Below are 60,061 nucleotides of genomic sequence, written 5' to 3' on the forward strand. Positions count from 1 at the left end.
CTCTTAAAAATAAAATGTCAATTCACAGTTGGACAGCTGTAGATTCATTAACAAAAACCGATACGAATTCCTGAGACGGAAAAAAACATGCGACACGTTAACGGAGCTTTTTACAGTTAGATTCTGTATATTGCAACATAAATCAATATCACGTATTGATCTCATTAATATTGAAAACAAATTCCATTCCCTGAAGAAAAAAAAAAAAAACACTTAGCAGAGGATGGTTTCGATCCATCGACCTCTGGGTTATGGGCCCAGCACGCTTCCGCTGCGCCACTCTGCTGTACGAACGCAACAGCGTATCTCGTATATAAACCGTAGAACGACGACTGAAGAGACGCGTTTGATGCTGCCCTCTAGCGCTTATTGCGTGAACTGTAGCTGGACGACGAGGCTGCAGGGTCTGTTGACCGAGTGCAGATGATTACATTTTGGTACATTTTGACCCAGAAGAGATCCTGGATTATTGATCAGTTTGAAATGTTCAGTAACACTGCAGTCAATGGAGCTTCAAAATTTGTTCTCGGTTGATTATTGACCAATGTTTATTGATTTTGACGCAGTCATGTACCGAATACCGAGACATACCACCGAATTTCATCTGGATTAGATCCAGAATGACGTTAGCAAACAATATTACATTTTAACATTGAAAACTCCCTTTACGGATTAATGCAATTTTTGTATGTATTTTATTCCTGCTGTGGGTTCCTGCTCAAGAAAAGGACAATATGAGGAAGATGGGCACACTTTTATCTCAGCAGTTTGATGTTGCACATCTGGGCATAAATAAATATATATATATATATATATATATATATACACACACACACACACACATACTGTATATGTCTCTCATATACATAAAAACAGAAGACACACGCTGCTTTTCACAATTTATTAACAAAATGATAAAATAAATAAATACAAATTGATCAAATGCTCCTAATATCAACTCCTCCCCATGTTCCCTACAGTATTTCCTAAACACTGCATACAAAGAATTCATCACAGAAGAGGCTCAATACAGAGGTAAGAATCCCACCAGACCAGTCACAATGTCAGGCCAACAGAAGACACATCTGGAACAGAAGTCAAAAAAATAAACACATTCCTTTCCAAAATCATTATGAAAAAATACAAACAATTATACAAATATTCAGATTGTGTAATTTCCAATTTACACATTATTCAGCACACCAGGTGAACTTTTTCTTTATTCATATCGCTACAATGCATCTCACCAATGGAAGATAAAAAAAAAAAAAAAGACTTCTTTTTTCTTTTTCTTTTTTGCACTCAACCCCCCCGATGGAATGAGCTGTGGATGAGGTAAGAAGCTTCAGGTCGGCTCTTGACAGAATGGATGGTGATTGGTTAAGACAAGGTTGATGTCATGTACTGACAGAATACTACAAGGCCACAATCATGACTTTAAAAACAGACAAACTACTTCACCACAGAGGGAACGAGGGATTCTCAATGCATATCGGACTTTCTCAAACACAAGCTGAACAGCTCTCAGCCGCCGTCGCCGTGGTCTTCATCCAGCTCGGCGAATGCGCCGCAACCTCAAAATGATATGAACGGTGAGAAAAAGGTTTCCAAACTGAAACTGCAGTGTTCTTTGGATAAATTCACTTTAAATAGAGGACTTTTCTCTGGAATACGACGACACATTTGAGACTTGACCGGCCCACACTGGGATCCCAACATTCAGCATGGCGTGTGTTAGCCTAATTAATACGTCAGGAACCAAAACAAGAAGAAACATTTCAACTCCGATCGTGGCCTAAATTCGACACTTTCAGCATCAGGATGCCAGCATGTAAAAAACAAAAAAAGAAAAAAAAGAAAAAGTGACTCGAGTTTCACATAAAAACGTAAAAATAATAAATAAGCAAATGCATATTAAAAAAAGGTTTGACAAATCCTGTATAAAAATTTGCATAAGAAGGCATGCGTCCCACCAGGCTGATGATGGACAGATGTTGCTGATTGCCCATTGGTTTGTTCACTCCTAATGCACACAGGCTCCGGCTCACACGACCTGATTTAGCAAACTCCTCCGAAACGCAAGAAGAAGAACCGCAGCACGGCGGGAACGATGAGCGAGTGAAACGAAGGACTGCCGTGTTGCAGAGAATAATACTGGTCAAACCAAAAAAGTGCATCACAGAAGACCGAGCCAGATCTCATCACCAACAATCCCTGTTTGGAGCGTTTGTTGACTTTCACCGGATTTTTTAACCTCTAAGCAGCGTCTGCAGCGATTATTCGTATTTTCTTTTTTTCCTTTTTCTAAATCACATGAAAATCAAATTAAAACACATTTAAGGCAACTCCTATAAGAACAACAACAAAACACTATCTGGTCAATCTAAATGGCATAATATTAAAACTTGCATTGACAACTGGCAAGCCTGAGGTGAAGGGACCGACCGGGGGGGTTGTGCTCCGGAGGCGGGGGCGGGGGGGATTATCTGGAGTGTTAGTAAGTTTTTCTAGGAGTCACAGTGCAAGTCAAGAGACAAATATTATCTGCTGTCTGAAGAAAGGCACTCGAGGTGCCTGCTGTACAGGGGGGGGGGGGGAGGTCCAGCTGGTGTGGAGCTCAGGCTCATTCTAGGAGAAACGTGTCGAGTGATTCATGTCAAGAACATCAACCCGGGTCAGCTGACACAGAACGAGCATAACAGATGGGTGCTATATGAAGTGGGGGGGCGCATACCAGTTGTTCAGTGTCCTTCATGTTTGAACGGACCCTGAGGCCAAACAGGCCGAGATGTTTTCTGGGGGGGGGGGGGGGGGTCCTCTGAATGAAGGCAGTTTGTTCAGCTGATGTCATAAAACTAAGAATCAGATATGTTGACAGTGATATGAAAAAAAAAACACACCAAGTGACGGCTACTTTTATGGTTGGCCAAAAACATATTCACCCCCGCGATCATCCTCACGTCCGTCTCCCTGTTTCAGCAACTGAAACTGAAGAGGCTCCTATTGAAGCATTTCATTCTGACCATGCATACGAGGGACGATGCTAGAAATGTTGCTCAGCTGATACGAAGACCGTTGGAGCCCAGACCCGACCGCTGCTTTGGATCAATAAAGGTTGGTCTGAATGCTTCACCAGGCAGAGATCCATTTTCCAGATAGGAATTCTGTTTGATAGGAGAACGTGGACAGAACGCGCGTTAGGGACGCTGCCTTAAGGGTTGCAGAAACTCGTTTCTATTTGGCTGCAACGTAAAGAGAGGAAAGAAATGAGTTTACAGATTGCACTGAATTCATTCAGTCCACTCTGCAATTCATATCATTAAAACGCTTTCTGGTAGTTTTGATATTTCACTAAAAGGCAAAAAAGAAAAAGAAAATTGAAGTGAAAATAAAATAAAGTATGATTGATCCATGAAAGAACATCAAGTTCTCACAGTATTCCTCAAACATTCCACAGACCAACCGATAAATGCACATCGAAATCTTTCAAAATGAAACCGAACAAAAGTAAAAAAGTTCTGTGAGATAAATACTCTACATAAAACATTGAGGCCGGGGGAGTGAACAGAACCATCTGTGATACTCAGGGGTGAACACATTTTTGGACCACTACAAATAATGAGAAATTGAGAAGAGAAAAACCAGAGGCAACGATAATGAAAGACCAGAGACCGTTAACGCCCCCAAACCCAACAGGAAGCCAGAAGTCATCATCAGCTCACCAGACAAAGACAAACCCAAACGGACAGCAACCGAACCAACAAATAACCGCATCACATTTCAGCCCAGACATGCTCCAGAAAGAAGAGTCTAAACCGGGATGTCTCCGAGACCGAAGGTCAGCAATCCCCTCCCCAAAGTGGGAACCAGACTTGAGCCTAAATGACAAACAGAGGTTTGTATTTCCTCCTAGAAAAATATTGGCAATGTGGGGGATAAGTCACATCACAACAAAGAGATGCATTCTCTGCGTAATTCCTTACTAACATACAAAAAGCTCTCCAGCACTTTCCCGTAATGCAGCAAGCTTGTGCTTTATTCTCAGGATTTGTGGTATTGTCCTCTGAATTCCGTCTGAACGAGCAGGTTTCACGCAAAAAAAAATAATCGGTGTTTCGGAAAGAAAGTAGTTTTCCCGTCTCAATTTGGGGACCCCACATTTCGGAAATGTTAGCATCTTAATGCCAATGATTTGATCATTCAATACAGTAAGTGGACTTGACCCTGCTGAATTCGGATAAAACGTCATTTTGGCAGTTCAGGTTTTCGACACAAATGTAAATGATGCAAAGATCACCAAAAACAGGATTCCTTTTTTTTTATCTTTCTTTTTTTTTTTTTGCCAGTTCAGCAGGTTCAGGAACAGAAAGCACTTATTCTGAAGACTAGGAAGACCTGAATATCTTTTCCTATATATATTTTTAAAAAAGAAGAAGAAATACAGCCCAGATATAGTTTGTGTGTGTGTGTGTGTGTTGACATTGCAATATTGCAATTTCACATTTAGTGCTCACAGTTGACACACTTAAAACTCACAAATGAAAACTCAATCACTACACTTGACCGACACCACTGAAAACATCTGCTACCACCTGCTCCACCTCTGCACTCGCTAAACACGATACTCAGCATTTTTTGTCTTTTTGAATGGGGGAAAAGATGGTGGGACGGAAGTTGACTGGGATTGTTGGGTGATGGGGGGGGGGGGGGGGGGGGGGGGCATTTGCTCATCGTTAGAGTCCTCAAGTACTTGTGTTGGTTGGGGTTCTTCAGGTTCCAGGAGGTAAAGGAAGTTGGCGTTTGTGTTTTTATTCGCCTCAAGGACACGAAAATGTTTTGTTCAATGAACACTGATTATATAACAGGTCAATTTGGAAGTCAGTGCTGTTGGTCTAAATGCATCAGTACACTTCAAACACAGATCAAACGCCACCTAGAAAAGGTACCCCGACTTTTGTAAGTTAAGTCAGTGTTCCCTGCTGTCTGAAGACAGCGCAAGTTATTGGCTGATGGGAGAATTAGGAGATCGACCCAGAATGGTTTACAACTTCTGAAATATCATCCCTAAAGACCCACAGAGTAACAAAAAGGCCCTTTACAACCGTCACAGGCAATTTCTAGGCTTAACTCTGTCAAACTTAGAAATATGGGCGGTTCATCGAGTCAGACATGTTGCTTTAAATGTATTCGTCGTACCTAAATTGCAGTGATGGTTCGATGGAGGAATGGAACACACAAAACTTGTCACTACAGCCTTCCTGACCTCTGAGTTACGCATGGGCTCGTCTTTTTTTAAAGATCATCCTGAATGCATTGGGTATATCGGAAACCTACATTTTGGAGAATATGAACTTTTCTGGGTCAATGAGGTAAGATCGCTGACGGACTGGGGAGAAGACAATTGGGTTTCTGTCACTCAGGGAAAGTTGCCATTATTGCTATGTGGAGATTGTTTAAGTCACGGGGATCTGGGCACCAGAATGGTTCAAACCACGCGTTAGTTGGTTTGCTCTTTGTCTCGCCCCTTCAAGAACTGTCCAAAGTCCAACACTCCCTCTAGGCCCAAGTCTATCTTGCTACAATGGCAGGCTTTCCATGGGATTAGTTGTCAAGACAGGTTCTGGTTTATGGTTGACAGGAAGTATCCACCAAACCACCTCTTACTGGTATCTGAAGACAGAAATTACACATTTAAAAGTCGATTTAAACTCTCGTCTCAATCTCAGACGCCTGCTACACGAGCAGGAGCAACAAGGAAGTCCTTGGAGGGTCGATGGAGGGTTTGCTATTGGGCTTCTCCTTGAATTCACTACTTTCACCAGCAGTTTCTCACCTCGCCTTCGTGTGTTCACTCTGACGTTTGGCGTGACCCAGTTTGTTTGAAGCGTACCAAGCGTTTGGGACACTTTGTTACTACTGATGGATTGCGGGAGGATATTTGCAAACTGAAGACGATCTTAGCCGTTGGTTCGTGGGATATCGGGGAAGTCTTGCTCATGCAGGAAGGACTTGGGGGGGGGGGGGGGGGGGGGGGTATTCAACTCAAAAAGGCAAGAGTTATTGGTTAACGTTTGTTCGCAGGAAGAGGAGCTCAGGGCTGCGGGATTGCAGAAGAGAAAAGTTATTCACATTGAGTTTATTGGGGATGAGCAGGTTCTCTTCTCATAGACTCTGTGACAACACTGCTTTCTAGACCCCCCCCCCCCCCCCCCCCCCCTGATGGGTGTTTGGTTTCATGGTCTCGGTTTTCGCCACACCCACGTGAAGCCATCTCCCCAACCCCACAAGAGAACAGGGGCCACTATAACAGGCACACACTGGTGTGATGATGAATTAAATCTCCCTTTGAATATTCCCACCACTGACGCCCATCCCTAATTGGCATGATGACAACGGGTAACGCAAGCTTTCCTGTCGCTCAGCTCTGTGGGCGGGAACAGCCGGCGCCCGTCCCAGAGTCATGTGACTTGGGCCGTATATCTACCATTGACACAGTCTGACAATACAATGCAAAACAAACAACATTTATACAGATTGGCAACTTCAGGGCACCGTCTGGTGCAAGCAAAAGTCTTTTTTTTTTTTTTATATATATGTTTGAATTCCCGAAACTCAAGAGACACAGCTTTACTTTTTATTGTCCAAACTGCTGACGAGAGCTGGCAAAGATTGCTGGGAGGGTTCTGAGGTTTTGCTGTTGTTGCTGCTGCCGCCATCGCTGCCAGTGGCCTCCTCCCGTTGCTCCTCTGCCACTCTGTCTGGAGGGCTGACGGCAGCCATCTTTTTCTCAGAGTCGGTGGGGGTGCAGCCTCCTGCCGAGCTGTGGTCAGGGCAGGCGGGCTCAAGTGTACCGTTGGTGGTGGCAACAGCCGCGGCCATCGATGAATTGGGAATGTCAACCACCGGCGCTGCTGCCTCAGAGTCAGGCTTGGCCACAACTTCCGTCTGGGCAGCGGCGCCTGCGTCAGCTCCTCCCCCCGGGCTGTCACTAGATTCTGCCTTGCCCCCCGCCCCTGCGCCGGGACTGTTATCTGCCGTTGGAACAGCGCTTTCTTCCAGGACAGCCTGGCTGTTAGCATCTCCTCCCGCTTCTCCCGCCATCGGACTAATCCCCGCGGCGCCATGCTCCTCACGCTTACTGTTTCCGTCAGTGTTGTTGCTTCCAGACGAACTCCCAGTCGTCACCGTCTCCGTAGTGTTGACCTCTGGGGCATCTGCTGAGCCAGTTGCACCTTCGGGGCTGTCCTGGACTCTGGCATTGTGCTCCTTGCCCCCTCTGATATCCTTACCCTCGGTCTCTGCCAGAGCTTGGTTAAAGTTGAAGGCTTGGATGAGGCGAATCAAGTGTTTCACTTTTTCCAACGAGAGCTGCATTTCTTTTTGTCGAGCCAGAATGGTATTTTTGGTCTCCATGCATTTCTGATGGAAGAAGGATACAAAAAAATTCTCAGATTTGACAACATTCAAGCTTTTCAGGGAGCAAAAGGAGGCGACGTTTTCACGCTGGTCTGTTGTCTCACTGCATCGTCAGTGGGATTTACACACAGGCCTCTGAAATGATTTCCCTGAACGCGTGTGGGAGGGCAGAGCCCATTAAACTCCGTGTGGATCCGGATCTAGTTAGCACGGCTTTCACCCTTTGCTTTTGCTACACGTTAAAACTCCGGGATGGACTCCCATGAGGTTTTGCGGAGGGCGTGGCCTGGGTCAGGAGAGACCCCATTACGCTTTGGTGTTAAGGGCATCATCTTATGTACCGGTATACGTGTGTTTGCCTCTGTACTGAGACAACCGGAGCTCGTCAAGCTGCCTGAAGCCACGCTCTTACCGTTATGGAGTTGCTGAGCTGTTTGACTCTCTGCTCCAGCTGCTCTCGCTCCAGTTTCAGCTCCGAGCTCCATTTCATCAACTTCTGCTTCTCCTCTTCTTTCGCTGCAGCAAACCGAACGAAACACAGTGGTTAATGTCTCCGTTGAATCGCTTGTCTGAGCAGAAGAGGACAAATCGGATTTCACCTTCTTTGTAAGCAATGTAGGAATGAACGATAGCCAGAGTACCAGGCCAGGGAATGGCTTCTTCTTTTTTCAGGATCTGGAGAGATGAAACTCAAGAGATATCATAGAAGCCGAGACTCAGAAAAGAATCTGAGGAAGATAAATTCAGCCACCACCTTGTGGCGCGGCAGAAAGGGGAGGGGGCAATGAGTGGATGGGTGTGAGATGCCAATCTTTACTGACACAATGAATGAGACAAAATGCACAAAAAACTGCATCATGTATACGCTTACAAAGGATTGAACAGTCCTAAGGCTCTAGTACAGCTACGGGCCTTGGTTGGTGCCCCCTTTCCCCCTGACTCAGGATCAGTCCCGGCTGCTGCGATTACCTGATCTTGACATTTTGGACAGATCCACATGCCTTTAGGAATGGTTTTCAGGGGTGGATCCAGGCAGTCCAGGTGATAAACACGAGAACACGTGTCGCACATGAGCAACTGGCCACTGCGTCTGCACACAGTGCAGAAATCCTCATGGATGTCTCCCTGCGAGGAAGAATTGGACCAATCAGTTTCCCTGCCCAGCTGAGCCCCACCGACCGTCTGTGGAGAGGTGGGGTGGGGTGGGATTGGAGGGGCGGGGCGGGGCGGGGGGGGGGGGGGGGGGGCGTGATCTGGTTTACAGTTGGCCTCTAATGGACATGGCTGTTAATTAACCCACAGAGACGTTACTGACATTTGGGATCACAATGTGTTCTGAGTCGTCAATGGATGCTACAGGACACTGCTCACTTTGTAAGGCTCAAAGTAAAATGACTGATGACATCACATGGAGACAAACTAATGGCGTGTTTTGTGGATGACGATAGAGCTGCTGGGCCTGTAGGGCTGTGTGTGACAGGGTTGCTATGTCCGACCCTCTGATCTGTCCGTCTCCCCCATCATTACTTACATCCCCAGAGCTGGGGTTGGGGCTGGGCAGGGGGAGAGGGTGGACGGGGCTGGAGGGGGAGGTCGGGGTGAGGCTCCCCAGCTCCGGGACACTGCTGTATTTGGGTGGGCGACCTGGGTGAAATGAGACAGACGACAAAGACGGAACACAAAGAAAAAAAAGAAAGATGGAGAGGGGGGAAGAAAACAAAAGCAGTCTGTATGACATACCTTGGAAAGGGAGTCTTCGTTGGCTAGCATGAGACGGGAGCGGTGAGGGAGGAAGAGGAGGAGTCAGAAGCACAGATAGCAGTGTTAGTGCAGGAGTGGAGCTGAGCACTAATGACACCTACTGGACACGCGTCAACGCCTCAGTTCAGGATGAACTATTATTTTTTTATTTTATTTAGCAGAAGTTTTTCCATTGCTAAATAAATTTTATGTCAAGGGACTTCCTGGTGAAATAAAAACTTCTCAAAGGATGTGCGAAAACCTAGTAGAGGGGGGTTCCTTTAATAGAGGAGCGCTGATCATTTTTGGCCAAATTTTCCAGAAAAAGTTAGGAATGTTACCAGGAACAGATGATTACATTTTGGTGATGATCCAGAAGAGATTCTGGATCACTTTGAAATATTTGTTAACATTGCAGTCAATGGAGCTTCAGGATCTGCTCCTCAATATCTCGGTTGATTATTGACCAATGTTTATGGAATTTGACACAGTCATGTAGGGTGGGGGGGATGGGGGGTGGGGGCTCTATCTCAACACCGACTTTCCTCTGGATCTAATCCAGTTTGAGGTAAGGAAAAAATATTTAATTTTAACATTAAAACTCCATTTACGGATTTAAAATACTCCGATTCACTCTGATTCTTCATGGTTGGTGTATAAAGATAGAGAACAATTTAGAACCTTTTGGTGATGATCCAGACCACCATGTGGACGGTGTAAATCCAGTCAGGAGGGGAATGAGCTGCTTGGCGGAGGTCCGTGCTCTCTGCGTACTTTTCTAGTTTAATGTTAAAACTGTAAATCCTGTGGTGTCCCGTTTTCAGATTTGATTTTAACTTTGAGTTTTCTGGACACACTGAGGCCTTCGGAGAAGCGCGACATGTTCTGGGTTTCTTCATGCATTAGTGGAGTACCGTCACATCTCTAATGAGATCCAACGGCGAGTCGTGCTGATAAAATGTAGACGGTTGTCTGTAGCATTCGCCGTTGTTAGCGTTAGTCATTAACCAGCGTTAGGAAAAGGAAGCAGTCATGTTATTATCATGTTATTACCCAATATTGATTCTACGATCAACTTACCTTCATTCACACCATTAACTTGTCATGCTAGACATATTTTAGGAGAGCATCGAACCCGTTTCACATGCTTTTGCCTCGACTCAAATTCCTACATTTCCCAAGATGCCTTTTAACAATTCATGAGGAGAACAGGTGTGAGTGTTCGACCGGATTGATACTTCTTCAGGAGTGATTTCCATTTCATTTCAGCTGAAACCGTCAACTTTCTCATTGCATTTATATTCATCTTTAAAATGTAAAAACCTCAGCTGAAACACTTGACTCATGTTTACATGTTTAAACTCAAAGTATAAATCCGGCTTCAGACATTAGCGACAGAGGAGGAGGAGGAGGAGGAAGAGGAGGAGGAAGACGTGTTTTAAGCATGTTATTAGTACTGGGTCTACTGAAAATACTGCACTAGTCTATCTACTGCTCTCCAGGCTCTGTTGCTGTATCCTGTCCTGCCCCCTTGGCTGGTTCTATACCAGTTCCTATTGGAACCAGTAGCTGGTCTTTTGAGCTGTAGACCAGTATTTTCATACAGACCTCTCTTTCTGGTCCCCAGGTGCAGCGGGCTGTTCAGGTAACTCACTGCACTCTTTTTCCTCTGAAACACAAGCAGGACAAACGGATGAACAGCGGTACGGTACGATACGATACGATACGATACGATACGATACACTTTATTCATCCATACAGACAAAGTCCTCTGGAAATCCAGGTTCTCTGGACGCAGTACAAAAGTAGGTAAAATAAAAAAGAATAAGGATATAAAACATAACCACACGAGTATCCAGATTAAATATGAAATAACAGGTAAATGCGCTATTGCACTTGAGTTTGGCGTAAATGTGGGCCATGAACCTTGTGAATTTGTAAAAAACTTAATGTGAATTGAATTCGGTTTTCCTGCTGGATGCCAGAAGAGCAGCACCGTGGAGGGAGGAGTTAACCTCAGACAAGAGCTTGTAAATAAAAGATGAAAATCCAAACATAATGAAACAAAAACGTAATCTACAACATTTTGCATCATTTTAAAACAAGAAAATGTTTATTCGAATGACTTTTTCGTACCTCAGGTTCAAACACGGCGCCGCTGTACACCGGGTTAGCCGTCGTCCTCCTCTTCCTCTCCTGTCTTTTGCTTTGAATTTCTGCAATCAGAACACGCAAGCTTTAAAGCAGGTCCTTCAGGGACCATGGCGGACCCCCGCCCTCCCCCCCCGTTACTCAAAGTGTCGCTCACCTTCCAGGTGTTCGTGAGTTACGAGGCCCAGCGATACCATGAAAGCCAGTTTCTGGAAGAGAAAACAGTTTCAGGATCAGCAACAGTCGATGACACTGAACACATCGGCTGTCAGAGAGCAGTACCTCTGGGTTCTCCTCTTTCTTGGGCCTGGGAGGAGGGAGAGGAGACAGCGGAGGGGTGGAGGAAGATGGGATGCTGACAACAGCTTTCTGTTCTGCTCCCCCTCCCGCTTTAACAGTCTGCTATAAGGAGAGAGGGAGGAGGAGGAGGGAGAGGAGCCAATCAAAAGAGAATAGGTGTGAAACAGTTTCCCTTCTGATCACAAACAGTAGAAAAGATGCAATCTAAAAATAAATTACATTATACTTAAAAAAGTCCTAAAAATATGTGAACAGAACTCTCACCTTGGGCTCAATGGTCAGGCTGCTAATCTGGATGGTCTGGGTAGGAGTTACGGTCAGGGTAGGGGTGGGGTTGGGTGCCTGGGAGGGGCTGGGGAGGCGAGTGGCAGAGACCGCCGTGGCGATGACGATGCCAGCCAAGGGGGCGGAGCCGGCCTTGCCGCAGGGCTGTCCGTTGACGATGCGGACCTGGTGGATGGGAGCCGTCGAGTGCAGCGAGGATGCCAGCTTTGTAGCCAACATGACGGGCCTCTGAAGCAGCTGGGGGGCTGCCATCATGGGCGGAGGTGGGGCTGGGGCGATGGGGACGTTGGTGGGCGCGGCTGGTTTTGGTCTGACCTGGTGACAGAAGACAGCCCGTCAGAAAACAACATCAAAATGACCTAAAGCTTCTGGGTAACACCACTGTGGAGCTCTGACTGCTCCGCTAATACTAGTACGACTGCCTGAAGTACTAACAGTACTACTGGCTGTACGGCTGCTAGTACTACTGCTGCCATCAGCTACAGCACAAATAGTACGATGCGTCAGCGACACATGACTTCAGGAACACGATGCATGTTTGTGTCCCTAGTTTCTGTTCAGGAGGGAGGAGTTATCCAGCAGGAAAATGTTAGGATTGATTAGCAGAACGCCTCGGGTAGAAACCCCCCCGGGGTTTGGTAGGAGTGTGTTGGCCGGCTGAGCTGCCTTGATATCTGCCTTAAACAGAGAGAATTGGAGCTAATTATATTAGCACGATGCTACAATTAGTTTTATTTCTAGCCATATTGTCGCCTAACAACATGCAAACCTTTTTCATATCAACAATCTGTATTTCTGAAAATCCTTACTTACTGCTTTACACATTTACCACCTGCTAGCATGGAAAGCTACTTCCTCCCTGAGAAAGTGGCTGCTTCAAAACTATTTATTTAATAGTCCATTATTATTATTATATATTCTTCCTGTCTGACTTTATTTCACTAGGAACTCAACAAAATGGACAAAGTATTCAGGAATACTTTGTCCCCGAGTTCCTTTGAGTTCAGTAAATCCATGTACATATTAATACAACTCTCATGTAAGGAACAGTGAAGACGGAGTTCTGTACGACCACGGACAGAAAGGCTTCTCCTAATAACTGAATGGCTGCTTCTTCTGGGGTTACATCAGTGATCCTATGATCCAACCAGCCAGAGCTCCCAGCAGCATTACTCAGGACAGGTGGAAAACATGTTTCCACTGGGATGCGTTAAAACACACCAACAGCCAGGAACACAAAATATCAAGAAGCTGCAGGGAAAACAAGCTCTGAGCACACAAGGTCAAAACACACAAAGAGGCAGGAAACCTTCAGAACAACCGGCTCACAGGTCAGTCGGGGGAAAAAAAAACAAAGAACGCACAACGAGAGGAGAAGAGATGAGGAGAGGCGGCACGCAGCAAAACAATGTTTTAGTGTCATGAAGCAAAGCATGAGCGTTTGCTTTGGTGCACTGCTGCCCTCTGCTGGAAAGTGAACAAGTTACACCATGTGGGCCACACACACTGGTCTGAGGGGTTAGGGTTCGGAGGCGGGTCTTACAGGGACGCACCTGTGGCTGAAAGGTGGGTCGAGGCGTCAGTCTAGGAGGAGGGACAAACTGAGGAACTTTGATTGGCTGGGCTGTGGCGGTGGTGGCCTGCACCTGAGACGAGACCACAGCAGATGTGGATCCGTGCTGCCGTGACACCGACACACACACATCTGTGTGTGTGTGTGTGTGTGTGCTGTTACACCAACATATCTACTGCCGTTACACGGACATGCTAGCTGTGCCACATAATCCACATCTTCATTCCACTGGCTTTGAAAGCGCTTTTAATCGACTCTCTGCGCTTCTTTCTGCTGTGACCCTGAATTTGCCTAAATCAGTCCTTTTGATGACTTTACCTTTGACCTGCACTAGTCCTCGGCTGATTTACATGTGAAATAGTGTGTGTGTGTGGGGGGGGGGGGGTCACATGCTCAGTGCACTGCTGTCAGTCTGGCTGCTAACAGGGCCACCACTCCCACCACAGCCTGCTGGAGCATGTAATCATAGAAACATCCTTTAGTTAGAGCAGGGACATGCTTTGACTCTGTAAACCCCCCCCGTAGTTGAACCCCCCCCCCCCACAGGTGAGCAGAGCGCCGTCACAAACGTCGGCCTTCACCGAGTGTCCATACGCGGCTCTGCAGACGACAACACGTACTCTATATACTGCCAAAAGTCTTCGCTCGTCTCCCGTCACACGCATATGAACGTCCTGAGGTCAAGTTCTTCCGCACCAAACTCACGCATCCATGTCCCTACGTCCCTCGCTTCGTGCACTGGTGCGCCGTCATGTTGGAGCAGGAAGGGGACATCTCCAAACTGTTCCCACACAGTTGGGAGCATGAAATTGTCCAAAATGTCCTGCATTACTTTCACTGGAAATAAAGGGGCCGAGCCCAACTCCTGAAAAACAACCCCCCGCCCCCCCCTCCACCAAACCTTACACTTGGCACAATGCTGTCAGACAAGTACCGTTCCCCCGGCAACCAACAAACCCAGTCTCGTCCATGACTTACACACCTGTGACCGTGCTAAGTGATTGAAACACCAGAATTCAATGACTTGTATAGCCGAGCGAATACTTTTGGCAATATAGCGTACGGTGTAGCAAGTCTGATCAGGGGAAGGCCATGAGCGACAGCGGCCGAACCAAAGACACTCACCATCATGGCATTCTTGGATACCAGTCGTACGGGCTCTGAGATCTGATTTGTCAGCTTGCTGGACACCTGCAGGTTGATGGGGACGTTCTGCGAGTCGGGTTTGGTGATAGCTGTGGCTACCATAGCAACGGTTGGAGGGCGTTGCGGCAGGACAGAGCCAGGCAAGGCGGCCGTGGTCGTAGCTTTCAGCACCAGAGGTAGAGTCTTGGTGGTGAGGACCGGCGTGACGGTCAGGGTCTAGGACAAAACAGAGGGCAGTAAATGTCTGAGGCTAAACTTATCTGTGGTTTTTAAAACATTCAAAGAGTGTTCAGTCAACATCTTCAAACCTACTTCTACTCCAACTACCAGTCCCAACATTTCCCATGTGAAACTGGACCACAGCTACACACGTCTCAGTGAGAGGCGCATATGGATTTGAGTTGCAGAATCTGGTATCAAAATGTGTCTTTACATGTTGGAGCTTCTGATTTCCTGACGGAGAGCCATCTTCTAATGTAATGAAAGATTCATGTTGGATCTCTGTGTTGAATAACGCCACCTGCTGGGCTTAAAAGAAAGGCTTGAAGATGTTTCTTCATCTTATTCTTCATGACTAAACCAATGAAACTTGAGGAACGTCTCATCGTCAGTCTCCGTCTACGTAAACAGGAAGCCACTGCAGCGTCACACGCCTCTCTCTGCAGGGTGAAAGTTCTTTAAGTCTCCTCGTGTTTTGAATATTACTAGAGGCTGAAAATGAATGAATGAATATATTAGTGTTATTTTCTCATAAGCAGAAGGTCTGTGTTCTCTACCTGCTGCAGTCCTCCAGCTATCTGCTGGCTTTGCAGCAGATTTCCTGGCTTGATATCGCCTCCTAGTGGGGGACTCTGGATGTGCAGCTGCAGCTTTGCCTCGGGCTCTTGTTTCACCATAAGCTCCTTCCTCAGCTGCTCCACCACTTTTTTCTGCAGGACAAGATTAGCGAGGAGAATAGATGAGTTTAAACAAACACAATATGCATTTTAACTTTTAAAGTTTGCCTGAAGCCAGTAATTAAAAGTCATGCAATAAATAAATAAAAAACTCTTACAGAGATCAAGAGTTGTGGCCCTAAAGTCTAATTTAATTCTCCATTTATGGCAGAATAAGACCATTAAATGGTGATACAACTTTAACAGCAGATACACATTTAACGCAACAAAAATTATAGTAGCCAGAAGAGTTTTACATCCAAATCAAATCAACGACACGACAGAATGTCAGGTTAACTTTATTTAAAATAAAGAGCAGGCCGTTTAAACATAGCCTCACCATCAGCTGCGCGCTCGCCGGGTGTGTAATGAAACGTTTTTAACGGAAACAGCACGGGACAGGAGCAACGGTTTTACCAACATGTTCAAGTTGTTTACGTTTTAAAAAGCAGCTCGCAGAAGTTGGTGGCTCATTCAAAGCTGAATGAATAAAATAAAAAATCAGGGGACAATGTGTAAAATGCTACGCTAACGACGCTGCTGTGCTACATGCCAAGCCTCTGTTGCTCGTGATCCAAAAACAAACGGTGTTGTTAGATGAACCGAGACGTCGTAGAGACGGGTTTCTGTGTGAAACAGAGTTCAGCCATCGCATGAGGACAAAGCTAGTTGGGAACTATTTTAAGAGGCGGATGGATCTACATGTGATTCTCCAGCAGGACATAATTTTGGACTACAGTAATGGTGACGACTGCAATGAGGGATCACGTGACCACAGCCATATCACCGTACAAGACATACTGCAGAAACACACGAAACACGCGGCAGTATCCGACATTCCGCAGCAGGAAATGCTCAATAATCAATAGCCGACGCTGCTCTGATGTGATTGGCTGCTGTGAGACCGGAGAGATCAACAGAAGAAAAACGGGACTGCAGAACACATTGTCATGTAGAGAGCAGAAGCAGAGGGTCACACACACACACACACACACACACACACAGCCGTTACTGAAGTATGAAGCCAGGACTGCAAGATAAAGCACATCTGTTGCTTAGCAACACTTGACTCTCCAGCAGCAACTTAATGCGGTGACAAACCAGCATGAAGAGAAAACACAAAGTGCCGTTTCCCCGTTCAAACGGCACTTTCAACATTTTAATCTGACCTTTGTATTGATAAAGTTTTATTGAAAGGTTTGACAGAAGTGCAGCCCTGATTGGTTCAAGGACTCGACACTCATCCAACATCAGCTCTAAGCCTTCAAAAACATCCTTGATAACAGAGAGCATGCTGGGTAACGACCGTACGTTCGCTGTATATCACGTGTCTCACTAGAATGGACAGAATTGAACCTTGAAAGAGAAACAGCTGAGGTCAGGTTCAACTATCTTTAACTAACCCTCCCATCAGACGGACAAACTGTGTCCAATTAGCTGTTAGCAGCTCCTGCTAGCGTTCACAGACATACAGACTAAAAACACAAGATCACTTTGACGAAGAAACACCGTTTTGATCATTTTCACGCAGGCCGAGGGAGGATTTATTCACAACCGAAAGACTTTTGAGGTTGGAGTGTGACGCGGTTCCCTTTTTAAACAGCACGCCACCAATATACCTTTGCTTGTTCGACAACATGGTTTCAAAGCAGAAAAAACAAACTGCAGGTACGTGGCGAGTCGGAACCCGTCAAGAGAAAAACCCGTCCTGTTTTTTTTTTTTTTTTTACCTGTGTTACAATCTGCTGCAGTCTGGCTGCGTCCCAAAATGTCCAGCACAACGAAGCCAACAGCTTTTATGTTCAGTCCATCTAACAAACCGCTTTGTCCGTTACCGGGTCGTGCTGCAGCCTATCCCAGGGCACACCCTGGACAAGCCGCCAGTTCATCACAGGGCCACACAAAGAGACAATCATTCTCACACACACATTCACACCTATGGGCAATTTAGTGTGAACAATTCACCTAATTCGCATGTTTTTGGAGAACCGGAGAACCCGGAGAGAACCCAAGCAGACACGGGGAGAACATGCAAACTCCTCACAGAAAGGCCTGTGACAGCGCTTACCACTGCGCCAGCGTGCCGCCTTCAGCACGCCCAACAGCTATCATAGTTCAATCGTTTTCTAGCAAAGCAGAAGAAATAAACACCAAAACGTCTGCAATGGGTTGAAATAAAGGCTCTTCTGCTTAACCTGGAAACTTTGGCTGCAGGAGGAATGCATTACGCTTCAGTGCGGGTCAGAGAAAGGTGTTCTGTTTAGCTTTTGTGCTGCAGGATCTAGAGATAAACATCATAGAAGTAAAGAAATAATCTAGAAAATACACAAAGGGGGGTGTGGAAGAAAAGGATTTCTGCACTTAACTCCCTACAGATGGAACAACCGGTCAAAAACTACAGACATTCAGAAGATGAAGAGGGGACGTTGGACGGCTCAACAGACAAGACCCCTGCACCGACAGCAGCTAATGTTAGCATGGCAGCAAACAGCCTGTCTGCTATGCTGCTGCCGAAACACAGTAATCGTTTTCCTCATCTCATGACTTTTCAATGATGAAAGTCATAGAATACCCACAAATCATCCGTCCCGCTTCCAGTCCTTTTGTAAAACGCGACTGTACCTGCTTCTCACTGAGCGCCGTAATCTTGGCTTGAAGTTCGTGGAGCTGCTTCTTCAGATCTGCATTCTGGAGATTAGAGTCAGAACAAATGGAAATAAATGAATGTTTCTCGTCATCGTGTGACGTCACTGTCATTTTCTAGAAGCAGCAAAGCCAATCTTTGTGTCTGTGATGAAAGAACGCCATCTGTGGCCTCACCTGAGGGTCCTGCTTCATCTGGGCAACCAGTTTCTGCAGAAGACAAGAGAGAGTCGGTGACACTTGCTGGTCAGACTTGGGAAATGCAAGCAGCAAGTGAACAGTGACCGTCTCCAAATATATTCCACCAAGCATTATAAATGCACTTCAGCTAATGCTGCTTTATAAGACTTATTTTGAAATAATAATCTTTTTCCTGGATTGGAGGAAGTGCAGAGGATTTTTTTTACTTCATTTATAAACTTTTGTTTTCCCGATTAAAAACATTTCGCTACTACAGAGACATATCTGTGTGTATATGATTCACAGAATGTCTTTAAAACCTCAGTTTCTGCTTCAATCCACCGGATTTGAGGGGTTTTTCGACTTTATTTTACAACCAGGGAGCTCTGCGCCGACCTCTGACCCCTTCACCAAGCAGCAAAGCGTACCTGATGGATCTGGATCTCCACCTTCAGCGCCTCCTGTAACGTCTGTAATTCCATCATAGATCCAGTCAGTCTGCCAGCCGATTGATCAGCCTGGGGTGAGAGAGAGGTCTAAACAGCTTGTTCGACAGAGGGGTCTCTCGGCTGTTGTCATAGCAACATGAGCTACCATAGAAGGACTTCCTGTGTGATTCCGACACGGTTTGGGCTGACAGGCGACAAAACCCTCCATCACATCCGAATTCTGAAGCCTCAAACATCTTAACATGATTTGATGGAGACACAAACTCCTCTAATTGGTTTCAAGAACTTAACCAAAGAGACAGGAGTCACAGAATAACGGACACGTAATCTCAGAGGTCCAATGATCGAGCTCGGAACCGAACCAGGTCCGGTCTGGACCTGTTCACTCAACAGCATCGTGTTAGCTTCTGGAGTGTTTACACGCAGCATTATTAGCTCTCCTATAGCATCCAGCAAGTCGGACTGTTGCTGCAATTACATTAGTAATCATTATGTCATTATATATACATATATATATATATATATATATATATATATATATGTATATATAATGACATAATGTATATATATATATATATATATATATATATATATAGTTACACGTAAACTTTTCTGTCCAGAGGCCTCTTTCAAAGAAAATTTCCTTTTTCCAAAAGATTTCCAAAATTGCTGGATATTTTTATATCAAGGTCACAAAGGTCACAGGACGTGTCATCGATGCTGATCGATGAGCCTGACTGGCGAAAAATGATCCGGACATGTAAACGCTCCAGCTGAACAGTAACAACAGAATAAAGAGGCTTTTTTTTTTTTTTACCTGAACACCGTCTCCAGTAGGAAAACCATCCAACTGAAGCATTAAAGTGCCGCTGAAAACAAAAGAGCACAGAAAACAATTCAATCATTCAATCAGTGCTATTTAACACATTAAAACTCATTACAATAGAAACACACTGGATGTTGCTGTAGCAACAGATTTATTATATTTACGTGTACAATAAAACCTCATTATACCATATATGCACATACAAATTTTAGTTAGTCCATCTTATAGTCTATTGTATTTTATGGTGTACTTTGTATTTTCCTTTACTGTTATTAGTATTATCATCATCATCCATTGCTGGCATTCCTGCTTGGAAGCAAAGTAAGAATTTAATTGTAGGGGGAAACTGTAAACACTGAATCCTTGAATTAAACCATCTCCTGTGTCAAAAAACCTTTACAGTCATCAACAATATTAAATATTAGTATGTAATTGTTATATTAGCATACTACATAAATAACATTTGATAAAATTCACATTTATAGTATTTTTCTAAATTGTAAAATAAACATTGAACAAATAAAACTTAAACAATAGGAAGAACTACTTGTAAGCAGTTACAGCAAATAATTGCTCTCATAATGGTAATAAAATAATAATGTGCTGCTTCACTTTACTATACTATTTACTAACACACTGTTTAAATTATCTGCACTTATAAAAGGTGTATGTAACTTTTCCAACTAACTTAAAAGAGGTTGATGTGTTACCAAGTTATCTCTTCCCTGGTCGGTTAAGTTATTATTACTGAAGTAAATGTCGCTTCATTTATTGACATAAACCTTTTTTTTTTTAAACCAATGTTATTAATCTGGAACACATTACTCATCTTTTCGCAAAGGTACACACATCAGTGAAATAAAATGGATTACAGTTAGTGAATATTATTAATCTCATTACTGTATTATTACTCACAGCTCAAACAAACTAACATTTCAACACAAAATGAATTAAATAGAAAATGAATGCCGTTACTTTGACATAGCTCTTTCATGCCGTTATTACTGCATTCAAAGAGCACATGAATATTCACTCCGTTACTACTGATATATATGGAACTATATATCAAAACATTTATTTTCTGTCAGTTCAAATGTAAATCTGAGAATACTTGGACGTACCTTTACTCTCTATATATTACTTGTAACTGCATCATTAGCAGATCACTTTATGTTGAAACAGAAGAGTTCTAAATTATTGTTCAAACACAAACAGGTTTGGCCTATTATCATTACTGCTGTTAGCTACAATGTGACTAAACCAGTTAAGGACTCACCACCCGACTGTGGGACTGGACGCCACCCCTCTGTGCTGCCTTGTAGAACAGAACAAACACACACTGTTAAAACAGAAAAAAGACAGAACTATTGAAGAGGCCAGACTAACTCTGAACATAAACTCATTGTACAGACAATCTTCACGCATGTTCCTTTACAAAGTGTTTTGAATCTATAAACTGTTTTTTGTATGTGAAGAAAATGTATGATTTCATTTTATGGGTGTTTAAGTTCTACCTTTTAAAATCAGTGCATCATTTACAATGTGAATGCCGTTATTGCTGTGTCTCTATAGAAATGAATTCATCCTTGAACGTCTATTTAAGGATTCCTGGTGCATTCCGGGTCAATTAAAGATGACCTAAGGATACTAATCAATGAACAGAGAATACGTCCGCAGTTGTGGTGATCGTGAATTTGTTTTGGGGGTTTTTGTTAAAACAAGGAAAAAAGCTGCTTCCTCTCCACACTCAAGGATTTTTCTTTGACAAAACAGAATAAAAAAATAAATACATTCATTGATATTTTCTGACTTTTTATATACAAACTTCATTTCGAAAAATGATAAATAAATGAATCACTATAATTGTTAGTCTCAGTACTAATTTCAAACAGCCTCTAATGCGATTAATTAAAGTGAGGCTTTTAGATACCAACACATGCATGGACGTAGTGAGGGAGGACAGGCTGGTGGGGAGGACGATGCAAAGGACAGGGTGAAGTGGAGAAGGTTGATTTGCTGTAGTTTAATTGAATGAGTATTTTATCAATAATACTAATTGAAAGGTTATTTTAGAAGGTGTGCTGATCTGTTGTTTATGGATATACAAAATATCTAAAAGTTTCACAACAACATATTTTCATTCTGAATTTTAAACCTAGAAAATGTTAGACAGGATCAAAAAATAATAATAAGAACCACCTGACTGGTTCATTCGCCAGGTAAAGAGATGAATTACTAACAGGCGATGGTATTGTGGGCATGAAAGGGGTGTGTCTACAGACCATAATACCACATCTACAAACCATAATATCACCATTCGTGTCCATGACAACTTGAAGACTTCTTAAAGTTACACAAAGTCAAAGGGCCCGTGATAAATCTGGGGTCGTTCTCAATTCTCTCTGGTTTCTTTGTTTATTCCTTAAATTTGACTCTTTGATTCTAAAAATATCTTGAAACGAATCTCAGCTGAGAGCAGAACCAGCTAACGACAACACTGCTGCTGTTACGCAGGGAGCACCGCGTTCTCCTGCCAGGCCGGAGAACCCTCTGGAACATACATGTTCTCTGGGAGGTTCTGTGAAGATGGACAGAGTTCAGAAGCCATTAAACCGATTTCACAGAGACACAGCCCATGGTCTCTGTACTGCTATTTCTGTGTTCTTAGTATTCTTTTGAATATATTATCTCATTGTTGTATTTTTAGTATCTTATGAATATGTGAGCAACTGCAGCTCTCCTGGGATCAATAAAGTATTTTTTTTATTAAAACGGTTTTCCAATGAAATGCGTTGTAGAAACATTTCCCAATCGTCTACACATCGTCTATTATCCGCTCATTTATTTAGATTCTATCCCATTTTGTTTTTGAGGACATTTCATGCTACTTCCTCTGTCGTGGTACTGCTGTGTCCCATAGCGCATCAACAGAGGTTCAGGCTAGCACACCTTAAACATGAAGTAGTTGTACTTGAATGTACAGCCACGAGTACACACTGAGATTCTCCAGGCTCAACGGCCTCTGTCACTAACTCCACACGGCAACGCTACGAACTACAAACTCCAGCTGGAGGCGATTCAGGCCTCAAGAGTGAATCTAAAATGAAGCCAACTGAACGGTTTCTAGTCCCGATCCAGATCCAGACCCAGACCCAGACCCAGACCCAGATCAACACTGGTGGAGCAGCCAGTCTCTGGATGGGACATCAGATTCAGGGTTATTGTCAACCAGCATCACACACACCTGTTTAAGTAATACAAGTACACACCAACATCAACATCCTTTAGTAGAGTACCTTCCTGTACTTTAAGTGGTACATTAAGTACCATAAATTGCAATAATGCACACAAACACAGCTTTGTGTGGTAAAACATCCAAGTCCTAACAACTTCTGGCAGACATGCAGTACTTCTGTTTTCTACAGTAAAAGTAAACAAGTAATATCAGCTTTATGTACGGTACTTGAAGCATCCACAGTAAAAAAATAAACATCTCTTATCAGTTCAGTGTCATGAAACCAACAGTACTTCAAGTACACAAGGCTTGTCAGCTTTAGGTAGTAAAAGTACAGCAGTATCATCACTTGCCTTCAGTTGTATTATGTTCTATAAGTACACTAATATCAGCCTTAGGTGCATAATTTATTTGATCGCTATTCATTTTTCCTATTTTTACTTATTGTTCTTATGTTACACTTATTTATGTTTCATATTTACGCATGTAAAGCACTTTGTGTCAGCTACGGTTGTTTTAAAGTGCTTTATAAATAAAGTTGAGTTGAGCTTCACGCAGCAAAGTATTGTATTTCAGTGCTAGGGCCAGTATAAGTATGACAATAAAGAAGTATACGGTATATTTTATGGAGTGAAAGTACAGTAGTATGATGGGCTTCATAAAGTTAAGAAAGTGAAAATGAAAGTACACAAGCAAGTATCTGCACTGAAAGAACGGAAATACACAAGTCACAACAAAACTGACCGGAAAGTCAACAAACGAAATTAATGGCTATTAAATTCTATACATTTTCTTTTCCTGATTTTGTGTGACCTCTCGTCCCGGAATGCAGTAAAAAAATATATATACACAAGAAAAAATATTTTTTTTTGAAAGAAAGTTTGAGCAGCAGAACCCTGAACCCGGAGAACTTGTGCAGCCGCTCCATCCGGAGGCCCGGTTCGGTTAACGCCGCCGGTTAATTGGAGTAATTGCTCCCTGGGTGGGACACCAAGTTGTCGGGATAAACTTCCATCAGCACCACATTCCGCTGCAGAGGCCCGAAAAAAAGCGAGAAATGGAGCTAAAATGGAGGTTTTCAAAATGAGAGCCGCTGCTGCTGCGTGAGCTCCGACACGGAAAAGTGTGTGTTTGTTTCAGAGCCGAAATAAATGTTCTATAACCTTCTTGTGACCGTCCGGATGTTCGATATCTGCTTCTAAATTCATCCAAGTTGGCCCAAAACGCGCCCCCCAACACCCACCCACCTCACCTCCTCCACGGCAAACCGAGTTTCTAATAAGTAACTGGCTTTTAAGTGGGTTCCGGGGCTTTAAATCATCCGGAACCGACTCACAGCCGACATTGCTCCGTGCGAAATGTTAACAGAGAACAAGTGGACAACGTTAGCTGTAGCGGCTAATGCTAACCATCCTGTTAGCTCGGCTAACGCTACCAGCCACGCTGATAACTTACGTCAAAAGATAAATAATAGCGTCCGAAGCGGCGCGGCGGGATGAAAGGAGCCGGGGAATAAAGAAATTCGCGTAGGAACAGTCCCAAAAGACGCCATCTTTTACATTTCTGACACCGAGCAGGCGTCGGTGGGTCTAAGTTCTATCGGCCCCTTGTCCTCCAGAATATCAACTCCTAGAATAAGAAACACACCAGCTAAACACACGGAAACACGGAGGAGCGGAGCACGGCTCCCAAACGCCGCCCGCCAGCCCGCACACCTGCCCGCAAACAGCGACTCACGCACGGATACAGTCACAGAGCTGGCCGCAGGTGAAGTTTGACAGCAGAGAAAATTAAAGTTATGAAATTAAAAAAGCCCAATGTGCACTTACTCAGCAGCAGTCCTCCTCTAGATTAATTAAATATATATCTACAAGAAGCCGATCCACGATGGAATAAGAGCATATAAACAGCCCGGCGGACTCCTTCCCGCGGAGCTTTATTTAGTTGCTGTATTTTATATATAGTTTTAGTAAATTTGTGTAAAAAACAGAGAAACTGAAGCTACAAAACAAGAACTCTTCTTCAATCTCATTCAGCTCAGCCTCAGCACAACGCGGATCCCTGCGCTCGGGAGCTGGAGGAAGGGGGACAAAAACTATTAACCCGCGCAATTAATGCGCGTTTATCAGCCACAAAGCGTTTGATATTTGTGTGCGATATTCTTAAAGTTCGTTAAATCTAGCCGATCAGTGGCGCGAGGTGCGAAGAAATTGTGTTCGAAAAGAGGACTAGTTTTTGTGTTGGTGCGGCGAATTTATTTCACTTTGCCTAAGGAACGGAGGTGCTGCGACTCCCATTGCCTAGGGAAAAAACCCGGATGTAAACTGAGTGAAACTCTATGGAGAGAAAGTCTCTCATACACGCGCACACACACACACACACACACACTGGTTCTCCTCTCTCGTTCTCCCCGCTGGTTCTCCGTCATGGAACCAGAGCCGGGCGGGCCGCCTTCACTCTGACGGTCTTCGGCCTCCATGTTCGCTTTGCTGGATGTGCTGGTCTGTTGCTCTTTGTGGAGGAGGGAGGTCCTTCGCTCTCCTGCCTCAGGGCGTCTTACCTGACCAATAAATAAAGCAGTGGAGGAATTTAATGAAACGCATTATTGTATGAGGACAAACCTCCGGAGGAAACCGCTATAAGTACAATAATGTAAAAAAATGTCATTCATATTATGTTCCTATTGTCCACGGTATTTCAGTGAGGAATTTTGTAATTTTATTGTAGTCTAATATTTACTGTTGTGATTTTCTACATAAGAAATATGAAGAGATAATAAAATGTAATATATAGCTCCAGAAAATATGATGAAAGTGCATTAATGTGTAACTAATTGCTTTTCAGATTTCAGATTATACCCAAAATTGCTCTTACTTTCCACTTTGTACCTTATTCACACGTGAATAGCCTTCCTCATATATTCATTGTCTTAGTCCCCAGTATATTTTATGGCCATTATCAGTAAATTACCTTTATATTTATCTTTGCTACGACAGAAATCTGGAACTCATGATTTTTAACATTTTAATTTTCCCAAAGCAAGAATGGATCTTTCAGGTTTTCTTGAACATTTGGGCTGATTCAGATTCAAATGTCCGTTACCGGGTCACGGATTGTGCTGGGGCTTATCCCAGCAGTCAACGGGCGAGGGGCGGGGTACACCCTGGACAAGCCGCCGGTTCATCGCAGGTTAGACAGCCTAGACAGAGAATCAGCCACACACACACTCACACCTATATAAGGGCAATTTAGTGTAAGCAATTCACATAATTTGCATGTTTTTGGTGGTGGGAGAAAGTCTGGGAACGCAGAGAGAACCCACGCAGAAACAGTGAGAGCATAGAAACTCCTCACAGAAAGGCCGCAAGTGAGATTTGAACCCGTGACCTTCTTGCTGTGAGGCAACAGCGCTAACCACTGGGCCACCGTGCTGCCTTATATAACCATTTCCAATTAAATCTTCAACGATTTTAAATTTAAAACATATGATCAGCATATAAAACATATTGCAATGCTACACATGACCCAACAATGTAGCGTTCTACAATAACTGGGGCCTCCTGATAGGCTGACTCTCATCGTGTGACTCCTGGACCATGGAAACCTGCCCCTAGAATCTGGATCACATTGGTATCATTATTAGTCTGATAGCTGTTCTAAAAAAAAAAACCCCAGGATGTCACTGATGGTGGTTTTCTTCAGGATCTCGTCTGAAACTGTTTCAGCTCCAAACTGATCTCAGGTCACTCTGGATTTGTTATCTGGTAGTTGGGAATTCATTCATTCATCTTTTTGAAGATGAGATGATTACCATCGTCTCGTCTTCAGCCACCCATCTGAATACGGGTCACGGGTTATGCACCTCTGCACAGAAAGCCCCAGGCGGAATCTAACCACGGACCTTCTTGCTGTGAGACAACAGTGCTACTCACTGCGCCATCGTTCTAGCTAGTTAGAAATTTAATCCTTTAAGGTAAACTTTCTATCGAAAACCAGCCAAATCTTAAAACATGTCTTAAAACATACTGGGAGCCAGAGGGAGCGACTCTGGGATCTAGTTGGTTGTGGAGTTACTGTCTGTGCAGGGAAGGTGGAGGAACTGTCCCGCAGCCAGCCGAGTTCTCCGGAGAACGGGATGGGTTCTAAGATACAGCTGGGCTTAGAATCTCAGGTCTGAGTTGGTTTAAAGTCCAGATTCACTCATATCAATTCTGCTGCTCCTGGTATCGAACCAACAACCTCCAGACTCACACTGTTTCTCCTGAAGGAATGCAGCGCAGCGCATTCCTGCTGTCGGCGGAGCGACATTCCTCTCCACCGCCTGCAGGGGGAAAATGTTTTCTGTCTCACGGAAAGACGCTCAATGAGAAAACTCTTTTCACACATGAATACGGTTATTGATCAAGGTGATCGTTCATTCTGTCCATGCTGATCACAAAGCTTCACTTCTGGGTCTGGTGATTTGATCACACCTGATCGGCTCTGGAGCCACACTCCTAGTTTAGGTCCACAGGCCCAGTGGGTCCATCACAGACAACAGGTCACCACCCGAGGGTTGTCTGTTCCTTCTACATACATTTATACATGAAACACAAAGACAGGATGTAAGAAGCAAATGTAAATATCCTGCAGCATGTCTGATCTGCTCCTTTACAGTCACAGTCATGAAAAGAGTTTCCTGTCAGGAAAACATTCTGCTCTTCGGTGTGAGGTCTATAAAGAACCAGTAGATGGAGACAGAGCATAGAAGAACTGATCCAGGAGGAGGAGGAGGAGGAGGAGGAGGAGGAGGACGGATGAAAGGAGGAATCAAATATCTATCTATCGAACATGTGCTGGATCTACATGTTTGTCTGCAGGGTAAAATGCAGTCAATCAAAAATATTTCTATCAGTGTGTTAAAAACTGATGTTTATTTCCACATCAAGCAGTGAACAGAGATCTGATCACCAAAGGTTTCTGAGAAAAGCACAGAGAGCACAAACCTCCGCTAAGCAGCTCATACCCCTCGTAAATGGATTTGTACCAAAAATGATGGTCTTATTTTTATTTCATAAAAAAATAAATATTCAATGACCATAAAACATACTTTTAGCAACCGATTTTACATTGACATCATTCGCTTGAAGTAGTGATTGATAACCTCCATGGTGGAGGTAATGATATATCAAATACAAATTTCCTGGATCCACATGGTGATCTGGATCATCATCAAAAGGTTCTAAATTGTTCTTGGTATCTTTATACACCAACCACGAAAAGTAAAAGTGAATCGGAGTTGATGTGTATTTTTAACAGATTTTTAAACCATAAATTGGGTGTTCAATGTTAAAATGTAATATTTTTTCCTGACCTCGTTCCGGATCAGATCCAGAAGATATTTTGCATTATAGTGTATATCAGACCCCTTTATGACTGTGATTTTTGGTGAGGGAATTTAATGCATATTTTACGAGATAAGATTTTTTAAAGCCCCCATTATAATCCAGATCGCTGTCAAAATGTTATGAGATCTAAATTAGACCAAGATGCATCTTCAGATAGTTTTTTTCATCGAGATCCATCCAGCAGTTTTTCCTTAATCCTGCTAACAGAGAGACAGACAGGCAGACAGACAAATATTTTTGTATTTCTAATTGTTACTTTTCGTTGGAAGAATGGCTTCAGATATTATTTTTACTCAAGTTGCCTTCAGTGGATCTGCTCCAATCATCTTGTTCTGTTCGGTGACTGATGGCTGTGTGTGGTCTTGGGTCATTTAACCCAATCAGAGAGCAGTGAATCAATCATCCGTTGGATAATAGCTTCCTGCTCTCATTATAGAATTCTAATGACATTAGTGTCCCGTCGCTAACCTTAGCGCTGTGTGATGATTGCTTCTGCAGTCATGTCTGCTCTCCTTTGAAGAGTAACTCTGTCTCTTTACTGTCAGGAGCGTCTTCTCAGCGCTTATGATCGCACGTTAATCCAAACACGTTCGACCCATCAGGGAGGCTTTGATGCTGCTGATAGCAGCGCCTGGCTTCCTGGTGAAGACGTTCAAACACGGAACAGTGGAAAAATCCTTTGAAACAGACACCATGTTGATCAGTGGCTGAATTAATGAAACAACTCACCTGCAGAATGAAGCCTTCATTTGGCCCTCCCGAGCTCATGCGCACACCCTCAATTACTGATTGTCTGTCACACAGCAGAGGGGGTGATGGGATCTTTCCTGAAATCGATTTACATCGATTAATTGTATATATTTATATTTCAAAATCTTTATGCTTTGTTTCTTCGGAATTCACCTGTAAGATCTGTAACAGAGTAAGTAACAGAGTGTTTCTACAGCAGGGGTGGGCAAACTTTTTGACTCGCGGGCCACAATAGGTTCTAAAATTTGACAGAGGGGCCGGACCAAGAACAGATGGATGGAGTATTTGTGTGAGCTAATATAAATGACACATGAAAGCTATTGCATTAAAGGATTTGGCCTTTTACAGGTAGCATTACAGGGAAAAGGTCAAATGAATGAGGTTTAATTATAATACAATTTTATTTAATGATATAATTTGGACAAGTTTGGCGGGCCGGATTAAAAAGACCAACGGGCCGCATATGGCCCCCGGGCCTGGGTTTGCCCATGTCTGTTCTACAGTGTAGTATTACTACAGTGTAATATTACTACCGAGTGAAGTTGTCTCTGAGCAGAGCCCTGAACAACGGACAGGAAACAGAGGAAAAGTATTTTTTCCTGATTTAATCTTTACAGTTTTTTTTATAAACTCTGTTTCACGGCATCAGTAACACACTGAAGATATAACGACACTGCGTCTGTGTTTCAGGGAGAAGTAATGAGATTACAGTAACCTCCAGGCCAATTATTACAGCCAGTCAGCAGCATCAGAGAGGCCATCAGCCCGAACGCAAGCAATCTGATGCGATTATAGGGACCAGCTCGGTCCATGTTTAATGTCGTATATGATTTATTGATCCACAGGGGCCATTGAAAACTGACGGGAAGCTGCCCCGTGGTGCAGGAACCCAGAGGAAGAAGCCGTGATGATGGCTTATATGTAGGCCTTGATGTGGCCATGTGACCTTTGCAGTGTTGACCCCCATGAAACGTGCCATTGTGCTGAGCCGATACATCAAGGAGCAGTCACTATGCGGTGTTAGCACTAGCTCACATGTGTTATATTCAGTCTACAAAGATGGAGTCTATGAGGGGGGGGGGGGGGGTTCATTTAATTCAAAGGAAATGCTGGGACTTGAGGAGAAAATTCCCATCAACGTGGCTGCCTTCCGAGATTCCACCTTCATCCAGATTCATCCAGATCTGCTCCAGAAAGATTCCTTCTCTGGGACAAAGCACTCTTTTAAGACGTGTGCAAAATCCATTTTTTTGTGTAATGGTGTTGAAAAACCGACAGGTGTAGAAATGTCACCTCCACAAAGGGAGGACCTTCAGCAGTTTATCATTTGTAGCCATTTTACTATAATTTTGTTATTAAAAATCCCTCTTCAAACATGGATGGGTCCTTTTAATTTCCTTCTGACCTCTGGACTGCCATTTTAATTGGCTGTCAAAAATACTCCCTGGAGCAGGAACCCAGGGGATGACGCCGTGACGAAGGCCTCTATGTAGGTCTCAGCGTGGCTGTCTGACCCCTGACGTGCTCACTCGAGGTTGGCTCAGCATCTTTAGTAAAACATGTTGGAGGGGAGCAGGAGGAGGAGGAGATCTGTCCTGCTGCTCCATTTTCAGAAAATTAGTTCATTTCCTCCTTTTTCAAGATCTGCACCGCCTCAGAAGTTCCAGCAGGCGGCGAAAACCTCACCTCTCCACCTCAGCCAATCAGAACAGGGAGAGCCGGACAAGGGCGGGACATGGGAAAAAGTGAGGGAGAGCCAAAGAGCAGGGATAAAAAGTAAAGGAGGACAAGAGAACTGCAGAGACTCTGGTGAGAGAGAGGGAGGAAGGGGGGAGGAAGAGGGGAGAAAAAGAAAAACACAGTGAAGGAGAGTGTAGCTTCTTCTTCTTCAGTGGTTTCTGTTAAACTTCCTGTATCTTCTGTTGAGCGTGTAGGAGGAAGAGGCGCATGAGGAGGAGGATAGCGGCTCCAGGGGAAGGAAGGAAGTCAACTTAGAGGAAAAGAGACCCTCTCTCGTTCTTCCTCCGCTGCTCCTTCCTCCTCCTCCTCCTCCTCCTCCCGCTGCTGCTGAAGAGGAGTTGTGGCGAGTGTTTCCTGAAACTGACTGGCTTCCTGTCAGAATGGCTGCCTGCTGCTGGGACTGACCCCAGACCAGCTGAGTGCGTGAGGAGGCGGAGAGGGGAGCCGCTCGGCTCGGCTCCGGCGGCTCCGGCGGCTCCATGGAGCAACAGCCCGGGGAGGAGCGACACGACCCCTCGCTGCAGGACAGCGGAGGAGCAGAGGGGACCTCCTCCTCCTCCTCCTCCTCCTCCTGCTCCACCCGCTACCACCACAGCAGCAGGACCTTCACCGGCTTGGGGATCTTCTGCAGGAGGTGAGCGCCTCCTCCACTCAACGGGTTACAGTTGCGCCTCCTCCTCCTCCTCCTCCTCCTCCTCCGAGTTGGTGAAAGCGTTCATTATGATGGTGATGTGAATAACCAGGATCGGCTCCTCCGTCTGACAGGAAACTGTTAAATATCTTTCTTACAAACGACAAGCAGCGTCTGAAATGCTTTCTTCTCCTTTTTGGGAACTTTATTGTTTGTTTGTGTTTGTATTTTTTTTTTGGTTTCCGCAGTTATAAGTTGACTTTAGAGCAGACCCGACTCGGACCGGCCCGCGTAAGGTTATTTGGAATTCACAAAAGAAACATATTTTCTAGTTTTGCCTCCTGCATGGACTAAAACTGCGTTCAGTGACAGTTCAATATGATGCATCGATCTTAATGAGCACAAAGACAATATTGTGATGCCTTTAGGAACCTTCACACAACAGTATGTTAAACTCAAACTGTGTCTTAGACTGAATTCACTAATATGAGTCACAAATGGTAAAACGTTCACATTTATTTTACCATTGTGTTGAATAATGACATTTTTTTTGTAAGGCAACCTCAATTTTTCACTGTCAAAACAATGTTATTTACTGCTCTTTTTAATATAAAGAAATACAATCAATATTATGCAGAATTGAGTTCAGCCTTTTGGTCCAGCCCTCCAGAATATTTTCTGTTTTCTCATGTGGCCCCATGGAAACACTAATCGCCCACCCCTGCTTTCGACTCATTCTGCGAGTCGGGGTTTCTCTCAGATGAAGACATTTCCTTCAGTAAAGTAAAGTTATTTTCCTTTTGGTGGCTTCGCTTCCATAGAGTTTCTGGGAGAGCTGTTCTTTGTGTTTGTTCCTGCTGCAGCATCACGCCGCCGATCTGATTGAACCTCTCCTGCAGTCCCAGAACGGATTCATGATGAACACAGAGCGGCTGATATTGTGTCAGTAGGTGGATGAATGTGAACGCGTCACGTCAGAGACGTGTCTGTTCAGGTTATGAGATCAATTGAATTTCTCGATGGCTGTTAAAGGAATTGCCTGAGCTGATTTATCAAAAGGTCGCATGAAGTACTAGTACTTATGTTCAGAGTATCGCCTGCAGCAGACGTTCTGTATAGACTCACAGTCAGACAGCATCTCTGAACCAAATATCTCTTCTCCTCACCCTTAGTAGCTTTTATTATATTTAGTCACATGATCCTGATTTTAGTTGTCATTAAAGAAAACTGAGTGTTTTGGTCTAGTTTGCATAAAGATGTTGACATCTTCTCAAACATTTCATTCAATCCAGTGGAACCGATCTAGTATGTTTAGGTATTTTCCTCTGATTTCATTGATTCCATGTCTGATGTGAGTTTATTGGACATATCCAGATGTGGAACATGTTTTGATTGGCGGTTTTATTTGGAACCACGCTCACCCAGTAAGCGGGGCTTCTGACCCAGTTTGACAAGCTTGAAAATAGGTTGAGATGGTTTCAGCCCCAAGACCACTAATTACTGGTTCCTTAGATAAAACCGAGACCCTGAGGGTTAGCTGTCCTGAGGAACGTCCAGATGGACCAGCTGGGAGGTGGCTCCTGCAGGAGGAACTGGCTATTAGGAGGAAACCAGTAGATAGTGCTGTTACTGTTTGGCACCTATACCCGGGTTGGATCACTGATTAGTGCATCCGGATCTCTGTGGGCCTCAAACAGTGTTTCAATGAAACTACATTTCATGTTAATTTACTCATAGTTAGTGCTGATGACGTCATCTCACCTCATCATTGTCGCAGAGATTGTTGATTATTGTTATAACGGATGCTGCAATTCAACTTCCCAGAACACATGGGGGCGCTGTTGTGCGCTGCTCCAGACTTACCGGTAAACAGGTAAAATAGGCATCCTGTTGTTGGATCAGTAGCAGTGACACTTGTACTCATGGTTTATTCATAAATGCTCTCATTTACCACAGACAGCAAACGCATCATCACTGAGCTCATATTTCCAGCTGCAGGTTGAACTAGCTTCCTTTTTGATGTGTGAGTAACTTCACCGTGTGTGTGTGTGTGTGTGTGTGTCATATTAATATGTAACTCCGTGTATCTAAACAACAGATAATACATAAAAGTGTAAAATAAAAGTTAATTTAACACAATTCTGTATCATTTCCGCACCGTTTGGGCTGCGGGTCGGGAGGTGGAGAGACGGACGGAAGGAGGAAGTGTTATTCCTTTGAAACGGAGTCCTCCTCCATAAAATGACCGGGAAACTGTCCTGGTTTTTTTCCGCTTCTCTTTCTCTTTAGCTCAGCTTTCTTAAGAAAAATAAAAATGGTTTATTTCTTCATACCGTAAATGCGCAGCAAAATCCCAGAACGGAGCTTAAAAGAATAAATCACGAAAAACACTCACACGAAGTTAAACATCTCAACAATATCATCTTTTTAACTGGAATTGATGAAACTGAAAGAGTACACCACTATTGCTTTACTTGTAATGGAGTACTTCTACACTGTTTTCCTGGTCCTTGTACTTAACTCCAGGAGTACTGTGCCCACCACAGATATCCTGCTGTCCTCTACTTTGTGCATTGTGAGATGTGCTCCTCTGACGGTAACTCAGGTAGAGTCAGGTATTTAATGAAACTCCCATGGTTCTCTAATTATAGCTGCTATTAGCGCTCTAACGCAGCAGCTCATCACAACCAATCATCTTAGGAGCCTGATGGGAATATTTGACCTCACCCTGCTGACCTCTGAGGATCACCCCCACCAGCAGTCGAGGGCTTTAAAGGAACACTAGGAGTACTCGAGTACTTTGAGGATCAGCATACACTCGCAGTGCAACTTTGATCTACTAGATTACATTAGTGGCTGGATTAAAAACTTTTTTGTGCAAAATAGTGAATAATTAAATGTTTATATCACAGTGATTGTATTGTTATATAAATCACTGAATAATCATTATGATATATTACACCCCACTAATGCAGTGTGTAGCTGTAGATCATTCGTTCATCTTTTTGAAGACGAGATGAACATAATCATCTTCAGCCGCTTGTCTGAAATGCCTATCCCCACCTCTAGCTCATTGAGGTGAGGTACACCCTGGATGAGACGCCAGGTCATAGCAGGGCCACATATAGGGAAACAAACATCCACACAGACATGGGGAGAACATGCAAACTCTGCATAGCAATGCCCACGGTGGAATTAATTGAACCTGGGACCCTCTTGAGTCACCGCCTGTGCTGCCCCAGGTGTATATCAGTGTATTATTATTATTGCTGTATACAGGAAGTGAATCCTGCATTCAGATAATGTTGTTTTTGTGTGTCCATATTCGTATTTGCTGTTTCTGATCATTTAGACACTGCAGTCATAAGTAAAAGAAGACTTTTGTGTTATGACTTTAATATATCTTGTATTGATCTACTTTAACTGATGCATGCCTCATGTTGCTTCTGATGCAACCAACTAGTGTTGGTTAACTAGGGGTTAGTCCAGACATGGGCAAACCCAGGCCCGGGGGCCATATGCCCCCGGGCCTGGGTTGGTCTTTTTAATGCGGCCCGCAAAACTTATCCAAATTATATCATTAAATAAAATTGTATTATAATTAAACCTCATTCATTTGACCTTTTCCCTGTAATGCTACCTGTCAAAGGCCAAATCCTTTAATGCTATAGCTTTCATGTGTCATTTATATTAGTTCACACAAATACTCCATCCATCTGTTCTTGGTCCGGCCCCTCTGTCAAATTTTTAGAACCTATTGTGGCCCGCGAGTCAAAAAGTTTGCCCACCCCTGGGTTAGTCACTGACTAGATAAAAGACAGTTGGGTTAGGTTGGTTTTGATGTGAAACCTGAGTATGTGGTGATCCAGGATTACACAGACCTGATTCCTGTCCTATCTTTATCACTCTATTGCCCTGTTTCCATAAATAGTGTGGTTCAGCAGGGGCCCTGTCTGTCAGGGAGGAGGAGGAGGAGGAGGAGCTGGAAAACAGGAAGAATAAGAAGAGTAGGAGGAAGAGAATAAAAAGAAATGAGTAGGGGGGGGGTCATATGATGGAGGAGGAATAATTGGAGGCCTACAATATAGTGAAAAGGGCCTTCCCAAACTGTGGAGGAGGAAGATGAAAGTAAGAAAGCCAGAAGGAATACGAGGAAGATGAGAATAACTGGAGGATATTGAGAAGGTAGAAGAAGAAGAGGTGCTGCAGTAAAATCACCTCAGAGAAGAAACAGAATGAGAAGGAGGTGTTGAAGTGAAAAGGAGCAGCCGGAGGAGAGAGGAGCAGGAGGGACTGTGATCGAAGTGACGAAGTAAACAGATTTGACCTCTAGATGGCAGCAAAGCAACATTGAAGAAAACGTACTTCAATTCTATTATCTGACACATTAGTGCATGAGCTCTAGTATTTACTTTACATACATTGATATGCGTTGTATTTGTCATAATACATATATCAATAGTGTTACAACATTTGATGAAATCAGTTTTATGAATTATTATATCAGCAGTATCAGTACTATTATTAACATTTGTAGTACTATTGTGATTATCAGTATTATTGACATCGATACTATTGGTATTATCACAAGTTGTAATACTGTTAATAATATTAATAATATTTTAGTAATAAGCAGTATTTGTATTTTAGTAGTATTGCTAGTATTGCTACTATCAGTGGTATGAGTGGTATCAGTACCTTTCTTATATCAGTAGTATCCGGAGTTCACTGGGCTGGAGTAGGAACAGGAAGGAAGACGGGGCAGTCGCTAATGGCTAATAACCAGCAGCGTTTATAACCACATACAACACACCTGTAAATAGTCACATACACATTTATTTATTGCTAAGATTCCATGTATGTTTATTAGTATTTTGCTGTATATTTTATATTCTCTACTTACTCTGTGTACTCCTGACTCTGTGCTCAATGATGCTGCTGGAACCTTAATTTCCCAGAGGGATTAATAAAGTTTCCTCTATCTCTGCATGGTATTAGTGATATCAGCAGCATATCGTGAGTGTCACTGATATTCTCCGTCGTCGTGATCATGTTTATTGATCAGTTGAATCTTTGCTGACTGTCTGAGTGAAAGCTGGACTCTTGGCTGGTCCAGGATCAGTTTTCCGCGCCGTGAAAGTGGGGCAGCATCTTGTTCCTGTATCATATGACATATTTTACTCTGCCACGCCCCGGCTGTCATCACAAAGAATATTTGATCACCGTCAATGAGATGTAGGGGAGTAGAAGTACAATGCAGGAAAGTACCTCAGTGCTACTGCAGTGTTTGAGTAATGGATTTAAATAGCCTGAGCAGGTCCATGACGCTCAGTCACATGACTGACGTCCAATCAGGAGAGGAACTGCTGATCGTTTAAGCCTCTTCCAGGTCAATCTGTCTCCTTGGTTTAAACGCACCAACGAAGAAGTCAAACCTTCACCACGAGAAGAAGTTAGAATGTCACATTTCACATTTCATTTAAAATCTGACCAACATAGGAAGGGCCAGAGACACTGTCCCGGTGCATTGTGGGAAATGTAGGACTGCCGTTTTTAGTTTGGTCCTGATCTATATAAATATAAACATATTACTGGTAAAAATGTATTGATTATTTAGCTCTATAGCTCAAAGTGTCCATTTAGCATTTAGCTCATTTCATCTGCTGCTGTCAGCCAATCAGGATCCAGCTTTTAGAAGAACCCTTCACCCAGACATGTTTGGTTTGAACGGCTGTTCCTGTGTTTGACTGGTTTTATTTGGGTTTCTGTCTGAAATTGATTACTTGCTGACTTTTAGATCTTTGCTATGACTCAATTTGCTATGAGGCAATAACTCTGTCAGATGTGAGTATTTGCAGCTTGATTAAAGTCTAATTTGAGATACGTCAAACCGGAAGCAGGTTTTTAATACTTAATTTCCTGATGTTTAGATTAGTTTCCGCTTCTACAGTTTATCATTTGATCTCATTCTAGCTTCATCTCTCTGTAGAAGGAGACTTACAGCTGCAATGCTGATTAATAAGAAATAAATTAATACTTTCAGATCGTCTAATCTGATGATTTTCATCTTTGGTGGTAAAAAGGCATTTCCTGATTTAAAACTGTTTAAAAGTGATTCTGATCACGGAGAGATGAAAGGAATCGTCCTGTTGGAGGAGCTGAACTCAGAACATGTCAAACTTTATCACTTGGACTCATCAGCATGCGGCTTCCTCTCATCTCAGGTGGTTTTACGGTTAACTGGCTCCATAATGTAGCAGCTCTGCAGCCTTGAAGTGTTAATGAAGACTATTCTGGGATGCTGGAGTGGACCGGCGGCTCCATTCATCTCACAATGAGCTGCATTGAAGCGAACTACAAAAGGATGAGCTTTTCCTAAATCAGCTGGTCCAGGATCAGCTCTTTATCGACAGCTTAGTCTCTCTCTCTCTCTCTCTCTCTCTCTCTCTCCCCCTCTGTCGGTGTGTTCTTACCTCCGTCTCTCCCCCTCTGTCAGTGTGTTGCTTTCGTCCGGCAGGTCTAACTGATCGCTTCTCTCAGGTTGTATGGCCCTTATTATTTTATTTCCTGTCCCATATTTCAGATCATCTCAGATTACACCTCTCAGGTCATGCAGCAGCCTGATATTCTTTTGCTTTATGGTTTACGAGGTGTTGATTTGGCTTTTCTTTGTGTGTGTGTGTGTTTAAAGTGTTGAAAGGTTGGATCATTACAATCAGGGCTGGATGACTGTTTAGGATCCTCTTTTTATTCGGGTTTTTATTTTGTCAGTAAAGCCTGGATGAAGACATTAACGTTGCTGCAGATATGCTCCCTGATTTTGAGTAAAATGTATTTTCTAGGCCATTTATAGACCTGTTTTCTACCACACTGCAGTTGAGCAATAATCAGCCTGGATTGGGATCTGGCTCTTGACTCTCTGTAGGAACTGAAATGTAATTTAACTTAAAAATCGGAAACCAATTCTGTTGTGACACTGGGTTCAGAGGACAAACCTGCGCCCAGATCTGAGCTCAGCTGGAGGAACTGTTTTAACTCTTGAACCTGAAAAAGCTCATTGATCCGATCAATATCAGCTCCATAAAATATCATGAATAACAACCAGTAAAGGGCAGTGATATGACATTGTAGCATCCCTTCTGCCTTATCCAGAGAAAAACAGCGCCACCACCTGTCTGCTATGTTTATGTTGTCACTACAACAGTGATGGAATACTGTAGTATTTCCTTTTTAAATAGTACACAACTCATGTACTATTGGTATTCAGCTCTAGTGCTGGCTGCTAATGTTAGCTACAGAGACAACCATTCACACACACTCAGACACTATGGACAATTCTTTAAGTAATCAATTCACATAAATTGCATGTTCTGGGAGGTGGGAGGAACCCGGAGAAAACCCGCGCAGACACAGGGGGAACATAGAAACTCCACACAGACGCCGCCATGCAGTGTAGAGATATGACCCCTACGTGATTTGAACATGCAAACTTCTGATCTGGAGTCAGACATGCTACATCATTTTTCTTCTCCCGCTTTATCATTTATCCTGCTCGGCTGACCGATGGCGTCCTCGCGCCTGGATGATGACGTGCTGCCGCTCATTGGTCGGCCAGTATCTCCCTCTGAGATTTATTACTTGTCTCTGAGTCACGTCTGTTTGTCAAAGCAACAATAGCGCCATAGTGGGTGAGCGCTCCCAGCTCGTAGCCGCTGATAGCATTGTTTGGTTTTATGCAGATAAGGCTGCTGGGATTCAGACACTGCTGTAACTGGTCAGGATGAAGAGCTTCTCTGCTGGGAGGGATCTCCGGTTAGAAAAGTACCTTTTGAGGCGTCAGGTCACCTGGAGGTGAATGAGCAGGAACCTGTTGGCCCGCCCACCTCTGACCTCAGGTAACCTGATGACATATAGGTGAGGCTGCAGAGTGCGAGGGAGATGATGAGAAATTCACCTTCTCCTGAGGAAGAGGCACGATAATTCGGCGAGGACCAGGTTCGCTGCTTCTTTATTCATGTATCACGTGTGCAGCTAAATTAGCTTAGCATGTCATCTGATGTCGGAACATTAGTTATTCCATAAATCACCCCCCACAAGAATGAAAAACAGATTATTAGAAGGAGAAGAGTTCAACAATGGGACCCTCAGTCATCATCTGCTCATGGACATGCTGCAGCATTCTGCTAAAACACCCGAAGAAGAAGGAGACTGGCTCGTCTTCTTCACCTGTCTTCATGTCGCACAACGCCATTGACTCTGCAGAACCTTCTGAACTGCTCTCCTTTCAATCGGGACCGAGGAGGTGACATTTGGGGGGGGGGGACTGTACCTTTAAAGACTTCAGAGGCTGGGGCCGCCGTCCCACAGCTGGATCCTATTCAGTATTTAAAGGATTAGGGGGGGGGGGGGGGGGGTCACCCGGCATCACCTTCATCATAGCACAACACTGCTGCATCCTCTGTGACAGTTTAAAACAAGCAGGTGTTGATGCTCAGATCCTGACGGCGTTGAAGTGGGGGGGGGCATCATCACATGATTAATAGATTTTTGGCTGAGTCTGAAACAGTACATGAACTGTGTACCACATACAGGAAATACTACAGTTATCAACAACATAGTAACAACAACAACAACACAAGTGGTGTCGCTGCTTCTCCTTTGAACAAGGCAGACTAGGCTACAGTGTTATTACACATTACTCTACTGTCTGTTATTTATGAACTGATCATTATCACTTTTTGCATTTCGGCTGTTCGTATTAGCTGGACATGTTTCTGATGGCGATTGATCTCCAGGTTTAGCTCTATAGTGGACTCGGTATTTCCTTTCACACAAACATGGCCAAAATGGCAGTTTTTTCAGAAGCAGGCGTTTTATCCGAGTCTAGTATGAAAATATATTTATATTAAATAATAAATGAATAAAATTTCATCTTCCTTGATATTACATAATAATAATAATAATAATATTTTCTTCTTCATTGTGGTAGGTGTCTTGATTTATTTTGATTCTTGTGGGAACTCCAGCCTGACTACGTTTTGGTCCTAGCAGTCCGAGGAGGAATATATTTAAGGGCTTCCCCATCAGCCGTCATTATGGACACATTTTTCCGCCGTCACTTTAAGAGGAAGGATGCAGCTCTGCAGGTGGATGCAGAAGTCAAGGTGCGGCGGCCCAGCGTGGCCGTCCCAACCAGTAAGGCCCGCCGCAGGTCCAGCGTCGGCCTTCCCTCTTCCACCCTGATCCAGCGACGACGCTCCAGTGTCCAGCTGCCGGGGGGGCTGCCGTGTGCTGGAGGGGGGCATCTGGCAAAGACTGCTGGATGCGGCAGGTGGGCGGGATACAACCGTAGGCGCTCCAGCACCACCACCCCCAGCTTCAACCCGAGGTTCGCTGTCTGCAAGAGGAAGGTGAGGAAGCTGGGGACCATCGACACCCACCTGTTGGGGCCCTCCATGCTGCTCGCCAGCCTCATCCAGATGGCTGAGGAGGAAGAGGAGGACGGCATGGTGAAGGGGGTACCAGAAGGGCAGCAGCAGGTGGAGGCGAGAACGTTTTCACGTTCTAGCAGCCTCTATTCAGATGGAGACGACGACGGCAGTCATTACTCAAATGCCAATGACAGCCAATCAGAAGACAGCCAGCCGTCTAAAGAGGAGAATGACACCTCCTGGTCTGTTGACCAAAACGTCAGCCTCAACTCCCCTTGTTCCTCCTCAGACTTGGAGGTGATAAGACAGACTCCTCAGCCTCCGTCAGCGTCACGACCTCTCATCAGGGCCCCTCGCTGCCTCCGCAGGAACTCCTCTCAAGTTTTTGGGGGAGACGTTGCTCCTTGCTGCTATCGCTCCTCCTGCAATAGCAAGAGGAGAAGGATCTCCATGATCTCTAAGGCTGGGAGTCCCTGGCCAGGAAGAGGTGCTCAGCTGCCCAACCGCAAGAGTTCAGTGTACTACCTCAATCACACAGCCTTAAACAGGGGCCCTGGAGCCCTCAGCCCGATGGGGGCCCATAGCTACGACTCCCACCTGGAGAGCTGGAGTGACTTCCTGCTGTATGTAGACCCCGACCTCAGGACGGCTGATGTTAGCTTAGCTTGTCTGCGTGTTTGTCTGATATTTCTCCGGTAATAACAAACCAAAGTTTCATATCATTTTATTTTTAACTGTTATTCTAATTTTAGCAGGAGCCTCAGAGAGAAGCCTTCATCTCGGAGAATTAGGCAATTGTGCCAATCTGTTTTATTTAACTCTGTTAAATCAATTTTAGCAGACACACATTTAATTTCGGGTGTTTTTAAAAGGCCTGATGACAAGATCATTTCAAGTCTTAATTGACTTCATTGGTGGAGATAAAAGGTGAAGGCATCAGGAGGCGCATTGTGATGCTGATGAACTGATGTCTCTTATTATTCAGACATTCCGCTCCCTTCCATGGAGCTACTCCGGCTTTAAAATGCTAGCAACTGCATAATATTAGTGCGCCATCATATGGAGGTGGTATGCCTCATGTTTCACGTTTACTCAGACATGCTGGTGGTTATTGTTTAGTTCTGCTGGTTTAAGAAGAATTTCTCTACAACGTGGAGCAGCAGGACTTCGGCAGCCTGCAGCTGAGGAGAAACGTCACCATAACCTAAACCAATAGTGTCGGTTTCCCCAAGTCTTTTCTGTTCTGTGGTTTCAGGAAAGCCATCACGAAGTCTGGTCTGCAGCACATGGCTCCCCCCAGTGCAGCAACATCAGCATCGGCAGTCCAGCAGCAGGAACCCAGCAGCACTGTGGACTGGACCGTAAGTCACTGAATCCGCCTTCTGCTGGCCAGTGGGAAGCACTACTCAATTAAACTGGGTTCCACTTGTTCTTTTCAACCCGGTCTCCTCTTTTTTTCAAGAGGAGACCGGGCGATATGCGCCCTTTGCTGTGAAAATGTGGAGTGGAAGACAACGAGTGCGTGGCGGCATTTTGAGACTAAACCTGAAAAAGAAAACAGCTAAATGCTAATCAGAGCTGCACCTTCAAGACATTGTGTACTGTTAAAAAAAACCAGTGTGTTTAAATACTGCAAAAAATCTTTAAAAACAGATCATTTACAAATGATTTTATTGGTGTAGTAAGTGTTGGCACTCTGGGCTCGAGTATATTGTAATGCGGCACACGTCATGAAAGATGTTGCCGATCCCTGGGCTACAAAATGTTCAAAAGGCAACTGGAGCAATTTACTACAGCACGAAGACAGCAAATGAGATTTAGTGACATCTAGAGGTGAGGTTGCAGATTACGTATAACTGAACCCGGGCTCCTTTTTCCCCTCCAACGGCCAATAAAATAAAGAATTTAATGCTAAACTTCTTATTTTGGGATGTATTTTTTTTATTTTAGAATCAGATGACTGAAATGGTTTGTGTTGCTCTCGTTGCAGGACAGTGCCCAGGTTGGGGACCACATCTGGTTTGAGACCAGTGGTTCAGGAGACTTCTGTTATGTGGGAGAGCAATACTGCATCGCCAGATCCCTGGTGAGTCACAGGGGGCCCCCTGTGGTCAGAAACATTGATCGACTGGAACTGTGGCCCCTCATTCTTGTACACAGCTTTACTATTATTATAATAATTATCTCCACCAAGGAGGTTATATTTTTGACTGCGTGTGTCTGTTTGTGGAAAAACTGCTGGATGGATCATGCTGAAAAATAATCTGATGATGGGTCTTTAATTTAGATCCCATTAAATTAGAGCGATCCGGATACCCGTCTGGATACAAAAACAATCCAAATATTCCTATTTACTTATAATGGAGGCTTTTTCAAAAAATCATATCTTATCATAAAATATGCATTCAATTAACTCATCAAAAATCACAGTCATAAAGCGGTCCGATATGAACTATCTTGCAAAATGTCTTCTGGATCCGACCCCAAAAATAAGGTCAGGAAAAATATATTACATTTTAACATTGAAAACTGCATTTACGGATTCAAAAATACGTTACAAATACACATAAACTCTGATTCACTTTTACTTTTCATGGTTGTTGTATATAAAGATACCAAGAACAATCTAGAACCTTTTGGTGATGATCCAGATCACCATGTGGACGGTGTAAATCCAGTTAGGAGGGGAATGAGCTGCTTGGCCGAGGTTTACGCTCTCCGAGTGCTTTTCTAGTTATTAAATGTTGATAATAATAATTTATGTATGACATCATCAGCGGTGAGCACTGTGGGATACCTCCAGGCTCCTCCCACAGGCCAAACACCTGTCAGTGGAACCGTGACATGCCCATACATGTGAAAATTTACAATGGTTTACTTCAATTGATCCTCAGTTAGTAATATTTTTGCTCGCCCTCTTTTAACTATCGATTGATAATAAAACTAAGCTTCAAATATTTTATATTCAGCAGCAAAAGTCTGTGGCGAGGAAGAAATGTTCGGGCTGTAAAATATCGGTCCACACTACCTGTATGGAGCAGCTAGAGAAGGTAACTCTCGATCAGCATCAGCATCGTCATTGGTTCTTTTCTCTGCTCACCTTTTCTCCTCTCTGTTCAGATTAACTTCAGGTGCAAGCCGTCTTTCAGGGAACCAGGATCTCGAGCCGTTCGAGAGGTGAGTTCCGCTGAAGCTGTGATTTCTGTTTGGGTGCGTGATGTTGTTGAGCCCACAGCTGGTAACATTCAACAGTGAATGTGCCGGGGCTCCCTCTGGGTGCCCATCCTTTCTCTAAGGCTGGTCCAGCCATCTTGTGGAGGAAGAATCACATCATCTGCATAGAGACATAGATCTGAAGTCCTTGAACCTGACCTCCTGAATCCAAAGGGTTTGAATGTTCTCACGGTTACACCTGATGTCCAACCATTAAACATGCTGTTGCCTTTCAGTCCAATGCTGTGCGACACCACTGGGTCCACAGAAGGCGTCAGACAGGGAAGTGCCGGCAGTGTGGGAAGGTGAGTCTCCGTCAACTCGTCTACCTTTACTGGGTCAAAAGCTTCCGAAGTGAGCTAATGGATCATCTTGTTTCACACCAACAGGGATTTCAGCAGAAGTTTTCATTCCACAACAAAGAGATTGTTGCAATCAGCTGTTCCTGGTGCAAACAGGCGGTACGTCTCGGCCCCTTAAAGCAGTGGCCCCCCCCCGGTAACAAATGCCTCACGGGCCGGTACCGGCCCGCGGCCCGGTGGTTGGGGACCACTGCCTTAAAAGGACCAGATCCAGAATCCGAAAGAAAACCTGTGTATGTTTTTATTTGTACTCTTTTAAATCTGTGTTTCAGTACCACAACAAAGTGACGTGCTTCATGCTGCAGCAGATTGGAGAGTGCTGCTCTCTGGGAGCGCACGCTGCCGTCATCATCCCTCCGACCTGGATCATCAGGGTCCGCAGAGCACAGGTACCCACCCAGCTCCTCACCTCTTCATCACCACCAAAGGTCTGATCACAAACCTCATCATCATCATCATCCTGAAAAGGAAGATCCGCGATAATTTCTTTAGTGTAGCCTTGGAGCTAAAAGCATTGGCTCAACGAGATTGGCTCAGTCTGATTGTTACAGAAACACAATGATTCAATCAGATTTATTGATTAAAGGTATTCATTAGCGGTTATTAACCAATAATGGTTAATAAACAGATCAATAACACAGATCAAATTGTTTTTTTTTACTGACCGCAGTCTTTAATTGCCCCACAGATGAACAATAACTCTGATAACTGATGGGGTTGAATAATAAGCATGGAAGATATCATGAATTCTTGTTCTTTTGTTTTTCATCATCTTTGTTCTATATTTTCAAATATTTGTACCAATCATTTAAAAAAAAATAAAAGAAATCCAAAATAAAATCAAGCTTTTAAAATTACGTTCCTGTGAGTCTAGGTCTTTATTGCCCAGCCCTTTATTTGCCCTTTATTTACTCTGTAAATATGAGGGTGACTTAGATACAAATCTGTCGACGCCCTCTTTGAGCCGGATGCATCCACACATCTGCCTTCCTTCCCCTCCGTCGGGTGAACTGGTTGTTTTTCCGTCATCCACCCAATAATTTGAGTCTCTCTGTCTGCAGACGTCTTTAAAGTCCAGTAAGAAGAAGAAAAGGACGTCGGTGAAATGCAGCAAGTCGAGCAAGAAGGCTGGTGAGGTGAGGAAACGCATTTCTAGCTTGCTGATAATCATGTTCTGAATTAATTTGTTCAACCTGCGCCACAGAAAAGATCAATCAGAACCTAGAGATGATGCTTGGACTGCATCACCATCATCATCATCATCATGTGTTCCTACTCTCCTCTGTCCTTCAGCACCAGGACGGCCGCTGGAAGCCCTTCCTGGTTAAGCCCCTCCCCTCTCAGCTGATGAAGCCTCTGCTGGTGTTTGTGAACCCGAAGAGTGGAGGAAACCAGGTACAGCACAGCTACGAGAGGAGCCCATCCACATATTGATCCCTGATCACCATCAGCTTTTCCGCTGATTAGTTTAGGGCTACCTGGAAATCACAATTTAGGTTCGGGGTCATTTTGTCTGGTTTTAGATTTTATAATGGAGCCATTATGTTGCCATGGAAATGCAGGAAAACATAGTGCTGGTTCTGGTGATGCTAATCTGGAAGCTAACAGATGGCTCCGGGAGGAGAACAGGAACTCCAACCAATACTTGGAGATGAAGACTGTGGAGGGAAACAGGCGGTAGCAGTTTTCTCTCTGTAATGTTTTTAAACTTAATCCATACAGATTCTAGATCCTCCATGTTCAGCAGCTTCTTAGGATGCCGACGGCGTGCTCGTCTTAACAACAGGTTCTCGATCAGGCTGTCTAGTTCCAGTGGTGCATTTTTAACCCGCGTGCTTCTTTTCCTACCTCCAGGGGACAAAGGTCATGCAGTCGTTCATGTGGTACCTGAACCCTCGACAAGTGTTTGACCTGACGAAGGGAGGACCCAAAGAGGGGTGAGCTCAGCCGTCTCCACTCACCAGAACTCGTTCGTTCATCTAGAAATCACTTTAACCTGCTAAATTCTTTAGTTCACTTATTGCACCTACGCTGCAGAATTGTGCTGCAGCTGAGCTCTGATTGGTCCCCTCCTTCATCAGCAGTCTTATACAGACACGCGTTTAAATCGTACAGCACTAAATCTAGCAGATTCGAACCCCTGTCAGTCGTTCTTGCATCTGTTGTCTAACCAGGCCTCCCTGATCGGTCTAGACCTTCACTTTGTGTGTTTCCTGCAGGTTAGAGCTGTTTGCCAAAGTGCCCAACCTGAGGATCCTGGCCTGTGGAGGAGACGGCACGGTGAGTCATCCTGCCCACATGAGGGCTGCAAAACACGCCAAACATGCAGCTAATCAGAAGATCAACTACGTGCTCATCTGGAACCAACAGTCGCCCTGAGCGGGTTCACCTGGATCATAGCAGATAGCGTAGCATATAGCATAGCATACATAATCTTATAGTTCATTATCCTGTACACTCAGCTTCACGGAAATTTCAACAATGACTTGAGAGCAGGTTTTAGTGGTTTCTGTCTGTTCAGTGAAATTCTACATTTTTACTGTTTTCACTCGGCAACTGTCACATATCTAACTTATATATTTGTCAACAACATCAAAATTATATAAAGATGCGGGGCGAGTCTGTTAAATGTAACATAAAATAGAAAATACAGAAAAATAAATACATGAATAATTATTAGTGATTATTTTTTAGGTAGACTACAAGTTCATTAATAAATGGACGTGTAAAATTCACCTTCTTGGTGTATTTTACTCGTACTGTACTGACTTGTGTGGGATTACTGCGTTCAGGTGGGCTGGATCCTGTCGGTGTTGGACCAGCTGAAACTCCGCCCCCAGCCTCCTGTCGCCATCCTTCCACTGGGGACCGGCAACGACCTGGCCAGAACCCTCAACTGGGGAGGGGTGAGTTCTACTGGAGTTTAACAGGAGCTTTACTAGAATGACCTGCAGCAGTGGTGAAAGAAATACTTTGAAGTTTACTGCTCTCGGTTCAGCTTAGTGAAGGCTGATCGATTTGTGTGTGTGTGCGTGCGTGTGCGTGCGTACGTGCGCATGCTATTTCTACGGCATCTTCGGATTGTCTCACAGGGTTACACCGATGAACCAATCACAAAGATCCTTTCACACGTCGAGGAGGGAAACATCGTCCAACTCGACCGATGGAACCTGAACGTCGAGGCAAACCCCGAGGCCCGACCAGAGGACCGGGACGAACACCAGACGGACAGGGTGAGCCGAGGATCAGAATGTTCAAGGCCCTTCAGACCAGATGTTCACCAGATGATTTCTGCCGTTTCTCAGCTTCCCATCGACGTCTTCAACAACTACTTCAGTCTGGGCTTCGATGCTCACGTCACCCTGGGCTTCCACGAGTCCAGAGGTCAGTCCCATGTTCCGTCTGACCACATCATAAATACTTATCACCTTGGTTATCACCATCACCTGATCTTCATCCCTTCCTCCTGTCAGAGCATTTCTAAACTTATCAGCTGGACTTAATAACTGGCTGTTATCACGCCTGAGCTAACCTGCTGCTCTTCATCTTGGTTTATCACCTAAATAACTGCATCGTGTCTTTAGAGCCTCGGCTGAATGTTTTCTCTTCTTATCTCCATCCTTTTCGTCTCTTCCTGATTCACCAGGATCAATAAACACATACGTGATCTAATTAAAATCTCGTGTAATCAGAACATCTCGGTGGATGGGTGGAAATGTAAACAGGCTGAGCCCGCTTCCTGTTTTGTCTCCATGTTTCTGCTGTTTGTCTTTTCAGAAGCAAACCCAGAGAAGTTCAGCAGCCGCTTCAGGAATAAGATGTTCTATGCAGGGGTGAGTGTGTGCCCCCCCCCAATCGCCACTCTTGTTATACAGTAAATTACATGCTGTGTTTGTGTGTGTGTTTCAGACAGCCTTTTCAGATTTCCTCAGTGGGAGCTCCAAAGACCTCGCCAAGCACATCAGAGTGGTGGTGAGTAGAGGCCTTCGGCACTCATCCTGAGGATTTAGTCTTTTATCCCCAAATAAAAGAAGTACTTAGTACTCAGTGTATGTACGAGTATGACTCTGAGCCTGTGCTGCGTCTCTTCAGTGTGACGGCACAGACCTGACAGCCAAAGTCCAGGAGATGAAGCTACAGTGTCTCCTCTTCCTCAACATCCCCAGGTACCCCGAGCCAGGATGTAAAAAACATAAAAGAATGTGTTTCCAGTTTGTTACGACGCTTCCGCATTGGAATCACCTGAGTGTGCTGCAGGTACTGTGCCGGCACCGTGCCGTGGGGTCACCCCGGTGAGCATCAGGACTTTGAACCACAGCGTCATGACGACGGCTGCATCGAGGTCATCGGATTCACCATGACGTCTCTGGTGAGCTTTTAGCTGACGACATGGTGCCGGGACGGAAGACACGAAGACACCACATGAGAGCCCAGCTCCAGGTCGCATGCTTCTGACCCCGCGTGTTTGTGCCCAGGCCACGCTGCAGGTGGGGGGTCACGGGGAACGACTCCATCAATGCAAGCAGGCGACCCTCACCACCTTCAAGTCCATCCCCATGCAGGTGGATGGGGAACCCTGTAAGCTGGCCCCCTCCATCATCCACATCAACCTGAGGAACCAGGCCAACATGGTGCAGAAGGCCAAGAGGAGGATCCCCATGCCTCACCTCAACAAGTACAGATACACACCGCAGTACAAATACACAGGTCACAGTATAGATACACAGGTCACAGTACAAATACACAGGTCACAGTATAAATACACGGGTCACAGTACAAATACGCAGGTCACAGTACAAATACGCAGGTCACAGTACAAATACATGGGTCACAGTATAAATACAAGGGTCACAGTACAAATACACAGGTCACAGTATAAATACACGGGTCACAGAATAAATACACGGGTCACAGTACAAATACACAGGTCACAGTACAAATACACAGGTCACAGTACAAATACACGGGTGATGATTCGGCCAGCGGAGGTGTTTCACTTCATTATACACTTTGCGTGTTTTCCAACATAAATTCCTGTGCCTAAATAAAATACATTAATAATATATTATCTGACAAACCCACACACACCGTCTGAAACAAGCATCCCATAATAATACGTGATCCAGATGGGGCTTTAAGAAAGAAACCACAAAGACATCATTTGAGAACTTCAGTAATATAAAAAAAGTTAATAAGAGTATAATTATTGTGCGTGTGCGTGTGTGTGCGTGTGTGTGTGTGCGTGTGTGCGTGTGTGTGTGTGTGCGTGTGTGCCTGCAGTCAGCAGCCTGTCCCTGAGCAGCTGCAGGTCCGGGTGAACCGGGTCAGCATGGTGGCGTACGAGGCTCTGCACTACGACAAGGACCGGCTGAAGGAGGCCTGTGAGTCAGAAATGTTTATTTACGTGAGACGGAAACCAACAAAGTGTTTACATTTGTTTTGTTGTTTGTTTACTTCGACTCGAGATCTGCATCGACACATCTCTGCGTTTTCTAACGGAAGAACTCTCCACATCTGCAGCGACACCTCTGGGTGTCATCACAGTTCCTGGAGACAGTGACCTGGAGACCTGCCGCCTCCTCATTGAGCGTCTCCACGACAACCTGGACCAGGTAGAGCACACAACACACCCGACGTCCGAAGTGTAGGTAGTTGAGAGCGGTTGGCCTCACGGTCGTCCTCTGCTCCTTCAGGACGGAGATGAGACGAAGACGCAACGCTCGTCTTCACAGGGGCTATCCGTGAACTGGTGTTTCCTCGACTGTGAGTCCGAACCGCGCGCAGCCTCAACACGATCACGCCTGCTGCTCACCCCTGATCTTTGTCTTCCAGGTACGACTGCAGACCGTTTCTACAGGATCGACAGAGCTCAGGTGAAAAGACGAAATGGAATCTATTTGTATTAAGTTATTTCTTTTTTAAACAATGCACTTGCACCTTAATATCACATCAGAATCAGAATATTGATGGCTGGAGAATTATTTGGACACATTTTCCTGCAAGAATCTGAAAACCTAAAATGTGTAAATAGAAAACTAATCGTGTGTAGAATTTTAAATGTAGTATTAGTTTCCGAGAGCCAAACTTCTTATTTCAGATCCAGAATTATAACTCCGAGTGTGTCGCTTGATAAAACCAATAAAACACCAGTTATTTAAATGATGATTAAAGAGGATCAATCAATAACTATGGATATCGTGTGCCTGCTCCTCCCTCTCTTCCCCTCCTCCATCAGGAACACCTGAACTATGTGACGGAGATCTCTGAGGAGGAGCTTTACATCCTGGACCCGGAGCTGGTCGTCAAGGAGACAGTGGGAACCTCCCCCAGCATGCCTGATCTGGTGGACTCTGAAGAGCACCAGGACCAGCAAAGACAATTCTCCTTCTCCTCCTCCCCTGCCTCCCCCACACCGAGGTGAGAGACTGTCCTGTTATTTTCATTTCCACAGGACCACACATGGTGTGGAGCTAATATGAGCTTGGCGCCCCCTGGTGGCCACAGCACCTCCTTGCAGCTGCTGGCGGCGTGTCGCGGCGATCAGTTCAGAGGCTGAAGGGATGTGAGTGATGAGGCGAGCTGGCAGCTGCATCCTCCTGCTGTTTCCATGGAGACGCTGCTCTCCCTCACCTGAGTGGACGAGCTGCTTTAAATAGACGGTCAGAAATCAAGTGTGTGTGTGTGTGTGTGTCTCAGGGTGAGGGACCACCTGAGGAAGAGGATCTCCAGCGACAGTTCTCTGGCGGACGCTTTGTGCCAGACCTCCTCAAAGACGACGCTCTGCAGGTAGCATCACTCGCACCTGTAGCGTCGCTCATACCTGCGTGTGTGTGTGTCTGCCATCAAGCTTCAGCGTCTTGAACAATAGGAAGTTCTGCATTCTGAAGACCACGTGCATTTTGCTTCATGTGCGGTAACACAGCTGGTACTGAAGCTGTCCATCTTGTCCCGTCTGTCATGTGATCTGAAGGAGAGGAGCAAAAATCCTTAATGTACATCGTTCCAACACAACAGCCGCTGATTTCAGACCCATCCTTAGGTACGTGTGTGTGTGTGTGTGTGTGTGTGTTTGTGTATTTAATGTCTCAACGCTGTTATCTCTCTGACAGTCTGCCCAGCGCTACTTCACCCCACGACCCTGACAAAGGTACGTCTCTCTTCTGTTGTTCCTCCAAAAGTAGATTTTTGCACACTTAGATGATGTCGTATAAAAAGTCCTCATGCAGGATTAGTTCAGCCGCATCTACCATTTTGTTTTTTTTAGATGCAGAGTTGATCAGCTGCATCAAAACTGAAGACCTGGACAGAGTGAGTGAAATATTTCTACAATCTCCAGCCGGATGAGAGTGAGCCTGGGTGAACGCGGCGTCGCTCTGTGTTTGCTGTGCAGCTGATGGAGCTTCACCAGCAGGCGGCTGACATCCTCCTGCAGGACGCCGCCGGCTGCACGCTGCTGCATCACGCCGTGGAGGCGGGCAACAAAGAGATCCTCAAGTACCTCATCGACAACGGTGAGAGACACAGACTGTCTGTCCTCTGGACATGTCCAAACCATCGACGTCAGGTCTCTCCGACCTTATCTCCAAAACGTCTAACCTTCATTGTCCGTCTTATAAAATAAAATAAAATGTACCACATGTTAGCAGTACTGAAACATGTTTGTGTGTTATTCACCTCCTTACCTCTCTTTCGGTCACATGGTTTCAAACAGTCAGCTGATGGCATTTTATTTGTCTCCTCTAGTTCCCCCGTCTCACCTGGACATCACAGAGAGAGAGACGTGAGTCGGCTTTCTGTCCTTCTTTGCGCTAAACCTTTATTGAACTGTTCACGCTCTGATGTCACCAGCAAACGTTTGTGTTTCAGAGGAGAGACGGCGCTCCACAAAGCCGCCTCCTCCCGTCAGAGGAGCGTTTGTCACTGCCTGGTGGAGGCCGGGGCATCGCTCATGAAGACTGACCTGCAGGTAAACCCCCTGGAACTCGTTCCACCCTGCTGGTGAACTATCCTCGGCTCCTCCCACCACATCCATTCACTGAATGCAAACAACTAAAGATCATCCAGGTGTTTAAAAAGGCATCAGTCACACCTGTAACAGAAATCCAGGAAGTGTTTTCCTGTTACTTTAGTTCCTGATAGATTAATGTAACCTCTGTCAGTGGTTCTGGGGAGAAACGTGAGTAAAGGTCTGTGAACCGCTCAGTGGCAGCGCTCTGCGTCGCCCCCCCTTCAGCTCTCGGGCCACCAGACAGTCCTCGTCCACTTTAAATGGATCTCCAGCACCATTTGACCCACTTCTATAAAGTGATTAATGTTGTGTGTGACTGAGAAACGAAGCACAGCAGGATCCCTGGCCGCATTCCAACACTCTCTCCCTCTCTCTCTCTCTCTCTCACACACACACACACACAAAGGCTGTAGTTCACTGTTGCCATGGTGAAACTAGTGGTAACTGAATTGTTTTTCTTCGCTCCAGTGAATTAAATGTTTGAATTGGTGTGAGATTCACCGCAGGGATAGAGGAGCGTATTGATCCATCTCTCAGTCCATTGATCGGTTCTGTCTGCATCGGTTTGTGTTCTGCTTCAGGGTGAGACGCCCAAGCGGCGTGCTGAGAAGGCCAACGACCAGGAACTGGCTGAGTATCTGGAGAACCGCCAGCATTACCAGATGATCCAGAGAGAAGACCAGGAGACGGCGGTCTGAGGTCCAGCGTCTGTGTTTAGGTCCCATCACTGCACCCTCCCCAAACACCTCCAGCCAGAAGCCAACATATCAGCACAGGATTGGATTATTCTCATTTTATCCTTTTGAGTGAATTTGTGTTTTTAGATGCCTGAAAATGCCTCCAGATGCTTAACAGACCTCAAACAGAGTATCGACTAAACGTTGTTGGTGATAAACCACGGAGACGTGAGTCCAGAACTTTCTGTCTACGTGAAACGACTGCACTGAGTGATCAGTGACCGTTTTCAACCGCCTGCTAGAAAACGTGTCTCCTGTAAGCTTCTAGTGACCTTTTGGATGTATTTGTTGACTCAACAGAAACAAGTGTTTAGATATTTAACTACCGTATTTATGATTTCTTTTTTTTTTAAACAAATAAAACACATTTTGCTTGTGATCAAACACAGAAGCCGGTTTTCTCCCGCTTCCAACTGACCTTTTACTCTGTTACGTGACTGTAAAGCCATTGGCTGCCTCCAGATGCTTTCGTTGTGTCGTAGCTGAGACGCCATTAGACCGGAAACAGGAGCCAGACTGTGTTATTGATAATCATTTGTTCTATATGAATATCTGTTTGTTTGGTTTGATCATTTCTGACTGGCCTGCAATAAAGCATGTCGTGAAATTGGTTCAGAGTGGAAACCGTCATCAGTCATTTCATCGTCCTTACATCAAATAGCAAATGATAATCACCAAATCGGTTTTTGGATCCAAATATTTGTATTGTTATGATTTGATTTAAGAAACGTTTATGATCATATTTAGAATTCTCCATTTAAAATACATTTTTAAAAATCCTATATTTTCTGACAGTAATAAATTAAGTATTGCTTGTTGGAAGTGATGATTCATTTTACTTTTTACCTTTTAAAGAAGTAATAAACAGCAGATTATCACCATGGAGATAAACTGCAGTGATCCAGTAACAGTTCTCTTCAGAGTTTTATTATAGCTTCCTGATTATTCTACATTTAATCATGTTGTTGGTTCCGTTGGTTTAGTTAGTAATAAAGGACAAGAGTGCATTCTGGGTAACTCCAGAGCCGGCGGATGGGGGTGGGGATGTCAGGGAATTTTCCCGCTCTGCTACTGGCTCTAACAATGACTGCCACACATGACTGACCCATCAGGGACATCAGGGACAACCGGGACGTTCTCTCCTCTGAAGAACCCAGAGACAACAGAACCACATCAGTCCTTATCTCATTCATGCAGCCTGAAGCCGCAACTAGCCTCCTATGCAAAAAATACCTAATAAATCAAGTATACAGTATTTGTCTTTAGGATAATTAACTTTACTACATTTTTATATCAACTGTATTTCAAGGGATGGGATTACTTGAACACAATTATTAATGCCAAATCATGTAATTACTCATTCTGGGAGTGCTGCTGTTCAGCTGTTAATTTAAAAATGCTACTTTTTAAATTTATTTGTAATTATTTAATAAAAGTATGTCTGCGCCAAAGTGACAAAATAGTGACAAAATCAAATACAGTATCATAAAACCTCAAATAAATGTAGTGAGTATAGAAATCCTTTTTGGGTTTGGAAGGAGCCGATGATGAAACGTATGCTGTTTGCTTCTGGACCATTCTGACGGTCTGTCTATTTTTGCTGGTTTTCTTTTGTCCAGTGGTGGGATCATTGTCTTGATCCGAGGGCAGGCTGGCAATTAACGACATCGGATTGCGTGTGAGAATAGGTTCAGTCTTGGTGCGCGACTTCTTTGTTTGTAGAACGTTGCATTGTTCTAGAACTGAACTGGTCTAAACTATGTTACTTAGATAGACATATATCATTGAGACATCTGATATTGAGCCCTTTTATGATTGGCCCATGCCAATCTACTTTAAAGTAACACCAAATCTAGCCCAGTTTGAGCATGAGGAGGAAACTGTGTATGACAGAGATGGCTGGACCCCACTGGACTACATAGAACAGTATATTGATCAAGATTTGATGAAAATGATCACTGATTGCTCTAATGCTATGTCACTGGCTACAAGTGGGGACCAACTCAACACATCAGCTGATGAAATCTATAATTTGTTTTGTGCTTGTATTTTGATGTCTTTGTTACAGACATACGTCTCTGCTGTTGTATGCCCGTTAGCATGTCCTCTGTAGAGGACATTTGTCCATTACAGCGACTGGGTCTCAGGAGGATATGGCCCGAAGGGGCACGATTGTTGTCATTTTGTTTTTGCACTGTTATGCTTTAAAGGAAGAGAGGTTTGTCTTCCGGAAATTCAGGTGTTTTAGAGTGGCAAGGTGTAATGGAGGGGGTGTCCCCATTAAAGGACACAGATACAGATGTCTGATTTAAGGTTGGTTTTATTCTGCTGTGGTCTGTAATAACACAAAATAACAAACAGTATAGCAACTGTCAATCATAGTAATCAACACAATTAAATAACTACTGGAACAAAGGACTGTATTTAAGGTGTATAATAATAATATGGCTCATACAACTCAAATCACCTCACACGACGTAACTAGGCAACAGTCATTAGCTAACATGCACAGCTAAACAAGCATACGTTAGCACAATGACATTCAACTTCTAATGGCTACCAGTGTAATTAAACTAACCTTCTCGCGTGTACGCACAGCATGGTTAACTTTAATACATTGTAAACAAATTAAATATTTGATCAATCTATTACAAGTTGTGATTTTTACTTTCATTGTTTGGCAGTATTAAATGTGAATAAAATAATGTCATTGTGATATATGCAATAATATATGTAATCCATAATAAGTACAGTACTAGAGCTGATTCACCTGAACTCTGATCTACAGAACAGAACAGGCCACGATTTGAGTCAATATGCACACACACACACACACACACACACACACACACACACACACACACACTCACACACACACGGCACCACAACCTTTAATCCACACCCCGAGGAACAAAAAGTGTGTGTGTGAGGGGATGTGCAGCAGCAGCTGAAGCTGCGTCAGAAAGCAACGACTCCACGTTTGGACCAGCTGCTCCTCTGAGCTCAGAAGTGAGTTTTTATCTTTTATTCTCTACTAATCCATTGGAGATTATTAAAAAATTGGAATATTGATGATTAGAGCTCAAATGATTAACTAATAAATCATTGTGCATATCAATAAAGGCTTGATCTGAAAATAGTTTAAGAAGCTTAAAACAGAATTAAATAAAAACAAAAACCTAAAAACTCTTTTAGTGAAATTCTAAAAAAATTCAAGTGACGGCTCTTCAAACAAAAGAAATAATTTTGAACTGTTTATTTTGAAGGGGCAGATTCCTTTGAAATGTTGGCGTTTCTCAAAGGTTGGTGCAAAGAGAAATTGATTATTTAAAATATAATAATCGATTAAAAACCACAACAGACAGAAGAACTTTGTTAAAGCATTCACAGAAAAAGAATTCCAACTCAACTCGACCCGTTACTTTGTGTCTGATTTCTTCTCTTCCGTTTTATTGTTCATCTGCAGATTCACGTGTTCAGTTTATGACATAGTTCATGTTATGATCCTTAATTCTAGATTTTTATCTGATCTCATTTTTCCACTGACAGCATCTAGTGATTATTGTTGTTTGTGAGTAAAGCTGCCGATTGGATCAGATGAGAGGCTCATTATTTATTTGTTTGCCTGCCATACTTTAATAGTTGTCATTAATATGTATAATGATGTATTCTTTTTTTGCATAACTTTTATATTTGATCACTTTTATTTTATCCCTCGTCTTTTTAAAAGCTTTTTTCTGTCAGAAGCTTCAGCAGGAGAAACCCGAGTCTAAAAAATGACCCCATGTTTGTTCTTGTTAAACATGGTTCTTATCACCGGCCGCTCCTCAGGCTGTGCCTCCTCCTCCTCCTCCTCCTCCTGATGCCTCTGTTTGGACACGCTGCTCTTAAAACCACGTCTGCAGGAGAAACTCCTGCAGATTCTCCTCTAAATGTTTCCGGATGTGAGAGTGAACCCAGAGATTCAGGAGGAAGTTCCTCTGAATGTTTTCCACCAAAGGGAGCATCCCATTCCTTTTCTTCAAGCTGGCATTTCTTTGTTTTCTTATGCTAATGAGCGGCTATTCAGGTCGTGAGGAGGGGTGGGGGGTGTCCTAAAATGAGGCCTGGAATCTGTGTTAGGCTTTAGAGAAACGAAACCAGGCTGCAGGAGGCTTTGTGTTGGTCCAATGAATCAGTATTCTTTTGAGGGGGAATCTAAAGGAGCTCTTTTAGATGCTGCTTGGCCTCCTCCTCCTCTCCTTCATAGCCGAGGGCAGACTGGAGGCCTGCTGAGAGCCGCTTCTCCCACATAAAAGGCTGCAGGAGGGGCGAGAGGAGCAGGAGCTGCTCTGCCAGCTGACATGTGAAAGGGGACCATTGCTTTAATGGGGGCCTGAAAGACGAGTCTGTCATCTATGTGCACAAAAACAACAGAGGGGGGGGGGGGGGCGCTCATGGGTAATTGACTCCCTCACTAGAAGCTCCATGTCTCTGAACTGATGACACTAAAGGATGAGGAGAAGGGGAAATAAACCGGAATACGTTAGCCTACTTCTGCAGTATAATCCTTCTGACAACACAACTCAGATTATTTAGTTTAAAAGGAAAACAACAGCAGATTTGATTTGGCCCAAATTTCAACCATCTGGCTCAAAGCCACAGATTGGCCCGATCACGCCTCGGGATCACATTTGGACAAAAATATAAAGTTTTACTCAAAATTCAAAACCAAGGAAGCAAATAATTTCCACCCCAGCTCTGTAACACGACTCCATCCATACATGTTGTGTGATGTCATCCAGAAGATCCCAGACTGATCCCATGCTAACCCTAGCTCGATGCTACCATGGACGTCATCATGGTCCAAACCCTAACCCAATGCTAATCCTAATCCTATGCTAATTGAAGCCTCTGATAACTTTGTCTCATCTTTATGATAACTCTAAGCATGTGATAGCCTTGTCCCTATGCTATCCCTTTCCCGATGCTAAACCTAATCTCTACGACTCATCGGTTGCCATGGAGAAAATGATTTGACATCACTCTATTTAATTCATTCATTCATCTTCTTGACGACGAGACAACCGGTAGTTATTTTTGTCTTGGGTTATGTTGGAGCCTATTCCAGCTGGCTATGGACGAGAGGCGGCGGACACCCTGGACAAGTCGCCAGTTCATCACATTGCCATGCAGAAAGAGAGACACCCACTTACGCACACACTCACGCCTACGGACCATTTAGAGTGGGCAGGCCCTCTAAGATGGGGTGTCACACTCATTTTCTCCAAGGGCCACATTAGCATTATGTTTGCCCTCCAAAGGTCAAATGTAAACCGTAACACAGTAAAAAATGTAACTAAATGTAATGTCATTTAATGTAAAATAAATGTAACTACTCCTTAACATGCTATTAAATAACTATTCTTGTTATTTAACTCTTTAGCTGCCACAGTAATTACAATAAAATATTCAGTTTTGATATCACTTTTTTTTTAAACGATAAAGCCATACTGTAAATGAGAAAAATCATAAGTATGAACCAAAGTTTGTGATGGGAATAACTTAACACATCTAATAATGTGGAAAAGTTCCATTCAAATGCAATCATCACGCAGAAACAAAGATAATTGATACAAAATCAAAGCAAAACCAAAAAGCCACCACCTTGTCTTGTCATGGACATGCACAAACCAAAAAAAACAACCGAAGTGGGCAAGATAAAGAACATTCCCCGAGTCAATGGTGCGGAAAATACGTCACTTTCAGGATCAGCACTGGACAGCTCCATATATAGCCGATTACCTATGGAGCTGTCCAGTGCTGATCCTGAGCACCACATGTAACCGGCTACATATGGAGCTCACTCAGCAGAAATATCATCCAACACAAGTTATGTGTTAACTTTGTTCAAAACACTTTCGTCACAGTTGAGAGGGGCAGAACTGAAGTACACCCAACAAATGTGGGCTGTTCAGAACATGTGACAGATGCAGCATTTTACAAAAACAAATGTCTGCACACAGCTCTTGGGGGGGGGGCACAAAAAATGACTTGGAGGGCCACATTTGGCCCCCGGCCTTGAGTTTGACACGTGCTGTAAGACAACAGCGCCATATCATTAGTATTTTTTTTTCTTTCATTTAATTTTTAAAAATTGCTACATATAATAAACTATATATTTTATATAACCTTAACCCTCTGCTGCCCCCTAGTGAACTGTTGGAGCAGCGCTGCAATGCTTTTCTTTTCTGTGTTTCTGTTTCTGCAGAATGAGAAGCTTGTTGTCAGTGACTCTGCTGCTGCTCCTGGCCCTGATGCTCCCCGTCGAGGCCAGCAGGAGGGTCAAAGGTCACAAAGGTCAGATACTCATCATCACCGTCATCATCCTGCAGGCATCGTTTTCTACTGTTAGTCCCGGTTATCCATCTTATCTGTGAACAGATTCCTTCTGTGAGGCGATGTCTGACTGGTTTGTATCTGAAACTACATTTAAGTTACTGCAGCAAGAGTAAAGTACCAACGAGTATCCAGTACAACCAGTAACAGAGGAGTGTGTTCAGTGTTGATGAAATTATTCATTATTAATGAGGAAAACAGTGATGACATCAAAACAAGTTTTCAAGCTACTATTTGTGATATGAGAGAATTGGAATGTAGCATTGGCGAAGGAGGAAATCCAGTCAGATCAGCATTTAATGGTCCAGATGTTTCCCGTTCATCCGGACTTTCTATCCCGTCAGGTGGAAAACATGATAAGTCCGGGCCTCCTGCGGAGTGCTCCACTGCAGAGACCCGCTACGGGAAATGCATCCCAGAACACGGAGACTGCGGAGGCGGTCTGAGGGAGGCCAGCTGTAAGGATCGTACCGACAAGATCCACTGCAAGATCCCCTGCAACTGGAAGAAGGACATCAGTAAGATCACTGAGCCGATTCACGCAG

At 44.2% G+C, this 60,061-nt stretch overlaps 3 protein-coding genes across 3 annotated transcripts in view; 2 read left to right on the top strand and 1 right to left on the bottom strand.

Moving 5' to 3' along the window:
* Nucleotides 1-6,627: 6,627 nt before the first annotated feature.
* On the bottom strand, nucleotides 6,628-19,677 carry phf21ab (PHD finger protein 21Ab). The gene is made up of 17 exons (XM_068739363.1): nucleotides 19,636-19,677; nucleotides 18,798-18,887; nucleotides 18,367-18,399; nucleotides 18,169-18,234; nucleotides 15,388-15,540; nucleotides 14,591-14,827; nucleotides 13,446-13,538; nucleotides 11,872-12,207; nucleotides 11,590-11,706; nucleotides 11,465-11,516; nucleotides 11,293-11,372; nucleotides 10,765-10,825; nucleotides 8,948-9,060; nucleotides 8,386-8,541; nucleotides 8,016-8,091; nucleotides 7,829-7,932; nucleotides 6,628-7,419 (listed from the first exon to the last, which is right to left on the bottom strand). Exons 1-17 carry the CDS (start codon nucleotides 19,675-19,677, stop codon nucleotides 6,628-6,630), a joined length of 2,601 nt encoding a protein of 866 aa, XP_068595464.1.
* A 20,805-nt stretch (nucleotides 19,678-40,482) lies between these two features.
* dgkzb (diacylglycerol kinase, zeta b) lies at nucleotides 40,483-53,676 on the top strand. The gene is made up of 33 exons (XM_068739013.1): nucleotides 40,483-41,441; nucleotides 42,074-42,179; nucleotides 42,809-42,904; nucleotides 43,791-43,868; nucleotides 43,939-43,995; nucleotides 44,268-44,336; nucleotides 44,421-44,492; nucleotides 44,666-44,782; nucleotides 45,455-45,529; nucleotides 45,687-45,788; nucleotides 46,248-46,330; nucleotides 46,613-46,673; nucleotides 47,186-47,299; nucleotides 47,486-47,626; nucleotides 47,699-47,777; nucleotides 48,171-48,226; nucleotides 48,303-48,365; nucleotides 48,486-48,559; nucleotides 48,651-48,762; nucleotides 48,869-49,140; nucleotides 49,674-49,774; nucleotides 49,914-50,005; nucleotides 50,087-50,156; nucleotides 50,226-50,266; nucleotides 50,629-50,810; nucleotides 51,090-51,179; nucleotides 51,364-51,432; nucleotides 51,503-51,540; nucleotides 51,658-51,701; nucleotides 51,784-51,904; nucleotides 52,137-52,173; nucleotides 52,260-52,359; nucleotides 52,983-53,676. Exons 1-33 carry the CDS (start codon nucleotides 40,483-40,485, stop codon nucleotides 53,097-53,099), a joined length of 3,888 nt encoding a protein of 1,295 aa, XP_068595114.1. The 3' UTR covers nucleotides 53,100-53,676.
* A 5,713-nt stretch (nucleotides 53,677-59,389) lies between these two features.
* The window catches only part of mdkb (midkine b), a 1,308-nt gene continuing 636 nt past the window's right edge, over nucleotides 59,390-60,061 (top strand). Inside the window, exons 1-2 of the mRNA XM_068739151.1 lie at nucleotides 59,390-59,477; nucleotides 59,861-60,034. Of these exons, the coding sequence (XP_068595252.1) occupies nucleotides 59,390-59,477; nucleotides 59,861-60,034 (262 nt within the window). The remainder of the gene's footprint in view (nucleotides 59,478-59,860; nucleotides 60,035-60,061) is intronic.

The sequence above is a fragment of the Brachionichthys hirsutus genome, chromosome 5, assembly GCF_040956055.1.
Source record: "Brachionichthys hirsutus isolate HB-005 chromosome 5, CSIRO-AGI_Bhir_v1, whole genome shotgun sequence".
In the NCBI taxonomy this organism is placed as follows: Eukaryota; Metazoa; Chordata; class Actinopteri; order Lophiiformes; family Brachionichthyidae; genus Brachionichthys; species Brachionichthys hirsutus.

Bases quoted from the DNA above. Each gene is read 5' to 3' on its own strand.
- phf21ab (XM_068739363.1), bottom strand. From the start codon at position 19,677: ATGCTTCAGTTGGATGGTTTTCCTACTGGAGACGGTGTTCAG. The intron at 11,707-11,871 runs GTGAGAGTTCTG...TCCTTATAGCAG, and splicing joins GCCTGACCATTGAGCCCAAG to ACTGTTAAAGCGGGAGGGGG. The intron at 11,373-11,464 runs GTGAGCGACACT...TTCTGATTGCAG, and splicing joins AACTCACGAACACCTGGAAG to AAATTCAAAGCAAAAGACAG.
- dgkzb (XM_068739013.1), top strand. From the start codon at position 40,483: ATGGACACATTTTTCCGCCGTCACTTTAAGAGGAAGGATGCAGCTCTG. The intron at 47,300-47,485 runs GTGAGTTCTACT...ATTGTCTCACAG, and splicing joins GAACCCTCAACTGGGGAGGG to GGTTACACCGATGAACCAAT. The intron at 48,227-48,302 runs GTGAGTGTGTGC...TGTGTGTTTCAG, and splicing joins ATAAGATGTTCTATGCAGGG to ACAGCCTTTTCAGATTTCCT.